Source organism: Ascaphus truei, chromosome 20 (assembly GCF_040206685.1).
Source record: "Ascaphus truei isolate aAscTru1 chromosome 20, aAscTru1.hap1, whole genome shotgun sequence".
Lineage (NCBI taxonomy): Eukaryota > Metazoa > Chordata > Amphibia > Anura > Ascaphidae > Ascaphus > Ascaphus truei.
In genome coordinates this window covers 8,121,374-8,193,462 of record NC_134502.1, presented here as the reverse complement: position 1 = coordinate 8,193,462, position 72,089 = coordinate 8,121,374, and the positions used below count along the sequence as shown (strand labels likewise).

General features: G+C 47.4%; 1 protein-coding gene across 1 annotated transcript; it reads right to left on the bottom strand.

The window, feature by feature from the left end:
* Nucleotides 1–36,369: 36,369 nt before the first annotated feature.
* LOC142471273 (uncharacterized) lies at nt 36,370–57,501 on the bottom strand. Its single transcript, XM_075578086.1, has 4 exons — nt 57,396–57,501; nt 38,869–38,995; nt 38,489–38,604; nt 36,370–38,064 (listed from the first exon to the last, which is right to left on the bottom strand). Exon 4 carries the CDS (start codon nt 38,051–38,053, stop codon nt 36,650–36,652), a length of 1,404 nt encoding a protein of 467 aa, XP_075434201.1. The 5' UTR covers nt 38,054–38,064; nt 38,489–38,604; nt 38,869–38,995; nt 57,396–57,501; the 3' UTR covers nt 36,370–36,649.
* Between the last annotated feature and the right edge of the window lie 14,588 nt (nt 57,502–72,089).

Genomic DNA, 72,089 nt, shown 5'->3' with positions numbered 1-72,089 from the left:
AATATAAATATAAATATAAAAAATATATATACTGTTGTAATATAAATATAAATATAAAAAATATATATACTGTTGTAATATAAATCTGGAGAAATAACAAAGATATTAGATACAGTACTGTAGATCTACAGTACATTTTTTTTATATAAAAATTTGTATAAATATACTTACGCGTTAGTTACCCTTGGTGCCCTTTTGCGTTCTCTGTTTTTTCCGTGTGCATGATAGCTCACGGTGGTTGCTGGCACAACGAGGCCAGAAGTAGCTAACCAGCGTTGGATAGCAGCAATTCGGTGTCCGCTCGTGTACATCTCCTTAATTCGCATGCTGAGATCCTTGGAAATCTTTTTAACAGGCATTGCTGCGAGTAGAAAGAAATACAAACACAAGAATGTATATTCGATGTTTAGTCGATGTGTATTTAATGTGCAGTGAATCCACAAAATGGATGGTGTATTTATACGGTAATGACTCACATTAGAGTACACCCACTTTCAACACCTGTACCTCGCCGCCATGCATAAAAGGTTACACACTTTGCATAGCCCATCACTCGATCATCTTTATCTGAACTTGCCCTTGTCCAGATACTGCATTGTGCCATCTGCTTCCATGGATCAACCCCGATTCTACGGATGCAGGAACACACTCGCCTCTGCCGTGCCTGTCATGCAGAAAAGGCGAAAGGCGGTTGCCGGCAAAAGCAACAGGCTAAGGCCAATAAAGAAAACCTTCTGCTGACCCCAAAGGCTAAGGGTTTTCATAGACGTCAGCCTTTTTATGTCAAGAAGATATACGGTGATGTACTATCGACGCATAACGATTGGCAGCCAACCCATCGAATCCGCAGACCACTTCCTCCCATACACTTCGACGACTCTGCCGCCGCTGTCCCGGAAATCTTCAGCCCGTCTTCTCTACGCTTCGTCCTCGATGCTGCCGCCGCCCTCCCGGAAACCCACAGGCAGTCTTCTCCAGTTCTATCCAACGACGCTGCCACCTCTGAAATCCATGGGTCACTTTCTCCTTTGCTCTTAGATGACTCTGCTTCTCGCCCAGAAATCCAAAGGTCACTTTCTCCATCCCTTTTCGATGACGCTGCCGCTTCTCCTCTACCGGATATCCACAGGTCACCTCCTCCACCCTTCTTCGACGCCGCCGCTGCTTCTCTCCATGGAACCCCCATCTCATCCTCTGTCGCACCCATCCACCCAGATGTCCACATGCCATGCACAAGAAGCAGCTCGTTAGACCGGATGCTGAATGGGATAAGTGTGGATATCCCCGGGAACTCTATTGTGCTGGCAAAGATAGATTTGCTTCTGGAGACCATGCTAAATGTGGAGCAATGGGTGCTACATATGGATCAACGGATGCTACATATGGATCAACGGATGCTAGATATGGATCAACGGATGCAACATATGGATCAACGGATGGATCGACGGATGGAGAAGATGGAGGCTGACATAGCGGGTATACATCATTTGCTCGGTGTTCATGCCCCTGTTTCCCCGACGCCGGAGCAGGAGGGTGGCATGGATGTGATGAATGGGACCTCCGACCCCCTTCCATCACCAAGCGCACCCCCTCCACCTGAAGATGTAGTGTACATGTATGCCGTTGAGGAGGACTTGACAATGCCAGGAGACAACACAGCGACCAAAACCAGAGGAAAGCTTCCTCCCAGACAACCTACCATCTCCCGTCGTCTCAAGCACACCCGCTCCCAAAAGACCTACATTCGCTCGCATCGATACGGTGCCCGACATCACCTGGTGTGATCTGCCACCGGCACTCAGGGAGAAGTATAGGGTGATGAGTGCTGGTGCACCCCACAAGTATGCCTTGTACATTTTTAAGCACCATGTGCCCTAGTCGTTGTACTGCGACTGGGCCTTCAGAGTGAACTACGAAGGAAATCGCGTAAAAAAGGCGCTTCCTGCCAATTTAAGAAAGACCATTCTGGAGGAATTGCGGCGCTTTTATACAATTACAGATCCTGTAATGAAAGGCGTTCGAGACTGCATTAATGGCGTTTTGCGCCATGCAAGGAATCGGCCATGGAAGGACAATGTGATGGACTCTCTGGTTTAATCACGGGTACTGTAAGACCATACTGTTGTGCTGAACTGTACATGTTTGACCTGCTGTACTTAAATAAAGGATTTTAACAGAAAGGTTTTAACTTGCTTGTACACACACACAGGACATGCACAATTCCAGTCCCAGAGGGCCGCAAACAGGCACGGTTTTCAAAGGTTACACTGAAAACCAGGCCTGTTTGCTGCCCTCGAGGACTGTAGTGGTGCAGGCCTGACTGACTGTTTTGCACACCATCCCACTGTATTCTGTATGTTTTGACTTGCCGTTCTTTAATAAAGGAGATGTTGCATTTTGTATATTTTGTGAATAAAGAATTTGTTTTTATAACATGTGACTGTAAACCATACTGACTGACTGACTGTAAATGTTTTTACTTTCTGTACATAAATGTTTTCACTACTGTAGCAGTAAACCATTCACCTGTTGATGTTTTGAATTGCTGTGCACTTAAAATGTTTTTACATTGTACAGTATTTGTAAATAAATGTTTTTGTACTTACTCCACCAATAAAAGAACATGTTGATTTGTTTTACATTGTTCCATTGGCTCCTTTGCTACTGTAACAAAATACAGTGTTTCTAGAATGTACACTACTGTCCAGGCATACTGTACTGTATACTGTAGGCATGCTCAGTATAAGAGTATTAAAAAAATAGGACACATACTGTACTGTACTGTATGTACTGGCACTGTATAGAAGACACATACTGTATGTATAGTACTGTAATACATGTAGAATAAATGCATAGTTTTTTTTTCGGGTTTATTACACAGTATACTGTATATAAAAAGTATTGTATACTGTATGGCCGGAAAACATCAGCATACTGTTTCAGGCACAGTATTCTATCCTAATCAATAACAACGGCCACTAAACTGTAGACTCTGGTACGTGGGTTTTTAAATCCGATTCAGCAATGTGCAGGCATTGTTACACAAAGCGATATTATCCATCAAAATCCCTCCATTAGCCGTTTTCTTTTCTGAGTAAAAAAAAAAAGAAAAGTTTTACTGTAATGGTCAGCCCCCTAAAGAAGTCCCTAAAGAAGTTCCCTTCCAGTCCCACCAATAATTTTCTCGGGGGGCGTCTCCTGTTCACATGCGCATGCGCCTACCGTCGATGTAATGACATGCATATGCTTTTCAAGAACGTTCCAATGCGCATGCGCCTAGCGTTCCACCAATTGTTCAGTATCTGCATCACAGTGCTGGAGAAGCCGCTCAGCCAATAATATTGCTTACAGGAGTATCGCTTGACTTTTGAATCGCACCGATATTGATACTGTATTGTCAAAATAAAAAAAACAGAAAATAATACGGCAACAATACTCACTATAGATTTTCCCATTCGGCTGGCGCCAGGCCACTGCCAGTCCAGTGTTCTTGATCATCCATGTGGATAGTTTGCTGTGGGACTAGTACTCCTGTAGTCAGCTGATGAGGCTGGAAATTGCTTAGGTACATGCAAGCTTGATCGAAACTGCAAGCGAAATCCGTCTCAGGCTTGCTGGATACACAGCAAGGGTTGTCACTGACGGTGGGACCGTTATTGGAAGCCGGTGCTGGTGCATTGCTTGGCAGCGACTGTCGTTTCTTAGTTGGTTTTAACACGACCCTTCGCCTTTTGTCATCTGCATGATCATAGATATAGGAAAAAGCTGGTGATACACACCAATACCCTCCAACAAATTGTGGCTCAATACGATAAAAACAGGGATCGCTACATAACCTTTTCCTTATCGCCCGCTTCCACGTATGAGGAGCTGGCGAAAATTTGTAAAAGTCATGGTTCTCGATAAAATACTTATAACTTTGAACAACTGTTGCCATCTTATAATCTGTTGCATTAATCGCGGCCCATATCAAATACGCGTAACTTTTGTCGTGTTTTTGGAAAACGGGCTGCACTTGAACACTCATGGCGGGCGGGTCTCTGGAGAATACTGTAACAGAAACTGGTCTTTGTCTTTCTTTAATATGAAAAGCCTAAATTGATAAATTTTTGCAACCTCTTCCTTCAGTCTCAAGGCCAAGTTACAATAGCACACTGTGGTATCATTTTTAAACGAAACACCTGCAAGTTGACACATTACTGAAGCGCATGAACATTACAATTCATGAATATCTGCCATCTGGCGGATACACGAAGAATTGCAACCTATTAAATCCGAACCATTCTCAATAAAGGCATCAACCGCGCGTCAACCGCACATGACCAGTGCATGACCCGTGGCTGAGAACGCAAAATGAATGCGGCATGCTCCCGGTGAAGTGCGTCGCATTCCAGGAAAAAGCCAGGGAAAAACCGGCGATGTGTTAGAATAAAATCAGCCTCAGCAGTAGTTACTATTTAGCAGTGTTTACTTATAGGATTTCTCAGTTGACAGAGAAGCCCAATGCTACATCCAACATGACAGAAATACACAGTAAAATACTTATATATTCTTTTGTAATAGGGTCATTTAGTTTAACCCTTTGGCCAAAGCGTTGTAAGCTTGCGAGCCACGACAAGGCAGACACCTGTTCGCAACATCTAACACTACCAGATAAAATACTAATATACCTCTCTTAGGATTAAAATTCTCATTTACCTCTATTAGGAGGGAGAAAGACCACAGTGGGTCTATATCCAGCAGAATGAAAGAACCTGAAAACTAGGGAAGTGGTGAGGGGCGGGCTTAAAACCTGGGAAGGAGGAGCCACCAACCTCCAACAGCTGAGAATAGGTTAACAAAACACAGAACCCCAGTAAGCTCTTTTTGGGAACCCCTGAGCCCCCACAAAATAAATATATGTATATGTGTCAAAATGGAGTGCTATTGAGCGTGGCATATGTATACAACAGACGACAGAGAAGCCCAATGCTACATCCAACATGACAGAAATACACAGTAAAATACTTATATATTCTCCTGAAATAGGGTCATTTAGTTTAACCCCGCTGCTGTTTTGGCGCTTAGAATCTGAGGACCGGATTGGCTGCTGGGTTTCTTATTGTATTTCAGATTCATTCATGAAATACTACAACCAATCCAAGCCTCGGAACTTTCCAACCAGCCAATCAGATGGCTGTCAGTGTTCCAAAGCCAGGCAGCGGGATCTTCTGCATGAGACAGGGACATGCACGGGTTTGTCACCATAGCCACTTGTCATTCAGAAGCCACCCGCTGGGCTCGGTGCCTCCACGTCTGGGAAGGTGACTACTTGCCGGAATGGCTTGTATTCATCCCAGGACGCGGTCACTTCAGAGAGCCATCCTGCCCAGATAGCTTTCACACCTATGGCAGCATCTGTGGCTTTCAAGTACGGGCCTAGGCAGACTCAGTGGCACCAGACCTTGGTAGCCCACCAGCCCCTCCCCCCTCCCCCCTGGATACGTCTTTGAAATCCCCAGCTTATAACACAGTGTACCTAGTATGATACATTTTAAAACATACCTTTTAATAAAATATACTTTTACACTTTCACTGGCTACAATGTCTACGAATTTTTGGTATTAGGGATAGAATGAGAACCTTTACTTTTCATTCCCACCAGCCATATGCCTAACAGTCTGCAAACCTGACTTTACATTTTAATAAAAACCTCACAGCCTTATTACTTAGCTGGAGTTCCCTCTGAACCCCTTTACCAGCTTCAGGGTGACCTGGGTATCAACTGGGCACCCCCCCCCCTTATACTAGGGACCCCTGTATCATTCTGGGGATACCATGCACCCCTATTCCCATTTTGCCATTCTGGTCTGTGCTGAAGCAGGAACTCCTGCGGTGAGCTGCAAGAACGTTTTCAGTGTAGGATTTTGATGGGAGCATTGTGCCTATATATCTCCGGGATTCCGACCTGATTCCCGGCTTCATTATTGGGGTATCCAGCAACTCTGGAACCCCGCTACCTAGGCACAATCTGAAAACACTTTCTCCACAAAACCCACCCTGAAACTCATAGCCTAACAATCTGTGCTTGTTGGCACCCCTGGAAAGGCAAAAGCATAAACATTCTTTATTGTTGCATATTTTACATACAATGCATAGCCGTACATATACAACAGTCCGGTCTAAGAGCTGACACTCTAGGACCCCAAAACATGGATCACGGGCAACCAGATTGGCCAAACCTTTAACAGTGAGCCTGGTTACCCCCTCACTGTCACAACCAGGTCCCACAAACTGTTGTCCGTCACATTCTTACAGAGGGAGGCTCGGGGGATCTACATTCTCAGGACCCGTGTCCCAGATGGACTCAACAAGGAGTTGAGCCTGTCCGGTTTTCCATGAACAACTGACCCAGCATCTCACCCTCTCTCTCAGTACCAGACTCCAGAATCCTCAGGACTATACATCTCATTTACCTGCATTACCAGTATCATGGTGTACACACATATATATGTTTGTGTGTACATTTATATATGTATGTCTTTGTGTAAGTTTATATGTTTGTGTATGTGTATACGTTTATGTATGTGTGTGTGTATGTTGGTGTAGCACCCTTCCCCCCCCCCCTAAGGGAGATCTGATCACTACATGGTACTAGGGTGCTAACCTGTGAGGTTACAGGAGGCTGAGTCTCCACAGATGGTGGTTGGGAGCAACAACAGTACAGGCTTTCTTTTCTTCAGCAAAGCTCCTCCATCCTATGGGGATCCTAGCTGGGCAGAATGACTCCCATGGGCACATACTTCTCACAGGAAAGACATGCAGGCTTCTGGTGGTACAACTGGGTCTTTATTCAGCATAGCACAGCATGGCAATCCTCTATCTTTCCTGGAGCCAGTACGTGGGCTTGAGGCCCTGAGCACCCCTCCTCAGCTCCCTTACCCCCTGACAGGGAAAAGGGATTCACATCCACTCCTCTGGGTAGGGAAGGCACCGCCCCCAATTTGGGGAGTACCAGCTCTTATACCCAGGGGAGGGGCTTGTAACCCTGCCCCATAACGGGGCAGGTCCAGGTACTGACACTCCAACTGCCGGTTTATGCCTGCCCCTGGATATGCAAACATAATACCTATCCAGGCTGCCACTGCCACATAGAACTTATAGTATTGAGACCAGTGGAAGACTATAGCCAGAGGCACTTGGCTACTCTCTCCCTCTGTTGAAAAATCCTTCACGTCCCCACATGAGGGACATAATTATGCCCCATCAATAATTGTGCCGGCCCACAGAATTATAACACCACATTTTATACAAAAAGGAAAATCAGGGGAGCGTCAATACCTGAAAGAAAATAAATTACCATAGTGCATACTGTATAAATAAACACATAAAATGGCAGAGCCCTTAAAGGAGCATAGATGCTAGATAATAGATAAAAAGTCCATCCATAGACAGCAATCGGGAGCAAAAATAGGAGGTAAGTAAACACAGAAGAGAGACACAGAGCCAAAAATTTAAAAAGTCCAAAACATTTATCCGACAATAATAAAATTGGAGGCTTACAAGATACCAGATGGTTTAAAGCATTGGTGTAGGTTTGAGTGTTTGGGTTTGAGTGTTTTTACTTTTATCTTTATTGCACTGATATATTTTGATTCATTTGATCACTGTTTATTGCACGGTTGTACACTGGCGACACACTTTATTCGAGCTCGGCTAGTCCCACGAATTCGGGTATACCCGGGTGTATTGAGGTTTTTGACTGTTTTCTGCCCGAGTGCATTGGGTTATTTTCCAGGCAGGGATTGAAGTATTTTATTCCCGCTGGCTGCAATACTGCACAGTATATATATATATACTGCATTACAATTCATGAATTTATGCCATCTGGTAGACACGCGAAGCATTGCAGACTATTAAATCCTAATCATTATCATTTAATAGATCAGCCGCCCGTCAGCCAGGCATGAACCCAGGCTGGGAAGGCAAACACAACGGGGCTTGTCAGAGGTGAGGAGTGGTGCATTCCAGGTATCTGCCAGGTACATACTGGGTATTTGCTCGAATAAAGTGTGTCGGTGCAGTATATAGATAGAGTGTTTGAGCGCCATCTAGTGTCTTTTTTATATAGACCACATTTTATACATAACAATAATAAAGTTGGGTATAACTGGTTCCTCCTAGCAGGGAGAACCGTTACCCCATGCAGTACATACCCTGCTGTAATCTCCCTTTACAATTTGCAGTACCGCCCCATCTGTAATAATAATAGTAATGGGCCTAAGAGTATATTCCCTTCCTCCCACCAGTTATACACATCAGTCCCCTTAGATATTACAGGCATTACTTCAAATTACACATTTGAATAGAATTACTCCTTGATACCACGGGCATCACAGGTGACGAGGGCCGGGGTGATAGGGGTCTATAGCTAGGGCTTGAGTCAGAGCAGGGCACACATGACATGGGGTGGGACTGGTACGTTATAGCCCTGTTCCTGCGGAACCACAGGTACCTCCCTAGGCGGAGGATTATCAGTGTCCATAGTCCCGGCAGAACCTGATCTCTTTCCTCCTTCTCCTGGAAATGCAAGAGAAAAAGAGAGCACTGCAGTGTTACTCACTGGGGTGGGAGTGTCCGCTTGTGACTCACCTGTCTGGACAAATCAGCTCTCTCAGACCCCCTCGAGCAGCGAAAGAGTGGGGGTGGCACCACCGAAGGAGATTACTCTGCGCCAATCAGTGGTGCGTAAGCACCTTCCCAGAGCCCTTCCAAAAGAGACAGGGCCGCAAAGCGCCTTTCTGATGCAGCCCCGAAAGAGGCAGCGCATGCACAGGCCTCTCGCACCTCCGATCACTACATGGTAACAGGTGCTAACCTGTGAGGTTCCAGGAGGCTGAGTGTCTGCAGATGGTGGTTGGGAGCAACAACAGTACGGGCTTTCTCTTCTTCAGTGCAGCGCCTCCATCCTATGGGGATCCTTGCCAGGCAGGATGACTCCCACAGGCACATACTTCTCACAGGAAAGACACACAGGCTTCTGGTGGTACAACTGGGTCTTTATTCAGCACAGCATATCAATCCTCCATTTTCTCTGGAGCCAGTACCCAGGGCTTGAGGCCCCGAGCACCCTTCCTCAGCTCCCTTGTGATGTCCGTCCCAGTTTCCAGTCACCAGCTTCTTCCTGCGTTATGCAGAGGCTCCCCCATCCCGGGGACGCAGGAACTCAGGAAGAAGCTGGTGACTGGAAACTGGGACGGACATCACACGGATATCCCACTAGAGAGGGAACGACGTGAGGAAGCTGGAAGAGAGCCTATGCTGGAAAACTATTCACAAAGCTCTTGTGATTTAGCCGTTTGTGAGAATGCCTTATTTTTAATCTATCTATTGTGAATAAACGGTATTATGCTATGTCCTTCTCTTCTCTATTTTAAAGACACCCTCAGGGGTAGTGTGGAAGAACACTCTCTTAGATCGGAATACCCATTCGATGGCGCGCAATTTGATTTAACCGTGCCGACTTAAACACGCGGTTTGATTATCGTTTTGTCCGGATTAGAAAATGGTATTTAAGCGTATTCTGCAATACCGTCGAGAAACTCAAGTGGGCAATCGCGAGTTATTGTCATCAAAATCCAATAGCAATTCAATGTCACGATTAACATGTTGGCTGAAATCGGCTGAGCTGCCTGCTGCGCATGCGCAAGTTCCATAAGCCCTTCAAGGCTGACACATTTCATTCATGTCTGCGATACTGTAGTCCAGTAGAATCAAATCATTAATACAGTAATAGACTTTCCGCTTATTGTTTTCTACATTCCTTGGTTAAGGTGAACAGTTTATTAAAAAAAAAAAATTCTAAATGCCTTTCCGACCAACCATTATACTGTACTGTATGTTTTGATATTTTACTGTAGAAAGGGATTTTTATTTGAGGGGTGGGTGCCACGGGTCAGCATATTTTGCATGAGCTGGCCAGCAGATACTGTATGATTAAAGAAAAAACATGTGCTGTATTACAGTAACATGTTCGCTAATCCGGTCATCCTGTGATCGTTCAGAAGCAAGCTTTCCGTTCTTGTCAGGCACAAGGTCTTAGGCGGTGAAGTTCACGTAGGGTTTGTTAGCAGTACCAACAACACAACACCCCTCCCCCCCGACCCCCCCACAGAGCCATTCAAGAAAATGTGGCGTGCTTTGCTTCAACTGCTAATAAGATTACCATGTTGGCTGAAATCGGCCCTGATGCCTGCCACGCATGCGCGTCATAAGCCCTTCAAAGCTTCTAGTATTGTGCTGTGCCAAGTTAACTTGGAGTTCCCCGCTTATCAACAACACAACACCCCTCCCCCCCCAAAGAGCCATTCCAGAAAATTAACTGTTAATAAGATTACCCTACGGCCTTCAAAGCTGCCCCCCTCCCTCCCCACACACACACACTTTAGTAGTTGAATCAAATCATTAATAATTGTTCTTTAGAATTTTATTGGGTTATGAATAATACAAAAATGCAAAAATACAATAATTCCTGTACAGGCTTGTCTTTTCCCTCGCTATGGTTGCATTTGATTCTGTATTGCTGTACTGTACAGTACTGCAAATAAAAAACAGAAATAATTGATTAAACAAAACAAATATTATATATTTTTTGGGGGGGTTTGATGATTTTAACCCCCCCCCCCCCATACACACGTTCAGTGTGCAATATTCATGTCTGCAATACTGTAGTAGAATCAACTAAGCAATAATAGACCTTATTAAAAACAATTTCTAAATGCCTTTCCGACCAACCATTATACTACACTGTATGTTTTGATACTTTACTGTACGACGTGATTTTTATTTGAAGGGTGGGTGCCACGGGTCAGCACATTTTGCATGAGCTGGCCATAGGATACTGTATGATTAAAGAAAAAACATGTGCTGTATTACAGTAACATGTTCGCTAATCCGGTCATCCTGTGATAGTTCAGAAGCAAGCTTTCCGTTCTTGTCAGGCACAAAGTCTTAGGCGGTGAAGTTCACATGGGTTTGTTAGCAGTACCAACAAAACAACACCCCTCCTGCCCCCCACAGAGCCATTCAAGAAAATGTGGCATGCTTTGCTTCAACTGCTAATAAGATTACCATGTTTGCTGAAATCGGCTCTGATGCCTGCCATGCATGCGCGTCATAAGCCCTTCAAAGCTTCTAGTATTGTGCTGTGCCAAGTCAACTTGGAGTTCACCGCTTATCAACAACACAACACGCCTCCCCCCTCCGCCCCCCCCCCACAGAGCCATTCCATAAAATTAACTGTTAATAAGATTACCATACGGCCTTCAAAGCTGCCCCTCCACACACACACACTTTAGTAGTTGAATAATAATTGTTCTTTAGAATTATATTGTGTAATGAATAATACAAAAATGCAAAAATACATTCCTGTACAGGCTTGTCTTTAATAATTGATTAAATAATACAAATATTATATATGTTATTATTTAAAAACTTTATTTTTTTTTAATATAAATTTTTTTCACAAACAAATTTCTATCATTTCTATACAGTAACTACTGATAGGAGAGTGGGGGAGAGAGGGGGGGTTGTGTAAGATACAGGCTGATTTGTATATAAACACAGTATTGTAATCTCACACACCCCCCTTCCTTTTTTCTCTGATGCTGCTCTGCAAAATAAAAATAAACAATTACTTACTGTACTGTACACACTTACTGTACCTGTATGATACAGACCTGTGCGTTATTAACAGAATTGATTCAACAATACAAATATTATATATGTTATTATTTAAAAACGTTTTTTTTATATATATAATTTTTTTTCAAAAACAAATTTCTATACAGTAACTACTGATAGGAGAGGGGGGAGAGAGGGGGGGGGGGTTGTACATAAACACTGCAACTGATCTGCAAAATAAAAATAACCAATTACTGCAGCCAAGGTTAGTGTTACTGCCATACTTACCTGTATAATACTTACCTGTGCCTTATTACTTTCCCGAGGCCTGGCCATTACGTTATAAAACAATAGGCAACACAGTCGCAATATGATCAACATATTTATTACATCTGGCTACGGTGAGTATGTTGTTCCAGAAATTCAGTATCCCCTTTACCAATTCTTCCTTTTTGGACGGTTTCCACACTTTTCTGATATAATCCTTCAACTCATGCCCTACCATTTCGATGGGATTAAAATATGGTGATCTGTAATACAGTAGGAGGGGAGAAAAAAGGTGAATTACGTAAGGAGATATACAGTAAACTATATAAAAAAATGAGAAAAAGTTACCCAACTTACACCGCTGGCGTCTTAACCCAGTTGATACCACTGTCAAGAATGTGAGCCATCGACGCTGTGTGTTTCAGATCATTGTCCTGGAAGAACCGGTGACCAGATGGGAAATCATTCTTTATGTATTCAAACCACTTGTGTAATTATGTGATCTTGGAAGAACGCTTTATTCATGATTCCTGGAAACAAGAAAAAAAAATGTAACATCAGGGTACAAAATACTGAATACAGTACAGCTGTCCAGTGCATTAGGCCACAGCAAGCGTATGTTACGCCGGTGCTGCCCACAGACCAGACCCGTCCCTATTACTGAGGTGGGGACATATATGTGCACACACTCGCAGCAAAAGGAGTGTGTCCGGAGTGTGGTGTTTTAGGCGTTGCCAGGCCAGGTGGTGATAGCTATAGCAATACTTGCCGGTTCCGGTAAAGAAGAGTCATAGTCGTTGCCGTTAGCCAAGGTCAGGGATAGGAGAATTCCGGAAGGTCGGTGTCCAAGCAGGGGTCGAGAGCCAGAGATTGCCGTCCGCCAAGCCGAGTCGTGACCTGAGTGAATAAAGAGAGAAAGTGCCAGAGTAGACATCCGCAAGCGGAGACTATGTCGAGCAATGGCAGGACAGGCAAAATAAAGTGCGGCTGACCAATATGAAGTGGGGGCAGACCTGGAGGAGTGCGTGGAGCTGTCTTGGATAGGTCCCCTTGATTGGCAGGCAGGTGAGTAAGTTTGGTCGGGGGAAATAGCCTGTACATCAGTTGGAGGCGTGGATTCACTGCTAGTGCAGTGAATAAATTATCTTCACCCGGCATGCGCTGTCCACGTGCGCGCCCGGGACAAATGGCAGCCGCATGAGAGAGAGGCGGACGTGGAGCAGAGGCGAACCGCCGGAGATGGCGGGAAACCCCCAGGGCAGCGGGAGATGACCAGCGCCAGCAAGGGGGACGCACCACGGCAGCTGCAGGAGGTAAAGGAGGTGAGGAGGGGTCGCGCTGTGAGCGCCGCGATCCTCGAATCCTCACAGTACCCCTCTTCAGGGTCGGCCTCAGGACGATCCTCCCATGGTTTGGACCGAAACTTATTTTGGAAATGTTTGAGAAGTCCGGGTGCATTAATGTCTTTAAGAGGTACCCACGACCTTTCCTCGGGTCCAAAGCCCTTCCAATGGACCAAGAACTGGACCTTACTTCTCAAAAGACGGAAATCTAGTAAAGCTTGGACCTCGTACTCTTCGTTGCCCTGTATGATCACTGGGTCTGGTTTAAGAGTGGTCCGGAAAGAGGGAACTGGAGATGAATGGCTTGACAAGCGAATTGTGAAAGACATTAGGGATTCTCATGCTTTGAGGTAATTGAAGTCGGAAGGACACCGGGTTTACCTGCTCCATGATAGGAAATGGACCCAGAAACCTAGGTGCCAATTGGCGCAAGGGGTTTTGAGATGGATATTCTTGGTAGATAACCAAACCTTGTCCCCAGGCTTGTAGTTGGGTGCAGGTCGGCGATGACGGTCAGCCTGGGTTTTAGATGTCAGGGAGGTCTTTTGAAGTGCCGATTGAATTCTAGACCAAGAGTCCTGTAAGAGGGAGATGTGTTCGTCCATGGCTGGTACTCCAGAGGAGATATTAGAAATAGGTAGGCGAGCCGGGTGGAATCCGTAATTAATAAAGAAGGGCGTCTCATGAGTGGACTCATTCCTGGAGGAATTAAAGGCATACTCAGCCCAGGGAAGTAATTCCACCCAGTCATTCTGAGAGTCAGAGACGAAGCACCTTAAATATTTCTCGAGGGATTGATTAACCCTCTCGGTCTGCCCATTAGATTGAGGGTGATATCCTAAAGAAAAGGAAGAAGAGATGCCCAGTCTTCTGGTGAATTCAGCCGCATGAGAGAGAGGCGGACGCGGAGCAGAGGCGAACCGCCGGAGATGGCAGGAAACCCCCAGGGCAGCGGGAGATGACCAGCGCCAGCAAGGGGTACGCACCACGGCAGCTGCAGGAGGTAAAGGAGGTGAGGAGGGGTCGTGCTGTGAGCGCCGCGATCCCCGAATCCTCACAGTGTATTTGTGCATTATTTTACCCTCAAAGATAATGATGCATCCTGGTCCTTGTCTAGAGATGGCACCCCACACATGCACCTTCACTGGGTGCTTGAGACGCGGCTTCAGAGATAGGCGTCCTTTTTTGTAGAATCCAAAACGGGCAAACCTCTCAAGCGCTACAGTTGTCTCGTCTGTAAAGATGACATCATGGAAAGTCTCACCACTTTCAATCCATGCCTGTGCCTGGTCCACTCTTTTTATTTTGTTGGCTTCCGTTATCATAGGATACGCTCTGTAATGACAAGGAAAATGTTAGAGCCACTAAATTCTGGTCATACAGTATGATACTGTATTAGGAGGGAGCATACAATAACATAAAAAAGAGGGCATGGGTGACGTACTGTATACTGTTCTTACTTAAAACGCCCATATTTCCATCCCAATTTCCGTCTCATAACCCTGATACTGGTCTCTGATGCTTTTATTTTGAGAGTAGCCTCTAGTGCATTCTGTACCCTTGTTGCATACGTCTCATCATTCGCGTCACTTATTTGGTCCACCAGAAGAGTGTTTGCCCTAATGTGTAAAGAAAACCAGAACAATTTGTTACAGTAGGCAAATTAAGCCTCCCAATAGCGCACAGATTTCCTATTACCTGATGTTGCTGCTGCACTTATTGTACTGTGAGTTCACTTTGGGCGCTACAGTATACAGTATGAATATATTAAATAAATAGCCGTCAAACTGCAGGATTAATACTGTAGTTCAAAGAAAACAGAATCTTTTGAAGTGATTACACTATCACACCACCTCCTAAAGTGCAGAAGACAGTACAGTACAGTACAGTAATGTATATTACAGTAGAGTTGACTTACAAAGCTAGAGACTTATTGTAAGAATGGCAAAAATGTTATACTGTACAGTCGAAAGGTACAGTAAAGATTAGTAAAATATTGAACACAGGCATACAACTACTGTACTGCTCAGTACAAGAAGTTGGTAGAGTTATGGAGGACAATACAGTAAGTACTTACTCAGTAGTGACAGTAGGCTTTCTTTTGACGTTTTTTGCCTTCCCATGCGCTTGATAACAAACAGTGCTTTTTGCTAAACCGAGGCCCAAAGCAGCTAACCAGCGGTGGATCTGTGCAATGGTGTGTCCGTTCTGGTACATATCCTTTATTCTCAAGCTGAGATCTTTTTAAATCCTTTTCTTTGGCATCGCTGCTGATAAGAAAAAAAAGGCTACTGTAGCACACACAGAGCTATCAGATGTGAATTCAATGTGTATTAAATGTGTGTTGAATACACAAAATGGATGGTGTATTTATACTTTAATTGAATGTGCCTCTACGTCACTCAACAGGATTAGTATACAGTCCGCCCACTTTTAACACCTGCACCTCGTGTCCATGCCCGCGAAAAAATTGAAATAAAAGGTGAGACAAATTGTATGGACTCTTACACACTCATCTCTATCTGAACTTGCTCTTGTCCAGATACTGCATTGTGCATTCGTCCATCTGTTTCCATTGATCGCCCCCGATTCTACGGACGCAATAATCATCTTGCTTCTGCCGGTCAAGCGAAAGGCGAAAGCAGTTTCCCAGCCAAAACCTAAGCGAAAACCAAAGCAGAATAAAGAAAATGTTCCGAAGGCTTCAAAGGTTAAGACCCCTGGGCCTTATTTTGTAAAGAAGAAGATCGGCGCAGTTAGCACAGTGCAAGTCAAGTGGAATCCCGATTCTCTCCTTGCACCCCCCCGCTCATCTGCTCCACAACCCATCCTCGATGCTGCTGCTCTCCTGACAACCCCCTGCCGGCCTGCTCCACAAGCCATCCTCGACGCTGCTGCTCTCATGTCAACCCCCTGCCGGCCTGCTCCACAACCCATCCTCAACGACGCTGCTGCTCTCGTGTCAACCCCCTGCCGGCCTGCTCCACAACCCATCCTCGACACTGCTGCTCTCCTGTCAACCCCCTGCCGGCCTGCTCCACAACCCATCCTCGACGCTGCTGCTCTCCTGTCAACCCCCGGCTCACCTGCTCTACAACACATCTTTGAGGGTGCTCTCCTGTCAACCCCCGGCTCACCTGCTCCACAAACACATATTTGAGGATGCTCTCCTTGCAACCCCCTGGTCACCTCCACCACCCACCTACGCCAATGTCTACAGCATGGAGCAAAAAGTTGAGCTTCTATTGGAGACCATGTTGAGTATGCATATGCAAATAGTGATATATCAAAAGTGGCGCTCTATTATAAGCTTTAAACACGTGTTAATCCAATATTAACATATAAACCATAAATTGAATAAATATAAGTGATACAAACAAATCCTTGAATGCTGCTGTGACCCAGTGCAGGACTGCTCTCTCAATCCCAGGTGAAGGTGATTCACAGCCAGCCCTCCAAACCGGAACTCCCGAAGTCTCACTGACGTCACATCCGCCCTGCTGGAACGCAGGAGTGAGACGCACGCTGAGAAGAGGGAAGGAAAAACTGCACCAAGATACCGGAGGCGAGATGCATTGCGTATCTAAATGCTTTTAAATAGCATACATCATGTGAGTGTATTGTTATATTTTTAACCACTTGAATACAGTTTTTAAACAGATCGCGCTATGTTGGCTTTTCTGTGTTTAACCATTTAAGGAATACATTCCCACACCGAGGTTCCAGCCAGCTTATCATCACTGCAGACATATACCCAAAAATACCTTTACGTACACAGTATCATCCTCACACTTGTGAGTATAAATAACAGCAGACTTAAAGAAGAATACATATTTATTTGTCACAATACTGCACCGTGAGTATGCATATGCGCATGGAGAAAATGGAAAGTAACATGGAGAAAATGGAAAGGAACATGGAGAAAATGGAAAGGAACATGGAGAAGCTGCATTCTTGGCTGCGAGTTCCTGTCCCTGTCCCTGTATGTCCGACGCAGGAGCAGGAGGGTGTCCAGCATGACGTGACCTTCACGCTTCCCTTACCAAGCACCCAACGCTCACCCCATCCATCTGAATACGTGTGCCTGTATGCCTTTGAGGACGCGTGGACAACCCCGGAAAGGCCACAACAGGAGGAAAGCATCCTCCCAGACCGCCTACCCTCGCCCGCTGCCAGACGTACACCAGCACCACCCAGTCTTCCAGCGATGCCAGACATCATCTTGACCGACCTGACCCAGCACGACTGGGAGAAATACAAGACTGGATGTGCTGATGTAACCCAGAAATTTGCCCTGTCAATATTTAAACACCACGTCAGTTTTGAGATGTACAGCGGTTGGACCCACAATGTAAATTATGAAGGAAATAAAAGAAAGAGGGCTCTGCCAGCAAATTTAAGAAATAACATTTTGAATGAAGTGGAGCGTTATTTCCGTGTTACCCCTACAGTTATAAGAGCTATCAGAGACACTATAAATGGCCCGTTGAGGCATACAGGGGCTCGTGCTTGGAGTGGCACCCCTCTTGCTAACGACTTCTCCCAACTCTACAGTAGTGCAAAAATTGTTCCTCCAAAAACAAAAACAAAAAATGAACATTGATTTATTGTTTAATGTGTTTAATCATTTTCTGTTGATTTTTTATTGTTTTGAAATATAGTCAATGTCTAATCCTTTATAATCAGGCACAGGTAAGTATGTTACTGAATAGAAAATCGTTTGTGTAAAACAAAAAAAAAACAAAAAATAGTGTTTGTTAATTTAAAAAAAAAAATATTTACAGTATATTGTCTAATCATTTATTTCAGTCAATCAAGAACAGGTAAGTATGTCACTGTATAGAAATTCGTTTGTGCAAAAAAAAGTGTTTTTAAATGTGTTTTTTTTAATGAAACTAACCAAGTCTGTTTATTTACAGTATACAGTACATGATTTCCAGCAGCTACTGTGAAAAAGGCAAGGGAGGGGGGGGGGGGGGGGTTGTACTGTAAGATTACAGAACTGTGTTTACTCTATGTACAAACAAGCCGGTATCTTACACAAACCCCCCTCTCCCACCCTCTCTGTGTTCCAGTACAGTAACTGTATACAGTAGAAATCCTGTTGGGGAACAAATGTATTTTTTTTTAATCCTTTTGACCTGTAATTACCAGTACTTGTTTCTTTCTATCGGATCTTCAGAGATGCAGCCCCCTCTCTCCCCGATCTCCCCCCCCCCCATCTCGCAATGCCACAACAAAGAGAAGAGAAAGACCACAGCAACTGTTTTTTTTTATTACTGTATGCATTAAAAAATAAACGTATTTTTTGACCGACACCCTATTGCAGACCTGAAATTCTTATGAACAGTTCAACAAAGCATCGCACTTCACATACAGCACAGTACAGTACGGAAAGAAAGGGCATTTCTCTTAACGGTTATTTTAAAAAAATGTCCAAATGAGACGTACATTAAAGTACCAGTAAAAGAAAACAGTATTTACTGTTGCACAAGTAGAAAGCATTCAATAATAATTAATACACAGTGTATGGAATAAAAGATATACATTTTTATTTTTGGTGTTTATAAGAAAAGTTGTACTGTAAAACAGTAGTGGTGATGACTGTACTGTATAGTATAAGGTTTTCTATAAAGCTCACAATTGTTCTATAGATAGATAAAAATAGCACTGTCACTAAATGTTTGCCCACTTGGCAAACAATGCGCAAGCAACTTTTAAAATAAGCGATATTAGAGGTCCATCCAAAATCCCTTCTCTTGTCTTTTAGCGATGGATGTCAAAGTTTCGTTTCTGGGGAAAAACAAAAAAAATTCTATTATTATTGGTAATGCGCATGCGTCAAGTCGCTTCATTGGGAATTAAAGCAGACGTTCAACCATTGTAGACGATGAGAACAAACTTCTGATTGGCTCTGACTCTTGAGCCCCACCCTCTCCCTACATTTTTAAGCTGCAGCAGCTTCACGTACTTCAGCGGCCAATCAAATCATTCTTCAATGTGCACTCAACATAGAAACATCCCCGCAACTCGCATACAGTAAAGTACTGTATTGTATTGATTGCACATGTAGCCCCGGTAAGAAATGGGGGCTATATGTCTTTCCTCCTACTGGTATAAGCCCTGCTAAGGGATGGCTGCCAGTAGTTATCATGGGTTTCCCCCGCTTCAAGCCCTGCCCTGATTGGTGGAGGTAGGCCCCCTGACTCTGTGTCTAAGGCAACAGACATAGGGGAGGGGCCTGCCAAAGTCATAAAGGGCAGTGCACAGCCTATTTAGTGTGTGTGTGTTAGGAGTTAATGTTCAGAGTGCAGAGTTGGAGAGTGCCAGTAATGTATTACATTTGGAGGAGCTCAGGCAGGCCCTGAGTAGAGCTGATAGAGCTACGGTGGACCAGTGCCCCTCACCCTGCCTAGGGGGTGAGGGAAGAGCTAGCCCCACCCTGAGTGCCTGTGACTTGGGGTTGTGGCAGGGAAACAGTGAGAACCCACAGACCATCCTGAGGGGGTGCAGTCTGGGGAGAGAAGACCTGCTGTACCGTATGCTGCTGTTGTTGCTGTTGCTACTCTGCTGTGTGCTGTGAGCAATAACGGAAGCTGCTGCTGTTTTACAAAGACTTGAGTGAGACTGAAATCTCTCGCTCCTGAGTGGGGTTCTCTGGAAGGATTTCACCCTACCCTGATAGGGCTTGCCAGAGATGGAGGCGTTGCACCACTAAGAGATGAAGGCAAGAACCCCAGAAACCTGTCCCTGTTGTCCCCCATACCATCGCGGGAGACTCAGGCCCTCCTGTTGCCAGCAGGTATGCACCACCTAGACACATGTAGCCAGACCTTAGTACACCCTAGGGGTCCGATCTGCAACTGGGGGTGGGGGGGTCTAAGGGCTACACACATAAGTACAGTACAGTAGTACAGTAGTACTAGTACAGTAATGTACTGTAAACTACATACAGCACTACAGTATTGTTTTAAAAATATTTTTTTTTACACACGGCTGCTTGAACAGCAGCTAAAAACTAAAGACTATCATGTACATTATAGTATAATGTAATACAGTGTAGTACAGTACATACAGTAACAGTATACTGTACCTTCTTTATAAGCTTTGCCACACGGGTGGTGATGACTCTCTGTGACTCATGAAGTCTGCATTATAGTTGACAGGTGCCAGCTGGCCTGCTACACTTGTAGTTGACAGCTGATGATGCTGGAAAACATTTTGGTACTGGTACATCCAAGCTTGCTGGTACCTGTGCACAAAATCATGCTCAGGCTGGACATTTTCATGCTCAGGCGGGGACAGGTACAAAGGATTGCCGTTCACCAGGTTATAACTGACGGTCGGACCGGACACCGGTCCTGTTGCCGGCACATTGCTGTATCGGGCTTGACGAATCTTGCATGGGTTAAAACCCACCTTTCGTCTTTTGAGATTGCCATGATCAAACATACTGTGAAATTCTGGCATGACACCCCAATACCCGCAAGTCTCTCCGGCAGGAGGCGCAATACGAAAAAAACACTGATCGTTACTTATGGTTTTTCTTATCGCATGCTTCCACCCATGAACGTCAGTTGAAAACTTGTAAAAATCGTAGTTCGATATTAAATATTCATATATTTCCGATACAGTCGCCATCTTTTCTGCTGCAGCATTAATCGCTGAATACAGTATATTAAAAACGCATAACTACAGTCAGATTTTTTTATACATCTGTTGTTTAGCCATAATGTCCACTCAGCAATTGTGCAGGGAAAGAATGTTAAAAAAAAGGCACTGTAAGAGACGTGTTCAGAGGTACGCAATGGAGACTGTTTTAAGGTGAAACTAAAATAAGGCTTTATTGCGCCTGCCACTTTAAACACAGCAAACATGTAAATCAGCAAACAAAAATACGCTCCACTTTGGAGTATATATACTGTACACTTGTAGTCTAGCTCTCTTTAACTGCGTGGTTACGATTCACCGGCCCAAATCATAAGGACATTTATTTATATATATATATATATATATAAATAAATGTCCTTATGATTTGGGCCGGTGAATCGTAACCACGCAGTTAAAGAGAGCTAGACTACAAGTGTACAGTATATATACTCCAAAGTGGAGCGTATTTTTGTTTGCTGATTTACATGTTTGCTGTGTTTAAAGTGGCAGGCGCAATAAAGCCTTATTTACATATATATATAAAGACATAGATAATAGTCTTATAAGAAAAGTCTTCTCTGTTTTCTTGTAGAGGAAGGCTTCTTTGTTCTCCTGGTGTCCACACCTTTGTGCGCTAAGGCAATGTCAGGATCCAGGTTTAGAAGTACTTTCCCCTGTGTCTTGCTGGCAGCGTGCAGTCTCTTTTGGCAGGTTCAAGACGTTTGTCTCCTTGTTCAGCTCACATGTGTGCTCAGGAGTCTCTCTTCCTGTCTCAGAGGCAGGCTTTTTCTAACACCTGTAATCAGCCAGGTGGTGTTAATTAATTGCCTACCAGCAGTTAACCACCACACTGCTGGATTAGAGGCACATTTGTGAACAGGGATAAGTCCCCTGTTACAGGCACACATGGAGTATTTTAATGCTTTTTATTAGGAACGCCCATATTTGATAACGTCTTCGAAAACACAAGGTCATTTCACAATGGGCCACTGTAAGTATGTACACTAGTATCTGTTTTAAACACCTGCACCCTTACAAAGTTGCAAAAGCGATGTACTTTACACATTCCAATTCAATCCAATTCATTAATTTAATTCATTCTGCCACCTGGCAGATACGCAAAGAATGGCACCCAAATTATAATTAATTAACTCTGCCACATGGCGGATATGAGAAGAATTACATCCAAAGAAACTAGAAACCATTAAATTAAACAGATCTACCACGTCCGCTTGCCCGGTGCCGGATTGCGCGAACGCGGCATGAATAGTGAAAAAACGAGAAAATACTGAGTGGAATACAGCTATCAACACGAAAACTGATTCGAGGCACGTGCGAATAATGGCCGCTGCATCAGTATTTCCTACATTGGAGATACTATTGTGCACAATGAGCAGGTTATTTTTTAGCCTCCAAGACAAATAAGTCTATATATACATGGGAGATTGACTAGATTTAGAGTGAGAGGTGGAGGTTGTATGAGGGCTTTACAAATTGCACTGTTAATGGACCTCCCCTCCCCCTCCTCCACCTCTGATTGATATTTCTTGTACGTTTAAATATAACATCAAGGACACCCACAGCGGCAGGAACCTGAGGAAGCGTGTGCGCTCGCGAAACGCGTTGTTCCCTGCCGGTGTACGTTTTTGGTCACTGTCGGCATCCGTAGCCAAGAAGAGTCCCCCGAGAGAGTTCCTGACGTCGGACGCGCCTGAAGGATACAAACCGCGAACGGAGAACTCAAGGCGGCGTGCAGAGCAACACAGTGATTTCTTATGTGTGAGTTTATGTTATTTGTTTTTATACCAATAAATTATTCTTCTATCTAACTTGTGGCTCTACACATTCCCTTCGTTCGGGGTACGGTAGAGACGCGTCTCACCCCCCCCCCTGCAGCGTGGGGTCACAAGGGCTGATTGAATCGTAGAAGCCCAAAGAAACTGTCTAAATATTTTGAGACTCTTTCACCCATCCTCATCCATTTATGTGCACTTATTATTGTACTTATATTGTGTTGTGCCTATTTTTCTCTTTCTTCTGGGTACAATCCTGTGTTTGGATTTCCTTTGGGAGTACAAGCGCTGACTCACATCTTCTCTCCAACAATAAGCATCAGTCTCAGAAAGATATGGACAGATATATGAAGGCCGTGCTAGGCCGCGGAAACAGAAGAAAGGGTGAGTCCGACCTACTCAAACCGCCCACCGGTCGTGGCATTGCCTGTCGTCGGGACTTGTATAAGGACACTGACATTTCTTCATCCCCATTTCCCAGTACCAAGGCCCATGCCCCTATCCCTGCCCCTGTCTTGTCTCTCTCGGGGTCACAATCGAGCCAAAGGGGGTCTGGTGATTCACGGGACGCATCCGAAGAGCAGGCTGTTTCATCCAAGGACTGGGGTGATTGTGTAACCTCTGATGAGGAATCGGGGAGGGAAGTGGTACCTTATATTAAGCCTGCAAAAATGAATCCTATTGTGTATACTCATGTGGTAAGGGGGAAAGCAAAACGCTATGGTGAACCCACACAGTCTAGTGCCACTTCAGGAGTCTCGTCCGGTGGAGATACCGACGGGTGTGAAACTGCCTTAGTCTTGAGGGAGCACTTGAAGGAGCATAGCACCAAATGGTGGGCCCCATTGTATGAAGGATATTCTGCCTTCTTGGACCGTACTAGATTCATCTTAATGCGTGGAGACGTGGAAGACCATTGGTGGGATATAGGGGTGTACTCTGTTGAAGAAGCCAAAAATGAACTCGTGAGGAGGTGGGACGAGATTCAAAAAGGGATAGTCATGCCCAAGGAATCCTCTATATTGTATGACGAGATTGCTCCAGAGGAACCCTTGTCTTGGGTACTGCCAGGCAGGGCCGGGAATAGGCAGCTAACTAGAGTAAGCAGGGCAGAGAGAGCCATAATAGCCCATTATAAGCAGTATCATGGGTTTGAGTACCCTTACGTTCCTGAGCCAATAATGCAGGAAATCGAGGACAATAGGGAGACTTGGCTAAGGGAGGCGGTCGAGGATTATTTAAGTTCTAAGACCAGTCATTCTGTTTACAGAGATAGATAGAGAAGAGTCTTCTCTGCCAGTGCTCAAAGTGGAATAAATTGCTTCTCTTAGGAGATGGTTGAGTAGCTATATAGCTTAATTAATCGTTACAAATGCAGCAATTGTTGTTGGAGGAACCAGGAAATGTATAAAGAGTAAACTGTATTTAGGTCAAAATTAGGGGTGTGGGTAACACATAGAAAAGGGATGTCAAGGGAACCCAAAAGAATTAGGGACCCTGACCCCTATCTAAATAATAACTCCAACAGCCCTTAGAGCTAGACCATAGTGATAAATACAATACAGTGTCAATGACAAGTACTCACGACCTTTGTACACACGGTCCTTCTGGTTCTGGCGTGCTCTCAGCCCGACATATGTGAAGTACAAAATCACCCTGGATAGGGGGAAAGATGGCGGTGCACAGCGTGCCAACATGTGCCTCGTGCGTTCCGGAAGCAGGAAGAAAAACGGAAGCTGGATGGCGATTTTCGGTGCAAAATTTAATGAACAGTAATGAACAGCAACGACATGTTATTAAAAAGAAAGAATCATCTAGAGAAAGAACTCGGACGCGTTTCGTGCATCCACTGCACTTTGTCACCGAAAATCGCCATCCAGCTTCCGTTTTTCTTCCTGCTTCCGGAACGCACAAGGCACCTGTTGGTACGCTGTGCACCGCCATCTTTCCCCCTATCCAGGGTGATTTTGTACTTCACATTCTGTTTACAGGACAGAAGAGAAAGTATGCTACCTAATGAGAATTTGGAGCATAGGAAGGAATACTTTTAAACACAAACTGGTGTACTGTCCTGAGAATGGGCTTTCTAAATCGTATTCTATAATGATCATAGATCACAACAGGTGAGAGGTGAAGAAACCTGATCGCAGGCACTATTACTAAAGAGTGGATACTCCATTAGGGAGTGATCCTAGAAATTGGGATGTTTCTAGCATGAGGTAGTTCTGTTGAGAGATGATGCACTTATGTTGTTGTACAAATAAATTGTTATGTATTTCAGGTTGTTTATCGGAAGGAAGGCCCAGCAAATTTAGGACCAAGTGGGGACCATTGGATCCACCAGAGGGAGAGTGTAATCCTGTGTAGTTTTGGGGTTATAATTATTTCTCCTCCTGTGCAATAATTCCTGGTAAGGGCAGGTAGCCAGGAGTAATCATGGAGCTTTTCCCCCACACTCATGTGCTGTGCAGTATTTCAGTGAAGATAGTGTCATCAGGCTTTGTGTCCAATTACAGTGACACAGGGGTGGTGCCTATTGGAGCTATTTATTGCACCGCACTTCCTGAATTTAGAAGTGCCTCACCACCTATGAGTGAGGCTAGTCTGTCCCAGCAAACTGCCAGGGCTCTGGCAGGTTTTGTGCCCTCCCTCAGGGGAGTGGTGTGGGAGAAGACTATTCCGCTTACTCCATCAGGGAGTAAGGGAAGAGTTAGGCCTGCTTCGGTGCCCTCGACTGGGAGTGTAGGGCCAGGGACTTCCTTGGGGTTGGCAACTTATTATAATCGGCTAAGAAGACAGGCTGCAGAATGGGCAGGCTGCCATATGTTGCTGTAATAAAGTATGCTGTTGCTAAAGAACTCTTCTTGCCTGAGCCTGGAGTCATTTAGGAAGAAGTTGTAAATAAAGGTTCTCTTTCAGAGACTCCTCCCGACAACACTGGGGGTCTGAAAGAGATGGAGGCGGTGTACCAAGAGTGAGTATAACTCAGCTATACCTCAGGAGCCAGTTCTGATGATATCCCCTATAACATCGCGGGAGACTCAGCAGGTGCACCACACTACACCACATGTAACATGGTTCAGTTTCCACATGAGGGGGCCAATATGAGATTGGGTAGGGGAAACACTGCTACAATTAAATTTTTCAAAGTTAAATAATAAAAAGCAAAATATCTCCCACGATTATAAGAAATGTATTATGTTTTCATAAGTTTAAAGATATTTTTTTTACAAAAATAAAATCATTTTTCTCTTTTGTGAACTCTGATGTGCAACAAGACATGACTTATTAGCAGGGGGCCAACAGGGGGGGGACAGAAGGTACTGATGTCCCATACCCCGTGAGTCAGGGGGGCCCAGCCATGCCCGTCTAAAAAAAATAAATCCCTGTGAGCAGTGCTGACAAATCCAGGTTTCCGGTCGCCCCTGGAAACCAGATTGTGCCCGCTGATGATCCCTACAATTCCCTTGGTGGAACCCCCCCCCCCTCCAACCTGATTGGCGGGCGCGTTGCCAGGATTTATTTTGTGGCTCGGAGCCAGGCTCTGAGTTGTGAAGCTGCCATTTCTTCTATCCAGCACAGAGCAGGTAAGCAATGTCCCATGACGTCCCATGCCTCTCCCTTGGCCCCCCCTTGTCCCCCCACTGGTCTCCCTATGCCCTCCCCTGGACCCCCCACACCCTCCCTCAGTCCCCTCCGGTCTCCTCTGGCCCCCCATGACCTCCCGTGGCCTCCCTTTTACCTCCACTGATCCCATGCCCTCCCCTGGTCCACCCACAGTCTCCCCTGGACCTCCTCTGGCCCCCCACAGCCTCCCCTGGACCTCCTCAGGCCCCCCACAGCTTCCCATGGACCTCCTCTGGCCCCTCACAGCCTCCCCTGATTCTCCTCTGGCCCCCCACGCCCCCCCCTGCCCCCCACGGCCTCCCATGGTTCTCCTCTGGCCCCCCACGGCCCCCCAATATCTCCCCTTGGTCTCCCATGGCCCCCCTATCTCCAGTCAGTTACCTACCCACCCACCCTGTCTCCACCTGTCACCCGGTCTCACCTTTCTGTCTCCCCACTCTGTCACCCTGTCTCCCTCTCTGTCACCCTGTCTCCCTCTCTGTCTTGCTCTCTGTCACCCTGTCTCCCTCTGTGCCTCTCGCTCTCTGTCACACACATGCTCATTGTCACACACACGCTGTCTCTCGCGCTCTGTCACACACACTCTCTGTCACACAGACGCTCACTCTGCCTCAAACACACACTCTGTCTCACACTCTGGATCTGGATATCAGTGCTACTATTGCGTGGTCTACTTCTACTGTTCTGCTATAGCGTGCAGTCTACTTTATCTACTAAACAAAGGAACAATATGATATGTATTGGTTTTTATTATACTACAAAGGAACAATATAGCTCATTGGTTTGTAACGATAAACACTTCGTATATGTCTTGAAGAAATTGTTATAACAAATCTTCTGCATCCTTTCTTAGCACGTTATAGAAAATGTGATCAAGGTGTGATTGAAATAGCTCATTTGGTGACTCTTGTGGTACACCCAGAAGATAATTTTCGCGTAAAAATGCAACTGCGCGGTCTTCTTTGCAGATATTTTTATAGAATGTTTTTAACATTATAGAGGGTTAAACTGATATGCAGTCAACTGACTATAGGAATTCAAATGAGGGTTAAACTGACAGAATGCACGTAAGGGTTAAACTGACAGAAGTGGACCACAGATCACCGGTAGACTGCACGCTATATTAGCACCTGGATATCTTATTTACCCTAAATATCTTAATTGTCCTATACCTACACCGAAATAACCTATACTGCTTTCTTCCAGACCTGACTCCCAAGCTTCAGACGAGAGACATCGGAATCCCCCTAACCCAGAAGATAGGTAGGGAACACCTCCCCTCGAATATATAACATTGCGGGAATCAGGTACCTGGACATTGAGGGACTTCGGATCAAGTAAGATCCCAGGCGGGATTGCTGCCTTTGAAAATTGTGCATCGGGGGCATCCAGACACAGGTTAAGGGGTTCAGAAAATTAGTCATTCACATGTTTTTTTTCTAGATTAGTGAGTTGATCCAAATTTACACACACACACACACACACACACACACACACACACACACACACACACACACACACACACACACACACACACACACACACACACACACACACACACACTTGTCAAGCACAGCCTGTGCGCTTGCGCAGGTCTCGGCACGCATGTGCAGGGTGTTCGGCCTGTTGGGGTGAGATGAGTGGTGTCCAGCCCCGCTTCCAACGTGTGACGGAAGGGAAGCGCAGTGGCGATCACGCGCCCACCATCCCAGCTCCCCCTGCGCCAGCCTCCGGCCCCAGTCCTTAAGGTAAGCTGTTATCTTCTTGTAGTGAAATGTTTGGCAAATGTTATTCATTATCTTATTGATGTGTGGGGTTGTACCTATATATGTATTGGAGGGGTGGGGGTGTATTTGTATATGTATTGGGGGTGTAATAAACAGATTGCATTGTAATATTTTTTTTCCTTATTACAATAAGAAGAAAACAGTTAAGTAAAAATTGCGTGCTAACATTTTTTTTTTCAAGGTAGGTGCGCTATGGGTTGTGGGGGGGGCCTACTCCTTTCATTTGTCCTGGGCCCCATAATTTCTGTTGGCGGCCCTGCTTATTAGCAAAACATTTACTGAATTTAGAACACACAAATGTATTTATTTATAAAATGTTTTACCAGGAAGTAATACATTGAGAGTTACCTCTCGTTTTCAAGTAGGTCCTGGGCATAGAGTTATGATGATCAGTGTGATACTGTAAATCCTTCTCGGGGCTTTGGCGAGAATGACTTCTCATTCAAGGTGAATTTAAAAATTCTGGGAGGAAAAAAGACATCCCTTTTTAAAAAAAAAATTCTAAACTTGGGCTTAACAATTTTGTAATGTATACTGTTCTTTATGAGTTGGGTGACATAGTGTACCTTTTATTTGGGGTGGGGGGTTCAAAACATTCTGATGACCTGTTCAAAAGATTTCTTTGAACTAATAATCCTGCATACTCACCCCCCCCCCCCAACCCCAACAGACACACACACAGTAAGCCTAACAAACCAAAGTGAATTTAACTGCTTATTGACACCTCCCCCAAGAGCGATTCATTAGAGGTTGAATGAATTAGAGTAGAGGTTCATAACTTGGCTTTGTTTAGCTGTGTGTCCTCATTCAAAAGAGACATTCTTTTTTTTTCTCGACAGGGCTTGCATAACTACCACCCCCCCCCCCCCCCACACACACACACAAACACAAAGTTCAAATGATTCTCAGGAATTTAAAGAAGGAACAATTTTATTTGTGCAGGATAATCATGGAAAATGAATAATACAAATATACAGTAGGTCGCCTCTTCTTCCAAATTTGTCCAAAGTCTGTAGATCTTTTGTCATTGAGAGAGGGGGGATTAGCATCATTTACTGACTGTTGCTACAGTATACACACAGTACAATACTTTTGCACAAGTCCCCCCCTTCCTGTAGTGCTGCAGGTCTGAAAATAAAATAAAACATTAGTACATTAAAGTGCATTAAAGGCATTGAGTATTTCACAATATGGGACTTTAACTACTGGCAAACTATATACAGTATAACGGTATAACTACAGTATATACTGTAACTATACTGTATACAGTAAAACTATAACTACAGTATAACAAGTTATGGATTGGAGCACTGTGTCTTACCTGCCAGTATTGGGGGAGGGTTTTTTTCCTGCACTTTATCTTCGCCCAGCTCCAGACATGCACATGCAAAACATGCACGGCGGGTATGTGGATGGAAGTGTAGTGCAGCAGCTCCAATACCCACCGGCACAAATCAGCTAATAAAAGACATTCTCAGCTCAGCTACCCTAGATCTAAGCATAGCATCATGGGTGTGAATCTTTGCTGAACAGCCCCATACCACTTTTGAGGGATCATAGCCACAACAAGGCTGAAAAATTAACGAAAAACAGACGTCCGATCATACTTCACAGGGGGAAGCAAAGCTAGGCCGGAGAACCCTGCAGGCACAGACTCAGACTCGGCCCCAGAGATGGAGGGGACACAGACAGAACAAGCGGGGACAATAAAGAAAGAAATAGCTCGGTTGCTAACAGATCTTAAGTCATTCTTCGGGGGGGAGGTGGAGAGTCTCCGCAAAGATATACTCCAGATTGGCACCCGCACGAACGAGCTCGAGGAAAAAATGGAGGAAAGCTCAAGGTGCCATGTGGAAACAAATACACGGATGGGGGAACTTGAACGCAGGGTCGCAGAGCTTGAGGACAGGCAAGAGGACAGCGAAAATCGGGACAGGCGCCATAACCAGCACATAAGGGGGATACCTGAGGAGATCCTGGATCCTGAGGTCCTGCTCAATAGATGGATGACCAGCATATTGCCAGGCAAAACAGAGGCTGAGCTAACAATGGACCGCTGCCATCGCGCCCTGCGTTCGCGCCCAATGCCCAACAACCCTCCCCGAGACGTGATCCTCCGCCTGCACCATTACAGAATGAAGGAAGAGATCTGTAAGATCACGCGGGCAATGCCAGCGGTGACCTTTGAGGGAATCACCATGGCGGTTTTCCAGGATCTCTCCCCTATCACTCTGGCGAGGCGGAGGGTGCTGTTTCCCATTACAAGAGCCCTACGAGATAGAGACGTCCGCTATCGCTGGGCTTTCCCCTTCGCCTTGGTGGTGATGAGAAACGGCCGCTCTCACACCCTAAAACATCTGGCAGAGGGGGCTGCCTTTCTCAAAAAGCTGGGCATCAACGCAGCAACCACCGGCCAGGGGAGTCCGGAGGCGCGCCCCCCCCCTGCCCAGCTGAGTGGAAGTGCCCAAAGCAGCGGAGCGGAGCGACGCAAAGAGAGCGGACACGGACGCATAGTGCCTCAAACAAGCTGCCTAAAATCACTGTTAAGGTTGTTCAAGTTATAAGTTCAGTTATTACTCTTACCCCCCTCGATGATCATTCCCCCAAGACCCACCCGGACAGCAGAGGGTGTCCAGGGTGACCAGTAGGAGTGGACATACCCACCTGTACCTAAACCTGTAATGGCAAAGAAAACCCCCCAAAATGGCGTCTATGGACTTACCTGACAAAGAAGGGGCGAAAGCGCGGCAAGAAGCATGGCGGCTGCTGTTTTGGCGGGACAGACTGGTAAGCTGAGTGAGGCCGCCCCCGGCTGCGACCGCCCCTGCCCTCATCCAGCTCCCGACTGACAACTCACGGCCGCGTCATCCGACGAGTTCCGGAGGCGACGCGAAGATCCGGATATCCGGCGGAGAGGCTGTCCCACCGGAAGTGCATCGCGAGATGGGTTCTGGCTCCCCCCGGCAGAGGCACACGAGCTCCACTGCCGGGGAGGGGTACAGACGCCCAGCGGACACTGAGGGAAGACGGCTAGACAGCGTGTGTGAAGGGGAGCCGAGCAGAGGAGGCTGTCACCCCAGAGCAGCCCCAGAGCAGTGGGGGAAGGGCACGAAAGGAGGGAGAGATACCCAGTAGGCAAGGGGGAGGAGGGTTGAAGGAGATGGAGGCCTAGCACACAAGGCAGGAGGAGGGAAACCAGCGGCCACCTGGGCGGGACGCAAGCAAGGGAGAGGGCAGGCTAGTGGAGGAAGCAGGGGGGTCGCAATCAGAATAGAAGGAGGTCCATGGGTGCAGGGGGGGGGCGGCTCCGTGGGTCCCCAGTTAGGCATTACAAACAGGCCAGAATGCGGCAGATAGGTTCGAATACTAATAAACACACTGAGACATGTAGGTTGGGGGATTTAAGGGTCGTCTGAAGTTAGACCCAGTTGGGGGAGGAGGTGGCTGCACGACGATGTTTAGCAGTAGCCGGCGGGTGGTCGGGAGTCTGTCACCAACCCTGCCCGCAGGCATGTGCTTCTGCGACAGGGAGTTGGGCCCAGCCCACTCCCCTGTTAAAGCCCCGGAATCCCATGGTCCGCAGGAGGGACTATGGCGCTGGACTGGGAGGGAGGAAGGTCCAGTGGGAAGGATTTACTTCCAGGCATTTACCCTGGGGCCCTTTGGAACCACCAGGGTACTGTTTATGTGTTTATTTGTATGTTGTTTCCCTTGCCTTTCCCTTATGTCTTTCCCCACCCATGTTCCTGACCCCCGAAGAGAGGGAGTGATCCCCGGAGCAAGATGTCAACACAGACGGCACCACCAGCGAGGGATGCACCTACACCGCATCTGGCTTAGCTTTCCACACAACATACAAAAATGGAAGTAACATTTATCTCCCAAAACGTTAAAGGGTTCAACAGCCCAAAGAAACGCAAGGTAGCCGTCTCTGAATTCAGACGCAGAGGGGCTGACGTGATTTTCCTCCAGGAGACCCACTTTAGTACACACAGCAGCCCAGGTTTCTTAGATAAAGGTTACAGGCAGTTTTTCCTGGCCTCCGCTAAAGAGAAAAAGAAAGGGGTAGCCATAGTATTCAACAATAAATCCCCCTTCCAGCTAGAGAGGGCAAAAAGGGACAGCAAAGGGAGATATCTTATCTTAGTGGGACTCCTACAACAATGTAGAGTAACTTTAGCCTGTATATACGCGCCCTGCGAGAACGATCCAAAGTTCGTTGTGGAGTTCTTCCTGGTATTGTAAAGGTGTGCTGTGGGAAATATAATCCTAGCAGGGGATTTCAACAAAACAATAGACCCCCGGCTAGATAGATCACCGCAGCAGCAAAAGCCTAGACACACAGGGAATGGGCCACTGCTGGAGGGCCTCAAGCAGGGGAGCTTGGTAGATATATGGAGGGAACAGCACCCAGGGGAGCGGAGCTATACTTTTTACTCACACCCTCATGACAGTTACACCAGGATTGACCACTTTTTTGTGTCTAGTAGAATGGTCCCACAGATATCCGATTCCAAAATACACGACATTACGTGGTCGGATCATGCATCAATAGAGCTGAGATGCACACAGATTAGGCCTACTAGCCCGGGAGCAAACTGGAAACTTAATGAATCACTGATTAAGATCCCAGAATTAGAGAAAAAGGTTAAAGAGGAGATCAGACAGTTTTTCCAGACCAATCTAGGCAGTGTGGAGTCCCACACAACCCTGTGGGAGGCTCACAAAGCCACGATGAGGGGGGTGCTAATTAGCATAGCAGCGAGAAAGAAAAAACAGAGGGATGCCAAATTGATACAGCTATATAAGAGGTTACATGAGCTCTCTGCACTACATAGCGATCAGGCAGAGGAGATACCCTAAAGGAGCTGAAGGATGTAAGGACTGAGCTTAACCTCCTCCTCCCCTTCAGGGCCGAGAAAGACTTGAGTTGGACACGTAGAAAATTTTATGAGAAAGCCAACAAGCCGGACACAATGTTAGCCAACCGACTCCGTAATAGGCAAACAAATTACAATATACAAACAATTCGAACAAAGTCGGGGGAGACATCCTCCAACCCTAAAGTTATAGTGGAAGAGTTTAAACAATACTATGCTCAGTTGTACAATGGGGAGAAAGTCCACAATGTAAATACAAGGCACAGACTGCAGGAATTCCTCGCAGAGGCTACTCTGCCGCAGTTGGGCAGGTTGGAGAGCGAGGCGATACAGAGTGATTTCACACGTGAAGAACTGACAGCAGTAGTCAAAAGCTTGAAGTCTTCCAAGGCCCCGGGCCCAGACGGGTTCTCTTATTTACATTATAAAAAATTCATTGGAATACTAGCCCCACACATGCTCAGGTTATTTAACGGGGTCCTGGCGGGAGAGCCTTTCCCGGCCCAGATGCGCCAGGCGTCAATCTCCTTGATTCATAAGAAGGACAAAGATCCCACAAATTGCCAAAGTTACAGGTTGATCTCGTTGATAAATTCGGATGTTAAAATCTATTCTAAATTACTGGCCAATCGTTTAAGTGTTATCCTGCCTAGGCTGATCCATCCGGACCAGGTTGGCTTTATTAGAGATAGACAGGCGGCCGACAATACCAGATGGGTAATAGATATAATTGACTTTGTCAACGCCAGCAAGGTTCGGAGTTTGGTGTTAAGCCTGGACGCGGAGAAAGCCTTTGACAGGATAGACTGGCCATACCTGGAGACCACGCTTGGGGCATAAGGTTTCGGGGAAAAGATTTTGAGGGCAATAAAAGCACTATACACGTCTCCTGCAGCGAGGGTTCTGCATCAGGGCTTCCCCTCCGAGTTGTTTCTAATCAAAAGTGGGACGAGGCAGGGGTGCCCGCTCTCGCCCTTGCTCTTTGCCTTATGCATCGAACCGCTGGCTGCACACATACGCAGTAATAGGGACATAACGGGGGTCCAAATTAACTCACAGGAGCACAAATTAGCGTTATACGCTGATGACATTATCTTGACAATCACCAAACCGCTCACCTCTCTCCCCAACCTATTTGCGCTCCTGGGGCGGTTCAACCAGCTCTCAGGTTTTAAGATAAACCAATCAAAGACTGAGGCGATGAGCTTGAACATCCCCGGGGATATGCAAAAACTATTGGAACTCAATTTTGAGTTTAAATGGCAGTCCAGGTCCATCAAATACCTAGGGGTGAATGTCACAAAACAGACAACATCCCTATATCAAGCAAACTATCCCAGTCTGATAAGGATCCTAAAAAAGGAACTACAGGATTGGTCAGCATATGGTATCTCATGGCTAGGCAGAATATACAGTGTTAAGATGAACATTCTCCCCAGAATACTGTACTTGTTTCAAACTCTCCCGACACCGGTAGTAAGATCCGAGATTAAGGACTTACAAAACTCAATAACTGCATTTATTTGGAAGGGTAAAAAACCACGGCTCAAAGCAGCAATTATGCAGAAACCTAAGGAAGCGGGGGGTCTGGCAGTGCCATGCTTGTTGTCCTATTATAAGGCAGCTCAGCTGTGCCAAATTACACAGTGGCATGGGGACCCGGAGCTGTGTCGGTGGGTGTCACTGGAGAGGGAGTTGTGCGCCCCACTAGAGCTCAGGGATCTCATCTGGTTCCCGAAAAAAAGAATTAAAGATATAAAAGATCCATTGACATCGGTGGTCAACTCACTCTCGGTCTGGGAGGTGTCCAAATATAGCTACTCATTGACCTCTGAACACACATTAATGGCCCCTTTGTATGGGAATCCGGATTTTGCTCCTGGTCTAGAGGGGAAGAATTTTCAGATCTGGCGACAACGGGGGGTGCACAGACTAAAGGACCTGGAGGGCAGCAACACCATCAAATCATTTGATCAATTGAAGTCAGAAACAGACATTCCTAACACAGAATTTATTAGATACCTCCAGGTCCGGGCATTTTACAACAAACACACGGTGAGACCACCCTTAACGAATTTTGAAATGCTCTGTGTGCGGGGAAATGACACACGGGGACTGATCTCCACTCTATACAGACAGGTGGTCGGTACTGACAAAGACGCAATAACTAGACCCAGATTCATGAGCTTATGGGAATCAGACCTACAGGAAACACTAGAGGACGAGGACTGGACGGAAATATTCAAGGCGGCCGCCAGCAGCTCTATCTGCACGACATTGAAGGAGAACTCATATAAGGTATTGTTGAGGTGGTATCTCACCCCAGTCAGGTTAGCTAAATTTATTAAAGGCGCTTCCCCGCTCTGCCCAAGGCAGTGCGGGGAACAGGGGGATCTGGTACACATGCTGTGGTCCTGCCCGAAGCTTATGCCAGTTTGGCAACAGATTCGAGATTGGCTACAGAGGATCTTGGGCCTCCAAATTCAGCTAGACCCGTGGCTGTTCCTCCTAGGCAAACCCACTGATGAAGTATCGAGAACGGGGAACAAATTAATAGTACATTTTGCAACAGCTATGCGGTGCGAGACCGCAGCATTGTGGAACCAGAACGCAATTCCATCAATAGACAAAATTAGAAATCGAATTTGGTTTGTATGCCAGATGGAAAAGTTAACGAGTCTGGTTAACGATACTGGCGAAAATTTTCAAAGTCTGGCTGCCTTGGCTTGCCCAGACTGATATCCCGGGGATGAGCAATGCCCCAATCGGCTTTAATAGGACAAAATGAGTTCTCCTTGGATGCACAGACAAGGCGACAGAACAGACACAGAGGACCAACGGTAGCCCCCCCCCCCCTATAGGGAGCTAGGTCTCAGCTGACGCTTCTAAACCCCAATATGCGGGAGTGCCACAACACCAAGGGCCGGTGGTGACCGTCCGACAGAGAGATCCAGGAAGTGAATGGGAGCACCTTCTCAACCCCCCTCCCTCCCCCCCCTCACCTCCCCTTACTCCTCTACCTGTCTATGTCCTGTCGTCTTCCCTTCCCCCTGTATGTTAAATGTGGTATGTCTGATGTTGAGTCTGTCCACCAGGACCATGTAATGTAATATGTTGGCATGATTTATACTTGGATATAATAAACAGAAAGTTGAAAAAAAAAAAAAAGAAAACAGTTTAGTAAAAATTGCGCGCTAAAAAATTTTTTTTCAAGGTAGGTGCGCTATGGGTTGTGGGGGGGCCCTGCTCCTTTCATTTGTCCTGGGCCCCATGATTTCTGTTGGCAGCCCTGCTTATTAGCAAAACATTTACTGAATTTAGAACACACAAATGTATTTATTTATAAAATGTTTTACCAGGAAGTAATACATTGAGAGTTACCTCTCATTTTCATGTATGTTCTGGGCAAAGAGTTTATGATGACAAAAAATACATGGTTACAAATACATTGTTACATAAGTGAACAGGGTATACATTATATACAAGACATTGCATGCACAGTTAGAGATAATATATATTATAGGTTTATGTAACAGTTACAGACCAGATTAAAATGTCAGACAGCTTTAGTTTTGAAAGAACTTAGACTGGTGGTGGCTGTGAGAGTCTCTGATAGATTGTTCTGGTGGTCTTGTTTTTTCTCATGTGTGAACTCTCTGATGTTTAACAAGAGTAGAGTTACGGGTAAAACATTTCCCACATTCAGAACATACACATGGTCTTTCTCCCGTGTGAATTCTCTGATGTCTACAGAGAGCAGAGTTATATGTGAAACTTTTCCCACATTCAGAACATACAAATGGTCCTTGTCCTGTGTGTATTATCTTATGTCTAAGGAGAGCAGAGTTATATATGAAACCTTTCCCACATTCAGAACATACAGATGGTCTTTCTCCTGTGTGAAGTCTCTGATGTTTAACAAGAGTAGAGTTACTGGTAAAACATTTCCCACATTCAGAACATACAAATGGTCTTTCGCCTGTATGAATTCTCTGATGTTCAACAAGAGTAGAGTTATGGGTAAAACATTTCCCACATTTAGAACATACAAATGGTCTTTCTCCTGTGTGAACTCTCTGATGTTTAACAAGAGTACAGTTATGGGTAAAACATCTCCCACATTCTGAACATACAAATGGTCTTTCTCCTGTGTGAACTCTCTGATGTTTAACAAGAGTACCGTTATGGGTAAAACATCTCCCACATTCTGAACATACAAATGGTCTTTCTCCCGTGTGAATTCTCTGATGTGTAACAAGAGTAGAGTTCTGGGTAAAACATTTCCCACATTCAGAACATACAAATGGTCTTTCTCCTGTGTGTACTCTCTGATGTGTAACGAGATCTACATTCTGAGTAAAACATTTCCCACATTCAGAGCATTCAAATGATCTATCTCCTGTGTGAACTCTCTGATGTTTAACAAGAATAGAGTTCTGGGTAAAACATTTCCCACATTCAGAACATACAAATGGTCTTTCTCCTGTGTGTACTCTCTGATGTGTAACAAGATCTACATTCTGGGTAAAACATTTCCCACATTCAGAGCATTCAAATGATCTTTCTCCTGTGTGAATTCTCTGATGTTTAACAAGATTAGCTCTCTGGCTAAAACATTTCCCACATTCAGAACATACAAATGGTCTTTCTCCTGTGTGTATTCTCTGGTGTGTAATGAGCTTAGAGTTATATGTGAAACATTTCCCACATTCAGAACATACAAATGGTTTTTCTTGTACTGACAAGTTCTTGTGAACGTTCCCTGCATTCATGTTTCCTTTGTTACATGCTGTAATAGGAGTAGATGCATATTCTGTCCCTGTATATTCTCTGATGGTATAAATGTAGGAGTCTGGGAGATTTCCTTCTTCCTGTGAGGTTGATTCCCTAGCCATAATGCTCACAGTTTCTCTCAGACTCTGGTTTGGTATATCTTGACTAATGTGATTTGCTCCGTGATACATTTGAGTAACACTGGTATCTTCCATTACACAATCTGGTGAACAGAGCAAAATATGATATCCTTCATGAGAATTCCTGCTCATGCATCCATCAGCTGGGGAAAAAATTTGAGTAAAGAAATGCATTAACATTGGATACAAAAAATGATTTTCAAACGTCAGATTTACTGTAGTTTAAAAAACAGGATACACACGGTAAGATGTGTAACAAATCGGGTATTCAGTAAATGTTTCCAAGTAGAAGTGAAGAAATGCATTCAAAATGGCAATAAACTTAATTTGTGAGGATATTGCCTACCAGCGAGATATATATATATATATATATATATATATATATATATAAAATCAGGAATCATGTACCACATATATTTCCACTTTATTATGGGAATTGTAAAGTTACAAAAGAATATTAGAAATTATTGATATATACTAATTTGTGATCAAGTTTCCTTGTTTTATGAAATATGTTATATAATGATTTTTCCTAGAGCACCCACCACAAAAGTGTTTATTACTCACCAGTGCTGATATCTGTAGGATTTTCCTTCTCATACTGCTGGTGACCCCTTACTGTATATACGGCTCTTCTTCGCGCTCAATCATTGATACAATCTAAGGTGTCACATTGACACATCCTGTATATGTCAGGGGAGACACGTATATATTTAAAGTGTTTGCACCATAGAAAAGTCTTATTCCCGTTATCTGCTATATTGTTATGTCACGTGTATTATACTGCTATGCAGTGCTATGTACACGGATATCGCTAGAGATATACATTCAGTTCCTGTAGTTTTGGAAATCAAATCACACACACACACACACACACACACACACACACACACACACACACACACACACACACACACACACACACACACACACACACACTTTCTTACCTAGAGACAAGAGAGCCTAGTAATTCTCCATCATCACATCCTTGTAAAGTTCCTTCTGTTCTTCTGTTAAATAATCCCACTCGTCCTTGGAGAAGTAAATTGCAACTTTATCAAACTCAACTGGTTCCTGAAACAGAGAATTCTCCAATTGTTGTTGTTTGTTTGTCAGGAGGAACAAAATCATCAGAGCAGCTGCTGGCATTTTTGAGAGCCTCTTACTGTTCAATAAAGTACTGTATTGGCCCAAATATAGTGCTATGTTTTATTCCTAAAAATGTCCTTCCAAAAACTGTACTCGTATTATATGCGCAGCCTAACACCTTTTATTTTTCATGTAGAACACCTTAAAAACTTTAGGGTCGTATTATGTACGAGGCCGTACTATATTCGGGCTAATACAGTATGTCTTGTGGCATCACTTAGACTCTGCAATCAGTACACTAGTATATTCCCTGCTACATTACATTATCTGTCCTACTATTAGGGGAGTATCTTCTACAGTATGTTACTAAACAGTTAGAATGTGAGGCTAAAATATAAAGTAGTATCAACAACAGAATCAGTCTGTATAAAAGCTTATTATTACTACATAATGATCCGTTGTAAGTTGTACATAAAAATATGAAAACAGTTTACAGAGAAAAATGAATAGAAATATAACAAATATAAAACGGCACAATTTCTGTGCACTTTTGTCTTCCCGTTTTGCATTTTTTATGCTAATTTGTATATTGCTGATAAAATAATCCTAGTTTGATTGTGAAATGGTGCTCAGAAAGTGCTGGGACCGTGTGTAATGGAAGGGAGCATAAACTGGGTTTGTATGAATAAAAAAAGCAACAGTCGTAAGCCTTAAGAGGGCATAAGGTTACCCTGAAGGTTGGGGTGGGTTGTCCAAGGACACCCCCCAGTTCCTCATTGGGTTAGCCCCAGGTAATGTACTCACAATATTCTCCTTCCTCCCAGTGCCTCCCTTCCAGAGCGTGCAGCTGTATTGGGATAAAGATTCCAAAAGCCAGGGTGTGCAGCGCACAGCAATGAATGAAAAGAGCAGGTCTTGCAAAACGATCCTTTATTGGTAAGTCATAATGATTAGGGAGCAGCAGCAAACCTTCTACGCGTTTCGTTCCAAAGAACTTTATCAAGAAGTGCTGTACATAGTAAAAACAACGATTTAAATACCACTGACTGCCGTTATTTCGCGCTAAGTGGTGACGTCACTAAGCGTCACTAACCAATGAGAAATATGATCACCGCGCATGCGTCCCGCGGCAAAGTACTCAGGGACTCCCTGCTCATACCAGCCGCGCTCAATCATTGTATATATATATCATATACATATATATATATATACAGATACATATATATCATCATAAATCGTTGTTTTTACTATGCCCCACTGAAGAGAAACCACCTTGCCCCACTGACAGAGAGACCGCCCTGCACATGTACTTCTCACCCCCTTATTCCAGCAAGGAGGCCCACAGGTAAAACTGACCTCACACTGAATGTGTGTTATTGTTGGTAAGGGGCTGAGCCTCCAACCCACAGATAGGGAATAAGTTCTTGTGTTAGTCAGCGCTCCACATGGTGCTAGGTATGTTTCTTTTGGTGAAACATACGCTAGATTTTCTGCTATTAAAATTTCAGCTAATAAAAAGCCTATATTATTTTTCCCCTAATATACATTTCCTGTTTTACCCTCTGCACGAATCTCCTACATATGGTGGAAGAAGTCGGTGCAAGGTGGCCCTTGAATTTCAGCAGCATTTAGGTTAAATTGTAGCGGAGACTGGTGAGAGGCAGGAAGGCCGTACAGCAGGGGGTTACAATAATCGAGAAGGGAGAGAATGAGTGCCTGCATTAGAGCTTTAGCAGTGCTGGGTTTGGGTTCTGAGCTTACAGGGGGGATGTGTGCTGGATTTGGGTTCAGAGCTTTATCCTTGATAAAATGCGATCATGCACAAAACGCTATAAGGGATCTGTTTGTCACCTATGATGGCCACTGCAATTAAGCAATCTGGACCATCTCCCTTCCTGGCAAATCTTGCTCTCCGTCACCAACAGGAAGTCACTTCAAGCACACTGAAGCAAGCAAGGCCATCTTGCTTCCTGGCAAATCCTGCCCTCTGGTGCCGACAGGATGGACACATGGACAAACACACGCCCTCTCCCCCCTGACAGGAAGTAAGCTTTTCTCTGGCTCATTGCCAGCAGCTGCCGCTGGCCTTTAAATAGCAAGCAGTGGCAACTTGTCTTTGCACGTGCAAAGTAGTCAAGTACTGGATAACTTGATCTGTCTGAGCTCTCTGTTGCCTTTGATTTGCCTGCTGCCTGTCTTGACCTTTGGAACTGAATCTAACTACCCTTTGCCTGCTGCCTGCCTCGACCTCGGACCTGAATATCCTTTGCCTGCTGCGACCTCCGAACTGGACCTGACTGCCCTTTGCCTGCTGCCTGTCTCGACCTCAGAGCTGACTACCCTTTGCCTGTTGCCTGCCTCGACACCGGACCCGACTACCCTTGCATCCCAGGCCTCTGATCCCAGGCTGAGTTTGGTGTATTAGGCTGTGCTTATACTACCGTTGCAGCAAAACAAATGCATTGTCACCGTCACATGCACTTATAATGCATGCGGCGGCGACAAAGCGACAGTGCTGCCAAAAATTTGGTAGTACCTGTTTGATTTTTTTGTCGGTGACTGTCTCCCGTTGCGGCCAATCGCGAGGTTCTCCATGCCTCTCCCCGCTCCTTTTATGAAGTCGCTGGCCCCTCCTCTCCCACCCATGCCCATTCAACCTTAACAGCCCTCAAGACTTCCATTTTGTTGGGGGACGCTCTGCAGATTTTCTCCTTTCCCTCCTTGTGGAGCCCCCAGGGGACAGGCACTCCTTCGGCTGCTCCTAGAGTAGCACCTTGCATACATAAACACACAGCATCTCCCACTCACCCAACAACACCGACTCAGCATCTCACACCCACACCCGCCCAGCATATCACACACACGCACAGCATCTCGCACACACTCACCCAACACACAACCAGCATCTCACACCCACACACCAACCCGCCACGGCATCTCACACAAACACGCCCAGCATCTCGCATGCACAGCATCTCGCACTCACCCAACACCCACCAACCCCCCCAGCAGCTCACACAGCATCACACTCACCCACCCAGCATCTCACACAAACACACACGCACAGCATCTCCCACTCACCCAACAACACCTACCCAGCATCTCACACCCGCCCAGCATATCACACACACACAGCATCTCGCACGCCATCAAACCCACACGCACAGCATCACTCACCCAACAACAACCAACCAGCATCTCACACCCACACACCAACCCGCCCAGCATCTCACACACGCAGCATCTCACACACCCACCCACCATCTCACACACCTACAGAACTCGCATAACACAAAAAACCCACACAAGGATAGCGGACTTTACTCCCGCAGCATCACACACACATGCACAGCATCTCACACGCACAGCATCTCACTCACACATGCACAGCATCACACACACACCCAGCATCTCACCCAACACCCACCCAGCATCTCACACCCACACACACCAACCCGCCCAGCATCTCACACGCACAGCATCTCACACACCCACCCACAAAACGTATCACACACCCACCCACACAGCATCTCACACTCACAGCATCACATACACACACCCAGCATATCACACGCACGCCATCACTCACCCGCCCAGCATCTCACACACACACACACACACACACAGCGTCTCATACGCACAGCATCTTGCGCACACACACCGCCTCTCCCCCACACCCAGAGACCCCGCATAGCACAAAAACACACATACAAGGATAGCGGACTTTACTGCTCCCGCTCATATAGAGCATGCCCCCCTTACCCAAAAAAACTGTCTTGGCAGCGGGCCAACTCGCATCAGGTGTGACCAGCTCCTAATGTCGTCGTTCCCACCTCATCCCACGTCTCCCACTGTCCCCCCCAACCTCATCCCATGTGTGACCGGCTCCCACCACATATTATATTATTCTTCCTGTTACAGGGACTCACCCAGTGATAACTCCGGGGGGGCACTTCCTGCTTGCTCTGCCCACTTCCGATCCCTGTGGTAATATCTCCCCCCCCCCCCCGGTAACAAAATCACAGCAGTGACACCCCCACTACGGCGGCTCAGTGAGATCAAACAGGAGAGACATGTAAACTGACAAAGCAAGGGAGTGCTAATCAGGGGGGATCTCTGACTGAGGGGGAATCTCTGATTGGGGGGATCTCTGACTGAGGGGGGGGATCTCTGACTGCGGGGGGGGGATCTCTGACTGCGAGGGGGGATCTCTGACTGCGGGGGGGGGATCTCTGTGATGAGGGGGGAGAGGGAATCTCTGTGACTGAGGGGGGGTCTCTGGGGGAGGGGGAATCTCTGTGACGGGGGGAAGGGGGAATCTCTGTGATGAGGGGGGTAGGGGGATCTAAAGGGAACACCTATCGATAAAACCCAAAGGCGTACCCTGATAAAATAAGTCTAATGAAGTAACAAAAAACGTTACAAATAACACACGCCTAAGACTATAAACTGTCCCTAATACATATACAAGGACGGCAATAAGAGAGTGTGGGAGAGACCCACTGGGCTTAATAATGATCATTCCTGAGGCAGCTATTCATGGCCTAAGAACCTCAATTGAAAGAGTCCCTAAAACGGAGACATAGGAGAGTCCCCAAAAGGGACATAGGAACTGAGAGCTGGACACCCATACCTATTACTATCAAACGGCCTAAAACATAGGAGATCATGGATTTACAGGATACAATAAAACTAAAACCCACCACAGGAGCTAAAATTATTCAAACGCAATATAAAACTCATGATAAAAAGAGGGGAGAGGGCTGAGCGTGAATATACAGGTAAGGACTAAAATCAAAGGGTTACAATGGTCAATTACCTATAAAACAAGTGATCTGGTGAAGGAAGGACGAATGGAGCACAGCCATGCAAAAAATACATGTCCGGGGCTACAGCGTAGTACTAATAAAAGGGTCATTAATGAAAAATTGACGACATGGTGCAGACGGAATAAAAAAACCTACTCTTACGCGTTTCACGCTACACAGCACTTCTACTCTTACGCGTTTCACGCTACACACAGCGCTTCTACTCTTACGCGTTTCACGCTACACACAGCGCTTCTAATCTTCCGTGTTTCACGCTACACACAGCGCTTCTACTCTTCCGCGTTTCACGCTACACACAGCTCTTCTAGTCTTCCGCGTTTCATGCTACACAGCGCTTCTACTCTCCCGCGTTTCACGCTACACACAGCACTTCTACTCTTCCGCGTTTCACGCTACACACAGCGCTTCTACTCTTCTACGTTTCACGCTACACACAGCGCTTCTAATCTTCCGCGTTTCACGCTACACACAGCGCTTCTACTCTTCCGCGTTTCACACTACACACAGCGCTTCTACTCTTCAGCGTTTCACGCTACACACACGCTTCTACTCTTCCGCGTTTCACGCTACACACAACGCTTCTACTCTTCCGCGTTTCACGCTACACACAGCGCTTCTAATCTTCCGCATTTCACGCTACACACAGCGCTTCTACTCTTATGCGTTTCATGCTACACAGTGTGCTTCCTCAGAGAGTATATAATCACATTGTCGGGGTCCATTTTTGTAGTCTTTTCCCCGAACCGGAAGTGACTTGTCGGCAAAAAGCCGCATGCGGATTGGCTGGTAAACTTGTAAACAAGTGTCTGAAACTCAGATCATACACATACTACGGATAGGGGAAATGGACATACTTCTCAACTAAACAGAATGAGATGGACGAGAGTAACAATTAATACAATAACCAGAAACGAATACAAGTATATTAAAACGGATCAGTACAGATAATAAAATAGTAAAAACAATAGAATATGTGTGTGACAGGGTGAAGTCAACCCCTATCAGTTATGCCTGGGAAACATATGTCTGAGTGCTTCATCCAGCACTCATAAGGGTTAACTCAGGTGGAAGCTAGCTAATCAGGATGTAAGCTGCCACCTGAGAGCCAGCAAGGTAGATAAGGATCTTGTTACCAGCAGTAGCTGGCTGTCTAAGATGAGACCACATGGATAGATGTGCTGCGAGCCAGAAGGATACAGCACACTACTTACTGCAGCCAAAGTAAGATTTCTTTCATTTGTTTGCATGACTGCTTAAAAAGACTCTTACGGTTTGGGTATGGTTTAGCCAGCCAGCCTGCTAGCTAGGACTGCTGTGTTAGTCAGTTTTCTCCCAACGTGGAGCAGGATTTATTTGCTTAAAGGGACAGTGTACCCGCATGTTATGTTGCTGTGGAGAAATAAAGCTACTGAACGTTTTCATTTATCCTGAAACTACACGTGTGGACTGTTCCCTGACCTCGGCTACAGGCCGTCCTGCCACAGGTGGTGTCAGAAGTGGGATTTGGACGGGCCCTGTATCTGAAGGGCCACACACCCACACAGAAGGGGAAAAAAAAAATGGAGACAATTTTTTCTCAGATCCTTGAGCAACAGCTCCAGCTAGCAGAGAAGCAAGCTGAGCGACAAGCCCAGCAAGATGAGCAACAGGCCCAGCGAGAGGAAAAGCTACTCCAATTGCTGGCCGAAGGCCCAGCCCCAGGCAGACCAGGGATTCAAAATAATCCACCGGTGATGCTGCATAAAATGAAGCCAAACGAAGACCCAGAGGCATTTCTCCTCACTTTTGAAAGGGTAGCCACGGCCCACGGCTGGACAGTTGATCGCTGGGTAACGACTATGGCTCCACTCCTCATAGGGGAAGCTCAGGCAGCCTACCAGGCTCTTCCAGCAGACGAGGCCATGGACTATCAGCAACTAAAGGCTGCTATTCTGGATCGCCTAGGCCTCACTCCAGAGACCTACCGACAGCGGCTCCGGACAGTCAAATATACAAACAGAGACAGACCCCGGGTCGTAGCCCACCGCTTAGTAAACTTATGTACCAGGTGGATACAACCGGAAAAACATGACAAGGCAGAGATCCTTGAACAGTTTGTGCTCGAGCAGTTCATACAGATACTGCCCCCCTCCTCCCGCTCCTGGGTAAAAAGACACGCTACATTTTCCCTGGATTCAGCGGTCCGCTTGGTGGAAAACTTCCTGGGCGACGACACCCAACAGGATAGCTGGGAATGGCCGGTGCAAACACCAGTTGCTTCCGGTGATACTATAGGCAGGAGAGCAGACAATCGAGGGGTCTACAACCCGCCAGCTCGGGAGATCCAGTCAACCCGATCGGAAAGCCCTTTCCCATCTCGGAGGGTTCCTGGTACAAACTCCCGCAGAGACGCCCGTCCTGAGTCCGAGGCCACTGGATCACTCAAGGGAGGCCGCCACCCACAGTATTCCCCGAGAACCTGGACTCCTGTCACCCACCCGGTGGAGAGGATAACCCTACCAACCAGAAGGGAGGATCCCATCCAACAGCGGAGAGGTCCAAACGCCGAGCCCCGTCGAGAGCTTCCGCTGACGACCGAGGTTGCGGATTCAGGAGATGAGATGGACTGTTCATATGGCAGAACCACTGCCACAGCTTGTCTCCGAGGGGACCACAATCCGTGGTTAGTCCCAGCATCTCTGGAGGGGACAAAAGTAAATGCCATGCTGGACTCGGGCTCTGGAAAAACCCTGATCCTAGAGGGCCTAATTCCAAGCAATAGACTATCTTATGACTCTCCTTGGAATATCGAGTGTATCCATGGGGATACAAAGAGATACCCGACGGCGAACGTTCTACTGCGTATCCAGGATCAAGAGGCTAGCCTACTAGTGGGAGTTGCTCCCTGGCTACTGGCTCCTGTTCTACTTGGCCGAGACTGGCCCTACCTCGAAACATTGTTGGCCCCTACTCCTACGGAGCCTACTTCTCTGGTACCGGAGAAGCCCGGAGACTTGTTCCCTTTTTCCCCAGAGATTTTTCCCCGTAGACACCATGTCCCAAAGACATGTAAACAGAGACGTGCGGAAAAAGAGGACTGGTTAAGAAAGGCTGGGACTCTTGGTAACATTAGTCAGCCCAAAGTACTGCAGGTCATGGCCGGGGTGGGGAACAGATAGATACGGGAATTTTGCCAGACCTGGATCTTCCTGACTTCCGTCAGAGGCAGAGGGAGGACCCAGCTCTGGCTAGACAATATGAGAAGGTGGTACAGGTCAACAACAAGATAATGGATGAACAGGGTGTAAAAGTGTTTCCACATTTTGAACTGTTGAATGACATTCTATATCGTGTGAATAAGGTTACACAAACAGGGGAGGTCATTCGACAGATGCTAGTCCCTAAAGGGTTGATTAAAACGGTGTTCACCCTAGCCCATACTCTCCCATGGGGTGGTCATTTGGGCAGAGATAAAACCACGGACCGCATCTCGTCCCGGTTTTACTGGCCAGGCATACATGGTGACATCATGAAACTATGTGAGACATGTCCTGAATGCCAGTTAACTAGCCAAAAAGGACAGAAGCCGGCTGCCTTGGTTCCTCTGCCCTTGGTAGCCGTCCCATTCGAGAGAATTGGGGTAGATCTGGTCGGACCTTTAGAACCCTCTGCGAAGGGACATAAATTTATACTCGTTGTGGTAGATTATGCCACCAGATATCCTGAGGCCTTCCTCTGAGATCAGCCACTGCTAAACAGGTTGCTCACAGGCTGTTAGAACTGTTCTCTAGGGTAGGACTTCCCCAAGTAATGTTAACTGACCAGGGAACAAATTTCATAGCAAAGTTAATGCAGGATGTCCTAAAGTTATTGGAGGTAAAATCTATCCGGACCTCAGTCTACCATCCTCAGACTGATGGATTGGTAGAGAGGTTTAACCGTACTTTAAAAACCATGCTTAGGAAGTTTGTGGACACTGAAAAGCGAGCTTGGGGTGAACTTCTCCCTTTCCTGTTGTTTGCGGTACGAGAAGTTCCCCAATCATCTACAGGCTTCTCCCCGTTTGAGCTCCTATATGGACGCCAACCTCGGGGTATTCTCGACCTACTGAAGGAATCCTGGGAGGAGGAGCCCTCCCCCTCCAAGAATACCCTTCAGTATGTCATAGACCTTAGAAATCGCCTAGACATGATAGGTCGGTTTGCTAAGGAAAACCTCAAATCTGCTCAAGAACGTCAAGAAAGGCAGTATAACTAAAATGCTCGCTTGAGGGTCTTCCAACCTGGGGACCAAGTGATGCTACTACTACCGACATCAGAGAGTAAACTCATTGCGAAGTGGCAGGGTCCTTTCCAAGTTCTCCGCCGCACCGGGGAGGTGAACTATGAGATCTCTCAACCAGGGTCCAGGAAAGGTAAACAAATCTACCACGTGAACCTCCTGAAACCCTGGAAAACGATGAGATCACTGTTCATCCACCCTCGGGAAGGAGAGACGGATTTTGGTCCGCAGCTTCAAAAGGGTAGTACGTACAATGACCATCAGGTTCCCATGGGAGGGCAGTTAACAACGGAACAAAGGTCAGACCTACTAGAATTATGTGACCAGTTCCCAGATGTTTTTTCGGAGCTGCCAGGGCAGACTAATTTAGTGTCCCATAGGATTGAGACAGAACCTGGCGTAAAAGTACGGTCCCGTCCCTATAGATTGCCAGAGGGCCGAAAAGACCTGGTAGAGAGGGAGATAATAGACATGTTGGAATTGGGCGTGATCGAGGAGTCCCACAGCGAATGGTGTAGCCCTATCGTGTTGGTCCCTAAACCAGATGGGAAGGTGAGGTTTTGCGTGGATCTGCGAAAGGTAAATGCTGTATCCAGATTTGATGCATATCCAATGCCTAGGGTGGATGAATTGCTTGACTCGCTTGGGAAAGCAGAGTATATCTCTACCCTAGATCTCACGAAAGGATATTGGCAGATACCTCTAGCGAAAGAATACAAATGCAAAACTGCCTTCGCCACCCCTCTCGGGTTATACCAATTCGTCACTATGCCATTTGGGTTACATGGGCTCCAGCCACGTTCCAAAGGTTAATGGACAAAGTACTACGACCCCATAGTGCATATGCCGCGGCCTACTTGGATGACATTGTCATCTATAGCAGACACTGGCAGTCTCATATAAAAAGGTTAAGGGCAGTCTTAACGTCCTTAAGAGAAGCAGGGCTCACTGCAAATCCAAAAAAATGTGCCCTGGGTAAATCCACTACAAAGTACTTGGGCTATGCCGTTGGGGGAGGGATAGTAAGGCCACTAGCTAGCAAGGTGGCTGCCATAAAGGAAGTCCCCGCCCCACAGACAAAGACACAGGTCCGCTCCCTTTTGGGGTTAGCAGGGTATTACCGGCGGTTTATCCCCAATTTTTCAGAAATATCTGCACCCCTAACAGATCTGACAAAAAAGAGTGCCCCGACCCAAGTTAAATGGTCTTGGGAGTGCCAAGACGCCTTTGACATGCTAAAAAAGTGCCTGTCAGAGGGCCCCGCTATTCGGAGCCCAGATTTTAAAGAGCCCTTCATCATCCAGACGGATGCCTCAGAGGTAGGACTGGGAGCAGTGCTGTCTCAGCAATTTGATGGTGTTGAACACCCCATACTGTTCATCAGCCGGAAGCTGTTCCCAAGGGAAGTGAGGTATTCCGTTATTGAGAAGGAGTGCCTCGCTGTAAAATGGGCAATTGAGGCCTTGAGACATTATGTCGCCGGAGTACACTTCACCCTGGTCACTGACCATGCGCCCTTGAAGTGGTTAAACACCATGAAGGACACAAATCCAAGGTTGACCAGGTGGTATATGGCCCTCCAACCCTTCTCTTTTGATATTCAGCATAGACCTGGAAAAGACCATGGAAATGCTGATTTTTTGTCAAGAGAAGGAGTGGAGGGTCGGGCTTCAGCCGTGTGGGACACTAGCCACACACAAACAGGGGAGGTATGTGACAGGGTGAAGTCAACCCCTATCAGTTATGCCTGGGAAACATATGTCTGAGTGCTTCACCCAGCACTCATAAGGGTTAACTCAGGTGGAAGCTAGCTAATCAGGATGTAAGCTGACACCTGAGAGCCAGCAAGGTAGATAAGGATTTTGTTACCAGCAGTAGCTGTCTGTCTGAGATGAGAGCACATGGATAGATGTGCTGCTAGCCAGAAGGATACAGCACACTACTTACTGCAGCCAAAGTAAGATTTCTTTCATTTGTTTGCATGACTGCTTAAAACGACTCTTACGGTTTGGGTATGGTTTAGCCAGCCAGCCTGCTAGCTAGGACTGCTGTGTTAGTCAGTTTTCTCCCAACGTGGAGCAGGATTTATTTGCTTAAAGGGACAGTGTACCCGCATGTTATGTTGCTGTGGAAAAATAAAGCCACTGAACGTTTTCATTTATCCTGAAACTACACGTGTGGACTGTTCCCTGACCTCGGCTACAGGCCGTCCTGCCACAATGCCTAATGGTGATACTGATGTAGACTAAATGCAAGTTTATCCCATTGTATAGACCAGCGTTTCCCAAACTTTTTTTTCCGTGACCCGGTTATTTTTGAACTTCTCCTTCGTGACCCACTAAAATTTTTATCGTCTATAGGTAAAATAAAACCGTTATGAATGTCCATACAGATTTCATATATTCTCCCAATCCCCTCTATTCTCTCTCTCCCTCCCCCCCCACCCTCTCTCTGACCTGCACAGACGCACACAGTCACTGACCTACAGACACTCACACAGACAGACCAAACACACACAGCCACTGCTGGCCTGCACAGACACACACACAGCCACTGATACACACAGTGGCTGTGGCTGATACACACACAGATCCATACACACACAGATCCATACACATACACAGATACATACACATACACAGATACACACACACACACAGATACATACATACATATACACACACACACACACAGATCCATACACACACACAGATACATACATACACAGATACATACATACATACACAGATACATACATACATACATATACACACACACACACACACACACACACACACACACACACACACACACACACACACACACACACACAGATACATACATACACCGATACACAGATACACACAGATACACACATACACACAGATACACACAAACACACACATACATACACACACACACACACACACACACAGATACACACACACACATATACACACATACACACACATACATACATACACACACACAGATACACACAGATACACACACATACACACACATACACACAGATACACAGATACACACATACACACACATACACTCCCCTATATACACACACACACACACAATTTATTACAGAGGCAGCGACGGATGTGAGTGACTGGAGAGGGGGGGGGGGGCGGGGGAGACAGGAAAGGCCAAGCGATCCAAGCAGGCGGCTCTACGCCACCCTCTGCCCGCCAGCGACCGCGCAGCCACCACTGCGCCTATCTCCCGCACCAAGGGGACTGAGGGGAAGGGAGCGCCAGGAACGGAGGCACAGGTGCGCCCTCGCACCACTTCCTACCTCATGCCGGGCATCGTGTCCTGTGGGGGGGCGGAGCATGTCATGGGCGGCAACATCATGATGCGGGGCTGCAGTAGGAGCCCGAGTCAGCGAATCACCGTTGACACCCCAGCGATAGCAGCCTGCACCACTTCAGCACCGTCCCGCACCTCACCTCGGGCCGCCGCAAGGAGGGAGGGGGGGCCGCCGCAAGGAGGGAGGGGGGGCTGCCGCAAGGAGGGAGGGGGAACCCGCCGCAAGGAGGGAGGGGGAACCCGCCGCAAGGAGGGAGGGGGAACCCGCCGCAAGGAGGGAGGGGGGGCTACCGTGCGGCCAGAATCGCTGCGACCCGGCAATTTTGCTTCCGTGACCCGGTGCCGGGTCGCGACCCACCATTTGGGAAACGCTGGTATAGACAACCGGAAATAATATAAAATGCAAAACGAACCACTAGTGATATATATACCGGCACCGGGTCACGGAAGCAAAATTGCCGGGTCGCAGCGAGGCTGGCCGCACGGTAGCCCCCCCTCCCTCCTTGCGGCGGGTTCCCCCTCCCTCCTTGCGGCGGGTTCCCCCTCCCTCCTTGTGGCGGGTTCCCCTCCCTCCTTGCGGCGGGTTCCCCCTCCCTCCTTGCGGCAGCCCCCCCTCCCTCCTTGCGGCGGCCCCCCCTCCCTCCTTGCGGCGGCCCCCCCTCCCTCCTTGCGGCGGCCCCCCCTCCCTCCTTGCGGCGGCCCGAGGTGAGGTGAGGTGTATATATAATGTTCTAGTTAGAATAGTAAATCCTATAATGATGATCTGAAGTGTATGACTTAATTACCAAGTGTATAATGCATGTATATAATACATTGTGTGTTTAAACTAAGTTAACATGTTAAAGCTATAATACATTAACCCATATAATCCTATAGGCATATAATAAATCTAATAATCTAGCAAAAACTATATAATCAATGTATTAATATTATGTGTATGTAACAATAAAAAATAAACAAAATAATTATAGTCATACTTGGAATAATATAGCAGTAAATGAAATGGACAGCCCTCAAGGAAAAAAACACATGATACTTAATGAAAAAAGAAAAACATGGCACTAGTAAATAAGGACCACTAATATACAGAAGGGAAAGACAGCACATACATAACTGGGCCCAATGATAATAATGATACTGATAATGGACAAAAGACATACAGTATAATGTATAAAACATATTTAAACCAAGAAATGTTTTCATTCCCAATCGGTATTCATACCCCCGGGTGAGAGTGACCCGAGGGTATAAATCCAATACATTTCCCTACGATTCAAAGCTGCTTCTCTATTTCCCCCCTGACATTGGGTGGGTGGGTGATTGAGGGGGTGGGTGAGTGATTGGGTGGGTGGGTGATTGGGTGGGTGGGTGATTGGGTGGGTGGGTGATTGGGTGGTTGGGTGATTGATTGGGTGGGTGGGTGATTGATTGGGTGGGTGGGTGATTGGGTGGGTGATTGATTGGGTGGGTGGGTGATTGGGTGGGTGATTGGGTGGGTGGGTGGGTGGGTGGGTGGGTGGGTGGGTGACTGACTACTTGTGGTCTCTCTCCCTCTCTCCCTCCCCCCTACACACACACACACACACACACACACTCTCTCTCTCTCCCACCCTACACACACTCTCTCTCCCCCCCTACACACTCTCCCCCCCCCTCCACACACACACTCTCCCCCCCCCCCTACACACACTCTCTCCCCCCCCCCTACACACACTCTCTCCCCCCCTACACACACTCTCTCCCCCCCCCTACACACACTCCCTCTCTCTCCCCCCCTACACACAATCTCTCTCTCCCCCTCTCCGGAGCAGATCTCTTCGGCTGATGCCTCTCCTCGGGGTTCCCCTGAGTCGGTGTTAGCTCTGGAGGAACACAGGCACCTCACCCTCCCTCACGGAGCAGTGCTGCGGCTGTTGGTCGCGTTTGTGGAGGGGGGAGGGGGATGGGGGAAGCCCCCTCCACACACAGTGGAGTAGGGGGAAGCGCCAAGACTCGGCTCTCCAGCCTCCCCAGGCAGCACACGGGAGGGGGCCGCATGGGAGCAGGGCAGCACACGTGAGGGGGGCAGCACACGTGAGGGGGGCAGCACACGTGAGGGGGGCAGCACACGGGAGGGGGGCAGCACACGGGAGGGGGCCGCACACGGGAGCGGGGCAGCACACGGGAGGGGGCCAGCACAAGAGCGGGCCAGCACGGAAGCGGGGCAGCACACGGGAGGGGGCCGCATGGGAGCAGGGCAGCACACGGTAGGGGGCAGTACACGGGAGGGGGCAGCACACGGGAGGGGGCAGCACACGGGAGCGGGGCAGCACACAGGAGCCAGCACACGGGAGGGGGGCAGACGGGAGAGGCAGCACACAGGAGGGGGCCACATGGGAGCGGGGCAAGCACGGGAGAGGGGCAAGCACGGGAGAGGGGCAAGCACGGGAGTGAGGCAAGCACGGGAGCGGGGCAAGCACGGGAGCGGGGCAGCACATGGGAGCGGACAAGCACGGGAGTGGGAACCACCACCACCCCACCCACATGCACAGCCACGCAACACAACCCCCCCCATCCCATCCCAGGTGGCGGACACCCCAGGGCAGGATGGGGAGATCGGGGGAAGGGGCTAACCCAGCGCTGCCTGACGGCCCTCTTTCCCGCGTTAACCCAATCAGGGAGGGGGATTATTTAATTATTTATTTTTTAAAAGAAAATTGGCGCGAGCAGGGGAATTCATAGAGCCGCAGCAACGACTCGCCAGCGGCCAAAATCCACTCGCCACGGGCATGTAGTTATAATTAATTGTCGAACAGTGTGTGTGTGTGTGTGTGTGTGTGTGTGTATATATATATATATATATATATATATATATATAAGGAACAAGCGCTTCAGACAAAAGTAACATTCCGAAAAGGAGTCCCTGCTCCGAAGAGCTTCCAATCTAATTGGAAAGTAGGAAGAACGTACAGAGACAGTAGGAAGGTGTTCTGGTAAGTGCGTCTGTAAGGGGCGACGGTCAGTGTATGAGGTGTATAGTATCAGCCACGGAGCTACTCGTATGCTTCGTTACAGAGGTGGGTTTTAAAATTGGTCCTAAAGGTGGATATAGAGGGTGCTAGTCAGATATTGAGGGGAAGGGCATTACAGAGTGTGGGGCAGTCTGTGAGAAAGGTTTCAGGCGGGAGAGGGCTTTAGATACAAAAGGGGTAGAGAGAAGACATCCTTGAGCAGAACGCAAGAGTGAGGATGGTGTATAGTGGACAGCAGGAGACGGGAGAGAATACAATATATACAGAGCACAGTTACAAATTGTAGGGGAGACAGGCTTAGAGGCCGGATGGCTGAACAGCAGAAGGTTACAGGAGACAAGAGAGAATACAATATATACAGAGCACAGTTACAGATTGTAGGGGAGACAGGTGAGAGGCAGGAAGGCCGGACAGTAGGAGGTTACAGGAGACAGGAGAGAATACAATATATACAGAGCACAGCTACAGATTGTAGGGGAGACAGGTGAGAGGCAGGAAGGCAGGAGAGCAGGAAGTTACAGGAGACGGGAGAGAATATAATATATACAGAGCACAGTTAGGCTGCGTCCATAGAGGGGGGAGCAGTGTGGAGCCGCGCTGAAGCCTGTGCGATTTCATACACATGTAGACGAGCCAGCGCGCGCGATAGGGGGGGGGAGCCCAGGCAGTAACGTTGCTGGGGCAATAACCTGCGACGCACCGACGTCACGGCGCTGTGACGTTGACACTGCTTCGCGCTGATTGGATGTTTTCAGCTGACAGCGCGCTGAAAAACAGCTTCGCCTGTCGGCTGAAAATTCCAACTCTTCAGCACGCCTGCGGACGCTCGCGTGAGCCCCCTCTCAAGACATCCTCATTGAGGATGCCGGGCGGGGCTCAGCGCGTAGCATCCGCACGGCTCAGTGCTGCCTGTCCTTCTATGGACGCAGCCTTACAGATTGTAGGGAAGACAGGTGAGAGGCAGGAAGGCCGGACAGCAGGAGGTGACAGGAGAGAATACCAAAGAAATGTGAAACAAAAACAATAAAAGTGATGATATTATATATGAGGTGGAAAATAGCAGCTCTAACCCCGTGACATGGCCCGTGCTCTGGTAGTTTGATGAACAGATGTGAAATATATGAAATGAAAAAATACAAATCATGGTGCAGCCAATAATAAGTGACTTATTTAAAGAGACAGACTTCAGAGGAGGGCCTATTACATGCTCCCAGCAGGGAGGGGGGTCTCTGATATGCTACTTCTCCTAGAAGAAATCTGTTAGTGAGAAAAACACATCATGTAACTTTTATTATTCGCTGCACCATTATTTGTATTTTTTCATATATTTCACCCCGTGAACCTTACCTGGCAGACGACATACTACTTTGGGACCAGAGGACGGCCCATCTCAAGGGGATAGAGCTGCTGTTTATTCATCTCATACATAATATCGTCACGTCTCTGGGGAAGGTTATAGTCACATTATTACATGTGAGGTATCTATATGTACAGTAAGTAGTGTCACTGTACCTTGGCACACTATATACTGGGGTAACAACCCTTGTTTATGTTATTGGTTGTACTATATACTGGGGTAACAACCCTTGTTTATGTTACTGGTTGCACTATATACTGGGGTAACAACCCTTGTTTATGTTATTGGTTGCACTATATACTGGTGTAACAACCCTTGTGTATGTTATTAGTTGCACTATATAGCTGTGTAAGAAATACCCAGGAAGCGCCGGTTACATTTGCTTTCCTGTCACACGATAACCCTGTGACAGGGTGCCTTCCCTATTAGCTTTGTAGGGAAACCTGTGTACAGAGCGCGAGCCCAGCACTGAGCAGGTTAATGTCAGGGCAGGTTAATGTCAGGGCAGGTTAATGTCAGGGCAGGTTAATATCAGGGCAGGTTAATATCAGGGCAGGTTAATATCAGGGCAGGTTCTCCTAATTAGCTCAGGTGGCTCGTAAGACCTTTAATAAGCCTAAAAGCTCTCAGTGCTCAGGACTCTGATCCAGCAAGCCGAGAGACACCGCCACCCCGCTGGAGACCGTCTCCCTCTGTCTCTCCCCACCCCCCCGTGTGACCGTCTCCCTCTATCTCTCTCCCCCCCCCCCGTGTGACCGTCTCCCTCTATCTCTCTCCCCCCCCCCCGTGTGACCGTCTCCCTCTATCTCTCTCCCCCCCCCCCGTGTGACCGTCTCCCTCTATCTCTCCCCCCCCCCCCGTGTGACCGTCTCCCTCTGTCTCACCCCCCCGTGTGACCGTCTCCCTCTGTCTCACCCCCCCCGTGTGACCGTCTCCCTCTGTCTCACCCCCCCCGTGTGACCGTCTCCCTCTGTCTCACCCCCCCCGTGTGACCGTCTCCCTCTGTCTCACCCCCCCCGTGTGACCGTCTCCCTCTGTCTCACCCCCCCCGTGTGACCGTCTCCCTCTGTCTCACCCCCCCCGTGTGACCGTCTCCCTCTGTCTCACCCCCCCCCCGTGTGACCGTCTCCCTCTGTCTCACCCCCCCCGTGTGACCGTCTCCCTCTGTCTCACCCCCCCCCGTGTGACCGTCTCCCTCTATCTCCCCCCCCCCCCCCGTGTGACCGTCTCCCTCCCCCCCCCGTGTGACCGTCTCCCTCCCCCCCCGTGTGACCGTCTCCCTCCCCCCCCCTCCCCCCCCCGTGTGACCGTCTCCCTCCCCCCCCGTGTGACCGTCTCCCTCTATCTCTCCCCCCCCCCCCCCGTGTGACCGTCTCCCTCTATCTCTCCCCCCCCCCCCCCGTGTGACCGTCTCCCTCTATCTCTCCCCCCCCCCCCCCGTGTGACCGTCTCCCTCTATCTCTCCCCCCCCCCCCCCCCCGTGTGACCGGCTCCCTCTGTCTCCCCCCCTCGTGTGACCGTCTCCCTCTATCTCTCCCCCCCCCCCCCCCGTGTGACCGGCTCCCACCACATATTATAATATTCTTCCTGTTACAGAGACTCACCCGGTGATAATTCAGGCAGGGGGCACTTCCTGCCTGCTTTGCCCACTTCCGGTCCCCGCGGTAACCCCCCCACCCGGTAACACAATCACAGCAGTGACACCCCCAGTACGGCGGCTCAGTGAGATCAAACAGGAGAGACGCAAAAGCCTCTAGCGGTTACCATGGAAACTGACACAGCAAGGGAGTGCTGACTGGGGGGGTCATTGCACATCTGGGGGGAAGTTTATGAGATTACTGCTCACATGCTGACCGGACTTCAGATCAGAGAGCAAGCTGGGAGGTATATAGTATATACAGCCACTAACCTAAAGTTGGGCGGTATATACAATATATACAGTCAGTAATGTAAAGCTGAGAGGTATATACAGTCCCTAATCTAAAGCTGGGAGGTATATACAGTCACTAATGTAAAGCTGGGAGGTATATACAGTCACTAATGTAAAGCTGGGAGGTATATACAGTCACTAATGTAAAGCTGGGAGGTATATACAGTCACTAATGTAAAGCTGGGAGGTATATACAGTCACTAATGTAAAGCTGGGAAGTATATACAGTCACTAATGTAAAGCTGGGAGGTATATACAGTCAGTAATCTAAAGCTGGGAGGTATATACAGTGACTAATGTAAACCTGTGAGGTATATACAGTCAGTAATCTAAAGCTGGGAGGTATATACAGTCACTAATGTAAAGCTGGGAGGTATATACAGTCACTAATGTAAAGCTGTGAGGTACTGTATATACAATCAGTAATGTAAAGCTGTGAGGTACTGTATATACAGTAATATACTGGAATGGTTCCCTCGCATCAGCTGAATATTAGTAGGGGGGTGGTGGTGCTGTTTGGGGCGGGTAGAGTTACAGCACTGAAGATAAGAGCCCCGGTATGATAGCGCTCTCGCACCTTTTGGAATGGTTATAGTGTTTTAAAATGCAATAGGTTTATTCTGAACATTAGTTAAAATATAGGGCTTTAAAATAAATTATTAAACTAGCCAAAGTGTATCCAATAGGAGTCTGCAAACCCCGGATATCAAACAATGTTTATGATAGTGTAGTAATAACAGCACTGTCTATAGTGGTACTTGTGTAAGAGATAATCTATAACAGTTGGGGGGAGACTAAATACACAAAACCTTGTATATAGTGCCAATAGCTATTTAGGAGTGGTGCTAATGATGTAAACTGGAACTTTAGACCTATAACAAGATAGGTGTAGCTGCTAATACGTGAATACAGATAACTGATCAGTATTAGCAGTATGTCTGTGGGCTCATGTGTACACTAAATGTTGCACACGATTGTTAAAATGACCCTAAATGTTGTTTGCTTAGTGGTTAGTGTCAATTCCACCTTTTGTAGTTCAGTGAATCCTTGTGTGAGGATCCCACAGAAAGACAGTGTAAGCAAAGATCTGTGTTAACAGATCCAAATACTCGCTTGACACACCAGCGAGACAGCTTGTTGTAATTGCTGGGACTCCCCTATATTGAGGTCAGGAGGTTTGTGCTTTTAGGTCACCATTGTGGCACTGGTTTATGTGCCTCACGACAGGGCTGTTCCTTATGGTGCCAACGTGTTCGAGTACATGTTTTTTTAATTGTCTTTGTTTTTCCAATGTAGATTTTCCCACACGTGCACACCCCTTGATAGATAACACCAAAGCTCTGACAATTGATGAATTTTTTGATTTGATATGTCCGTGTATTGTCCCAATTGTTGAATGTTTTTGTGGACAGTACGTACGGGCATGCTTTGCAACGGTGGCAGCTATAGCTGCCCACTGGTTTAGGTGGCAACCATGTTCTTGCAGACGTCTCAGAGTTGGCTATGGACCAAGATAGCCTTGATATTCTGCGCCCTTCTGCTTACCATAGAAGGGTAGGTTTGGATTGCATCCTTGATATCTGAGTCTGCTCTTAGGATGTGCCAGTGTTTCTCAAAAATGTTTCTTGCCAGATGCCACTGCTTGTTGTATGTCCCTATGAAACGCACAACCTTTTCATCACCTTTGGGGTCCTTGTCAGTAAGTAAGTCTAGACGAGGTAAGTATTTGGCTCTTTTTGTAAGCTTTCTTTATAGTTTTCATACTATAACCTCTGTTTTTAAAGCGCTCGTCATAAGAGGCCTGTCCTTCGAACTCTGTATTATTACTACAGTTCCTCCTGATCCTTAAGAACTGGCCAGTTGGAATACCCTGTTCCAAGGTCCTTGGGTGGTGGCTAGATTCCTCAAGGAGGTTGTTCATGGCTGTAGGTTTCTGGAAAACTAGTTTCAATAAGGTCTCTTGGCCTCTTGAAATCTTCAGATCTAGGAAGCATATGGTGTTTCTATCAAACTCCAGAGTAAGGTGTAGATTGAGGTGATTATTGTTCAAGATATCAACAAACTCTTTGAGGAGTGCCAATGTTCCTTCCCACAGAATCAGTACATCATCGATGAAACATACCCAAAGGATGATGTGTGGTTAGATGTTCAAGTTCATCAATGAAAACATGTTTGGACTCCCACCAACCTACGTAGAGGTTGGCGTATGATGGGGCACACTTGGTGCCCATGGCTGTTATTCTGGAAGCCAGAGGGTCACGTGTAGGATGACTTAGCTCAGATAGTGTCAACTCGCCCTCTTTTCCAAGCACGACAAGGTCTGTTTCTTTTCTTTATTTTGGAGAAAGTAGGTAAATACAGTTTCTTGTGTAGAGGTGTAGGTATCTCTGTGTGTGCTTAGTAGTAAAGGGAGGTGAAAAGATAATCCTGCAGCACCATTACAGGGGTTACAGCGAGGTACTCACGAGTTCAGAGGAATGGTGGAAAAGAAATGGCAATGTATGCTGGGTAGTAAGATAGTCTGGGGACAGACCATCGGTGGGCAGAGCAGAGGGGGAGAAAGCAGACTAGCCCATTTGAGAGAGGCTGGGGCTGCTATGGCAACTCACAGGAGTATCTGGGGGAGCTACAACATGTAGCAATAATGTTGCATCTTTAATACAGCAAGTTGCTAGGAGGGAGGAAATGGCACTGCATTATCACACACGCACTGTGTTGGTGTACAGAACCAAACACATACAGCTGGCACTAATAAGCTGGCAAGCAGAGCTGCGAGAAAAGGGGGGGTGAAACAGAAGTGCAGACAGGGGTATTCCTGTTCCATGACACTCCCCATCTGGTATCTGTAGATACCACTATATGATAGGCTATGTGGAACATATGTACAATGCAAACATAACATAACAATGCAAAGGTCCATATTCCCATAGCAAGGTGATACCGACCGGTACCACTGGCGTCAAAGTCCTTTGGCCAACCTTCCAGTAAGGGAAGCCAGGTGGGTGCGCAACTCTTGGTTAGCTCGATGCACCACAATGTCTTTTGTAAGAGTCTCTGGCACTGTTTCCTTTTAGCCTCGTGAGAAAACAGTCCTTTTGTCTCTGTAGTTTTATCTACAGAGTACATCCCCTTGTAAGTGTGCCAGTCGTGGTAGCTTGTCGCCCTGTCACCTGGCGTTCGGCAGAAGGAGATGGCTTTTGGTTCCTTGCGGAAGCGGAACAACACTTCTGGAAGACTGGTTGTCGAATCTAGTCCAGTAAAGAGGGCGTCTCTCAGACAGACTCCCTGAAGCTGAGTGCTGGGGTTGAACATTACCCGGATTTGATCGGGTTCCTGAGGGTGGTAGGCCCCAGGTGATTGGAGGTACCGACATTCTTCACCTTCCTTCATTAGAGGTGCTGGCTTTGCGTGGCCGGTAAGGAATATCTTTTGGATGAAGGCCACAAAGTTGGTTTTGGTCTCTGGTTCCCTTTTTAGGTCGCAGAGGTGCGAAGTGAACCTAGAGATGGCATGTTCTCCATTGTTTGGGAAGCGCTTTCTTGGTGAACGGAATGGTAGCGGAGTCACCCAACTGCTTAGTCCGTCTTTAGAGAGCTCCTTGACTGTTAACTTCGGGAATCCTCTATCTTCCCTTGATGGTGTTTGCTTGTCATCGTTCCTTGTTGTCTGGAACGCTGTGCACCGTAGTTCATCGGTGCATTTTTCTTGCACGGGAATGTCTCCACGTCGTTTGGTGAAACACTTCTGTGTCTCTCTGTTGACTGCCATCGGGAGGTTATCGTCTCCCTGGACGTAACGAAGAACAGTCTCTTTTGTCCTAGTAAATCCCTTTGTGAAATGTCTCTGTGGCCGTCTGTTTTTAGACGTAGGAGAGGACAGTCTTTTTGACACTGTGGCTTCACCTGTGGGGCGCAATCTTTTACGGCTATGCCAGCCGTGACAGCTGGTTGCTTTGTCGCTTGATACTCTATGGAGAGGAACAACTGTACATCTTAGTCGTTCCATTGCTCGCGAGAGGACTGTGCGATCGTTCATTGCCTTTTGGACGATCCCTTTGTCGGTCACCTTTGGGAGGTTACTTTCTTCCTTCGGTGGAATCGACTCATCATCCTTAGCTGTCTGGACTGCTGAGCATCCCAGGCCATTGTCACATCCCCTCGATGCGAGGATGTTTTTGTTGATCTCAGGGGTGTGACCTTGTCTTTTCTCTTCACTTGGCCCTTCGGTCACTTGGAGATGGCCAAGACATGGTTCAGAGAGAGATGTGTGTCCACATTCTGTCACCACCGTTCTGCGGGCATCAACGTAGTCTTGCCCGTGCTCTTTGTTGGTGCACGCGTTGCCCACTATCACCCATCCTAGGTCAAGTCTTTGGGCGTATGGCGCGTTGTGGGGTCCTTTATGCTGTTTACGGACTTTATGTACCCTCATGATGTCCCTACCGAGCAGCAGCAGGATCTTGGTGCCTTGTTCTACCGGCCGGATGTGGTTGGCTATTCCTTTGAGGTGGGGGTATTGGAGTGCCACGTCTGGTGTGGGAATCTCGTCCCTGTTTGTGGCCATGTGGTTGCACTCGATGAGTGTGGGAAGGGGCATGTTCACTTTGCCGTCTATTGAGCATATGGTGTAGCCATTCACTCTTCTCCCTGTGGTCTCCATTCACCCTGCGCACGTTCTGAGAGTGTAAGGAGAAGCACCGTCTTGTATGTTAAACATGTCGAAGAACTCTGACCTGACCAGCTATCGGTTGCTCTGGTCATCGAGGATTGCGTACATCCGAATAGCCTTCTCAGGTTGTCCCTGGGGGTGCACTGCGACAAGGCATATTTTAGAGCAGGACATTTTGTCACCTTTTCCGCATACCTCAGTGCGCTGAGATGTGACGGATGTTGGTTTTCCTTCTTCTTTCTCCCCGCCATGCTCCGCTATGGAGGATGGGTTCTTGAGTTGGTGGAGTGTCAGCGCCTCTGGGTGTAACGCTGTCACGTGCTTGTCACTTTCGCACACTCTTCTTTACAGTCCCTGGCTAGGTGAGTCGTGGAACCGCAGCACTTGAAGCAAACTCCGAATTCTCCAAGTAACCTCTTGCGCTCCTCTAGGGACTTCATCCTGAACCCAAAGCACTTGTTGAGCGGGTGTGGTTTCTTGTGTATGGGACATTCCCTGTTTTTGTCCCTTGGTTCCTTGTCTCCGGCGACCGGCTGATCGGGAGTAGTTTGGGTCGTGGAAGGCACGTCCATCCTGCGGGTCGAGATGGGTGTTTGGGGGTTACCATATCTCGTCGCTGGTCTCTCGTTCCTCAGGCTACTTGCACTGTATGTGGTTTGCGCACCTAAGAAGAAGCTGGGGTCGTTCCTCGTCCTTGCTGCTTCGCGAATGAAGCTCAAGAAAACTGAGAATGGGGGGTAGACGACTTGTTTCTCCCTTTTGTATTTGGAGCCTTTGAGATCCATTTTTCTTGGAGGTTGAAGGGTAGCTTCTCCAGGATGGGTCTCACTCCACGAGCTGAGTCTAGGACGTTGAGACCTATTAAGGAGTGGTCTTTCCTTGCGAACTCCAGTTCTTGCAGCAGGTCCCCGAGCTCTCGTAACTTCGAGTAGTCTTTAGTTGTGATCTTGGGGTCAGGAGGTTTGTGCTTTTAGGTCACCATTGTGGCACTGGTTTATGTGCCTCACGACAGGGCTGTTCCTTATGGTGCCAACGTGTTCGAGTACATGTTTTTTTAATTGTCTTTGTTTTTCCAATGTAGATTTTCCCACACGTGCACACCCCTTGATAGATAACACCAAAGCTCTGACAATTGATGAATTTTTTGATTTGATATGTCCGTGTATTGTCCCAATTGTTGAATGTTTTTGTGGACAGTACGTACGGGCATGCTTTGCAACGGTGGCAGCTATAGCTGCCCACTGGTTTAGGTGGCAACCATGTTCTTGCAGACGTCTCAGAGTTGGCTATGGACCAAGATAGCCTTGATATTCTGCGCCCTTCTGCTTACCATAGAAGGGTAGGTTTGGATTGCATCCTTGATATCTGAGTCTGCTCTTAGGATGTGCCAGTGTTTCTCAAAAATGTTTCTTGCCAGATGCCACTGCTTGTTGTATGTCCCTATGAAACGCACAACCTTTTCATCACCTTTGGGGTCCTTGTCAGTAAGTAAGTCTAGACGAGGTAAGTATTTGGCTCTTTTTGTAAGCTTTCTTTATAGTTTTCATACTATAACCTCTGTTTTTAAAGCGCTCGTCATAAGAGGCCTGTCCTTCGAACTCTGTATTATTACTACAGTTCCTCCTGATCCTTAAGAACTGGCCAGTTGGAATACCCTGTTCCAAGGTCCTTGGGTGGTGGCTAGATTCCTCAAGGAGGTTGTTCATGGCTGTAGGTTTCTGGAAAACTAGTTTCAATAAGGTCTCTTGGCCTCTTGAAATCTTCAGATCTAGGAAGCATATGGTGTTTCTATCAAACTCCAGAGTAAGGTGTAGATTGAGGTGATTATTGTTCAAGATATCAACAAACTCTTTGAGGAGTGCCAATGTTCCTTCCCACAGAATCAGTACATCATCGATGAAACATACCCAAAGGATGATGTGTGGTTAGATGTTCAAGTTCATCAATGAAAACATGTTTGGACTCCCACCAACCTACGTAGAGGTTGGCGTATGATGGGGCACACTTGGTGCCCATGGCTGTTATTCTGGAAGCCAGAGGGTCACGTGTAGGATGACTTAGCTCAGATAGTGTCAACTCGCCCTCTTTTCCAAGCACGACAAGGTCTGTTTCTTTTCTTACTTTATTTTGGAGAAAGTAGGTAAATACAGTTTCTTGTGTAGAGGTGTAGGTATCTCTGTGTGTGCTTAGTAGTAAAGGGAGGTGAAAAGATAATCCTGCAGCACCATTACAGGGGTTACAGCGAGGTACTCACGAGTTCAGAGGAATGGTGGAAAAGAAATGCAATGTATGCTGGGTAGTAAGATAGTCTGGGGACAGACCATCGGTGGGCAGAGCAGAGAGGGAGAAAGCAGACTAGCCCATTTGAGAGAGGCTGGGGCTGCTATGGCAATTCACAGGAGTATCTGGGGGAGCTACAACATGTAGCAATAATGTTGCATCTTTAATACAGCAAGTTGCTAGGAGGGAGGAAATGGCACTGCATTATCACACACGCACTGTGTTGGTGTACAGAACCAAACACATACAGCTGGCACTAATAAGCTGGCAAGCAGAGCTGCGAGAAAAGGGGGGGTGAAACAGAAGTGCAGACAGGGGTATTCCTGTTCCATGACACTCCCCGTCTGGTATCTGTAGATACCACTATATGATAGGCTATGTGGAACATATGTACAATGCAAACATAACATAACAATGCAAAGGTCCATATTCCCATAGCAAGGTGATACCGACCGGTACCACTGGCGTCAAAGTCCTTTGGCCAACCTTCCAGTAAGGGAAGCCAGGTGGGTGCGCAACTCTTGGTTAGCTCGATGCACCACAATGTCTTTTGTAAGAGTCTCTGGCACTGTTTCCTTTTAGCCTCGTGAGAAAACAGTCCTTTTGTCTCTGTAGTTTTATCTACAGAGTACATCCCCTTGTAAGTGTGCCAGTCGTGGTAGCTTGTCGCCCTGTCACCTGGCGTTCGGCAGAAGGAGATGGCTTTTGGTTCCTTGCGGAAGCGGAACAACACTTCTGGAAGACTGGTTGTCGAATCTAGTCCAGTAAAGAGGGCGTCTCTCAGACAGACTCCCTGAAGCTGAGTGCTGGGGTTGAACATTACCCGGATTTGATCGGGTTCCTGAGGGTGGTAGGCCCCAGGTGATTGGAGGTACCGACATTCTTCACCTTCCTTCATTAGAGGTGCTGGCTTTGCGTGGCCGGTAAGGAATATCTTTTGGATGAAGGCCACAAAGTTGGTTTTGGTCTCTGGTTCCCTTTTTAGGTCGCAGAGGTGCGAAGTGAACCTAGAGATGGCATGTTCTCCATTGTTTGGGAAGCGCTTTCTTGGTGAACGGAATGGTAGCGGAGTCACCCAACTGCTTAGTCCGTCTTTAGAGAGCTCCTTGACTGTTAACTTCGGGAATCCTCTATCTTCCCTTGATGGTGTTTGCTTGTCATCGTTCCTTGTTGTCTGGAACGCTGTGCACCGTAGTTCATCGGTGCATTTTTCTTGCACGGGAATGTCTCCACGTCGTTTGGTGAAACACTTCTGTGTCTCTCTGTTGACTGCCATCGGGAGGTTATCGTCTCCCTGGACGTAACGAAGAACAGTCTCTTTTGTCCTAGTAAATCCCTTTGTGAAATGTCTCTGTGGCCGTCTGTTTTTAGACGTAGGAGAGGACAGTCTTTTTGACACTGTGGCTTCACCTGTGGGGCGCAATCTTTTACGGCTATGCCAGCCGTGACAGCTGGTTGCTTTGTCGCTTGATACTCTATGGAGAGGAACAACTGTACATCTTAGTCGTTCCATTGCTCGCGAGAGGACTGTGCGATCGTTCATTGCCTTTTGGACGATCCCTTTGTCGGTCACCTTTGGGAGGTTACTTTCTTCCTTCGGTGGAATCGACTCATCATCCTTAGCTGTCTGGACTGCTGAGCATCCCAGGCCATTGTCATATCCCCTCGATGCGAGGATGTTTTTGTTGATCTCAGGGGTGTGACCTTGTCTTTTCTCTTCACTTGGCCCTTCGGTCACTTGGAGATGGCCAAGACATGGTTCAGAGAGAGATGTGTGTCCACATTCTGTCACCACCGTTCTGCGGGCATCAACGTAGTCTTGCCCGTGCTCTTTGTTGGTGCACGCGTTGCCCACTATCACCCATCCTAGGTCAAGTCTTTGGGCGTATGGCGCGTTGTGGGGTCCGTTATGCTGTTTACGGACTTTATGTACCCTCATGATGTCCCTACCGAGCAGCAGCAGGATCTTGGTGCCTTGTTCTACCGGCCGGATGTGGTTGGCTATTCCTTTGAGGTGGGGGTATTGGAGTGCCACGTCTGGTGTGGGAATCTCGTCCCTGTTTGTGGCCATGTGGTTGCACTCGATGAGTGTGGGAAGGGGCATGTTCACTTTGCCGTCTATTGAGCATATGGTGTAGCCATTCACTCTTCTCCCTGTGGTCTCCATTCACCCTGCGCACGTTCTGAGAGTGTAAGGAGAAGCACCGTCTTGTATGTTAAACATGTCGAAGAACTCTGACCTGACCAGCTATCGGTTGCTCTGGTCATCGAGGATTGCGTACATCCGAATAGCCTTCTCAGGTTGTCCCTGGGGGTGCACTGCGACAAGGCATATTTTAGAGCAGGACATTTTGTCACCTTTTCCGCATACCTCAGTGCGCTGAGATGTGACGGATGTTGGTTTTCCTTCTTCTTTCTCCCCGCCATGCTCCGCTATGGAGGATGGGTTCTTGAGTTGGTGGAGTGTCAGCGCCTCTGGGTGTAACGCTGTCACGTGCTTGTCACTTTCGCACACTGTGCATTTGATCTCTTCTTTACAGTCCCTGGCTAGGTGAGTCGTGGAACCGCAGCACTTGAAGCAAACTCCGAATTCTCCAAGTAACCTCTTGCGCTCCTCTAGGGACTTCATCCTGAACCCAAAGCACTTGTTGAGCGGGTGTGGTTTCTTGTGTATGGGACATTCCCTGTTTTTGTCCCTTGGTTCCTTGTCTCCGGCGACCGGCTGATCGGGAGTAGTTTGGGTCGTGGAAGGCACGTCCGTCCTGCGGGTCGAGATGGGTGTTTGGGGGTTACCATATCTCGTCGCTGGTCTCTCGTTCCTCAGGCTACTTGCACTGTATGTGGTTTGCGCACCTAAGAAGAAGCTGGGGTCGTTCCTCGTCCTTGCTGCTTCGCGAATGAAGCTCAAGAAAACTGAGAATGGGGGGTAGACGACTTGTTTCTCCCTTTTGTATTTGGAGCCTTTGAGATCCATTTTTCTTGGAGGTTGAAGGGTAGCTTCTCCAGGATGGGTCTCACTCCACGAGCTGAGTCTAGGACGTTGAGACCTATTAAGGAGTGGTCTTTCCTTGCGAACTCCAGTTCTTGCAGCAGGTCCCCGAGCTCTCGTAACTTCGAGTAGTCTTTAGTTGTGATCTTGGGGAAGCTCTCGACTCTTTTGAAGAGAAAATCCTCGACTGCTTCATGTCACACTTGCCTCTGATCCGCGCGGAGACCGACTCAGGGAAGCACCACGGGGCAGAGTCATGCGCCCACGCACTGCCAGGGCAGTACAGGCGCAGCAGCGTGATGGCGGAGATCCGCGAGACGCATCGCGCACGCGCACGGTTGCTCGGCAACCAGGAGGCAGGAGAACGCGAGGGAGCTGCTGGAGCCTCCCACAGGCGGAGACTTGCTGAGTAAGCCGCATGACGTCATCACGTCGCGACGCGCATCGCGCACGCGCGCGGGTTGCTCGGCAACCAGACCTAGCATCAGGAAAACCTAATTGCAAGCTGTTTTGGATCAGTGTCTCACTGAAACTATTGGTGGACCAGAGCACACCCCTGCAAGGTAATTGGACCCTTCCCACATATATACCTGCTTCTGCCTGTCCTTCATTGCTGAGCATAAACTCCTGTTTATGCATTGTGCTCACCGCTGCTGTCTAGTCTTGTCTTGAACTTTTGTCTGTCCTGTTTGACCCTGCCTGTTACTTGGATTTCTACAATCTCCAGCGCTTTGACCCCGGCTTCGTTATTCGACTATTCTACCTTCTATTACCCAGGACCTTGGCTACGAAACTCTACCTACCCGGACTCTCCAACCCTGGAACACGGCAAGTACCCTGACTACCCTGACCTCTCCAACCCTACGACGCGGTACGACTAGGACTACGCATTCCGGACAGGACTGCGTGGTTGTGGGTCGGTGCCTATACAACCCCACCTCAGCCCCGCGGTCTTCCGTCCTGTTTGTGGTGAGCGCAGCGTGACAATATGCTCAGCCCAACAAACATGGACGCCGCTGAGGTGGCCCGACGCTTAGACACCCATGAGGAATGCTTCCGGCAACTTACCGGATCATTTACACTAAAAGAACAACTAGTTTCCCAACTTAAACAAGACGTGGATACCCTGACTGAACAAGTTAGACGTTTAACTGTATCTACCACCAACCCCGTCCCACTCGCAGCCACTCCTGCTCTCATCACACCTACCTCCGAACCACGACTACCTGCGCCCAACCGATATGCAGGAGATCCCAGCGGTTGTCGGGGGTTTCTGAACCAGTGCTTCATACAGTTTGAGCTAATGCCCTCTCACTTTCCGGTTTCACGTACAAAGGTCGCATACATAATCTCCCTGCTGACTGACGCCGCTGTGGCATGGGCTTCTCCTATCTGGGAGCAACGCCCAGATTTGACCTCTGACCTCACTCTCTTCATCACCGAATTCAGAAGGGTGTTTGACACCCCAGGGCGTAAGGTTACAGCTGCATCCACTCTGCTTAATATTTCTCAGGGAGACCGTACTGTGGCTCGTTATGCTGTGGACTTCCGGACGGTGGCAGCCGAGACCGGCTGGAACGATGTGGCTCTATCTGCAGTCTTCTGGCAGGGTCTGTCCGAACGGTTGAAGGACGAATTAGCAGCTCTGGATCGTCCCGCTGGACTTGAGAACCTGATAGACCTGTGCATCCGGATGGATCAGCGCCTCCAAGAGAGAAGGATGGAGAGAAACAAACACCCCCGAGGTATACAATCGTCTTCTTTGTCTACCATAGGGCCTCTACTCTCCACAACTCCTGTCCTAGATGAACCCATGCAGCTGGGAGGGACTAGCCTTTCGCCTATCGAGAGGCAACGAAGAAGACGAGCGGGACTATGCCTCTACTGTGGCAATAACGGCCACCTGGTATTCAACTGTCCACTGAAGCCGGGAAACGCCAAAGCCCAGTGAGTATAAGGAGGATCACGCTGGGTACTGCAACTCTTCCTCCTCCTCAACCCTCTACGAGGTTTTATCTACCTATCTCCATATCCGGTGAGACCTTCACAGTACAGACACGGACCTTTCTGGATTCGGGGTCAGGGGGAAACTTCGTGGACCAACAGTTCGCCATCAAGAATAAAATACCGTTGGTACTCAAAGATCGACCGGTAGGTCTTGAAGCCATTGACGGACGACCCTTGCAGCCCGCGATCATTTCCTTACAAACCACACCCCTTAACATCATGACTAGCGACTTTCACTCCGAAACTATAACCTTGGATGTCATTCACACCCCCTCCTCGAACATCATTCTGGGACTTCCGTGGCTCCGGATCCACAATCCAGTCATTGACTGGACAGAGGCCACGCCACTTCGTTGGAGTTCTTTTTGCTTGGAGCATTGCATGTCTGCTCCAAAGGCAGTGGCAGGACTAGAGGTCACGGATCCTAACAGGGTACAGCTGCCGGGGATATACGAAGATTTCCGCGATGTCTTTGACAAACGTCAAGCAGAGGTACTTCCGCCACATCGGACGTACGACTGTCCTATCGATCTTCTACCCGGGGCCATACCTCCCAGAGGAGGGTCATACCCACTATCTATTCCTGAGACCCAGGCCATGAGAACATATATTCAGGAGAATCTCCAGAGGGGGTTCATTAAGAAATCTTCATCACCTGCTGGGGCAGGATTTTTTTTCGTCAAAAAGAAGGACGGAACCCTCAGACCCTGCATTGACTACCGCGGTCTCAACAAACTCACCATAAAAAATCGCTACCCCCTTCCGTTGATAGCCGAATTATTCGACAAACTCCAAGGAGCCAGGATCTTCACCAAACTGGACCTCAGAGGAGCCTATAATCTGGTTAGAATCAGACAAGGAGACGAATGGAAGACAGCATTCAATACTCGCGACGGGCATTACGAGTACCTGGTCATGCCATTTGGATTGTGTAATGCTCCTGCGGTCTTCCAAGACTTTGTCAACGACATTTTCAGAGACCTTCTGGACCATCATGTTATAGTATACCTGGACGATATATTAATATTTTCCAGATCCATGCCGGAACATACTATGCATGTCAAACAAGTCCTGCAGCGTTTAAGAGAGAACCACTTGTATGCCAAGCTCGAGAAATGCCATTTCCATCAAACATCCACCTCTTTTCTCGGCTACATCATATCGGATACTGGCCTTGCTATGGATCCTACCAAGGTCAAGGCGGTACTCGAATGGCCCTGTCCCCTCTCCCTCAAGGCCATCCAAAGGTTCCTCGGTTTCGCTAACTACTACCGGAGGTTCATCCAGGGATTCTCATCGGTAGTAGCACCCATCACGGCACTCACGCAGAAGGGAGCTGATCCTACAAGGTGGACTGAGAAGGCTCTCCAGGCTTTCGAGAGAATAAAGACGGCATTCGCCTCAGCACCCATCTTAACCCATCCAGATCCTTCGTTACCTTTTTTTTGGAGGTCGACGCCTCCGATGTAGGAGCAGGTGCTATACTTTCACAAAGAAAGAACCCTCAAGCTCCACTTCATCCTTGTGCGTATTTTTCTAAAAAAAATTCCTCCGCCCAAAGGAATTACGATGTAGGTAACCGGGAGCTCCTCGCTATCAAACTGGCCTTAGAAGAGTGGAGGCACTTACTGGAAGGCACAGAGTCGCCAGTCACGATACTTACTGACCATAAGAATCTTCTGTACATTGAGGGAGCACGGCGACTAGGATCTCGCCAGGCAAGATGGTCCTTATTCTTTACTCGCTTTAACTTCCTCATTTCCTACATCCCTGGTTCAAAAAACCTTAAAGCCGACGCCTTGTCACGACAGTTCCTGGTAGAGGATAACAAGGTGGAACAACAGGAGACCATTCTCCCTTCCACGTGTATTTTGGCTGCAAATACTTTTAGTGCCTTAACGGACATTACTAAGGCTCAGAACAACATCCCGGCAGGACTCAACATTCCGGAGGACCGGTTGTTCACTCCCCGTAAATTCCAGAGGAGAGTCATGGAGTGGGGTCATTCATCCAAGACTGCAGGCCATCCTGGAACCAAAAGAACTACTGAGTTCATCGAACGCACATTCTGGTGGCCCTACATGCGGAGAGACATACAAGCCTTCGTAGCTACATGCGCTACTTTTGCTCGAAGCAAGACGCCACACAACAGACCAGCAGGTCTCCTTCAACCACTACCCATCCCAGTACGTCCATGGACACATATATCGATGGACTTCATCGTTGAGTTGCCTAAATCTAGAGGCATGGACACAATACTTGTGGTGGTGGACAGATTTTCCAAACAGGCACACTTCATCCCTATGAAGGGTCTACCCACTGCACCAATGTTATCCGAAGTTTTCATCAGGGAGATCTTCAGGTTACATGGGTCCCCTCAGGTCATAGTGTCCGATAGAGGATCCCAGTTCATCTCCCGGTTCT

Bases quoted from the DNA above. Each gene is read 5' to 3' on its own strand.
- LOC142471273 (XM_075578086.1), bottom strand. From the start codon at position 38,053: ATGAGCAGGAATTCTCATGAAGGATATCATATTTTGCTCTGTTCACCA.